Source organism: Rattus rattus, chromosome 8 (assembly GCF_011064425.1).
Source record: "Rattus rattus isolate New Zealand chromosome 8, Rrattus_CSIRO_v1, whole genome shotgun sequence".
NCBI classification, from domain to species: Eukaryota; Metazoa; Chordata; class Mammalia; order Rodentia; family Muridae; genus Rattus; species Rattus rattus.
Genome location: NC_046161.1, coordinates 101,580,184 through 101,650,737, shown reverse-complemented (window position 1 = coordinate 101,650,737; position 70,554 = coordinate 101,580,184). Strand labels below are relative to the sequence as shown.

General features: G+C 48.7%; 3 protein-coding genes across 4 annotated transcripts; 1 reads left to right on the top strand and 2 right to left on the bottom strand.

Annotated features, from left to right (window-relative positions):
* Positions 1 to 15,985: 15,985 nt before the first annotated feature.
* Positions 15,986 to 18,059, top strand: Ccrl2 (C-C motif chemokine receptor like 2). 2 transcript variants are annotated; one of them, XM_032909728.1, is made up of 3 exons: positions 15,987 to 16,052; positions 16,375 to 16,489; positions 16,825 to 18,059. In XM_032909728.1, the coding sequence occupies exon 3, from the start codon at positions 16,836 to 16,838 to the stop codon at positions 17,907 to 17,909; it is 1,074 nt and encodes a 357-aa protein (XP_032765619.1). In that variant the 5' UTR covers positions 15,987 to 16,052; positions 16,375 to 16,489; positions 16,825 to 16,835; the 3' UTR covers positions 17,910 to 18,059. The 2 variants fall into 2 exon arrangements, with proteins under 2 accessions (XP_032765618.1, XP_032765619.1); XM_032909727.1 differs by having other exon boundaries at positions 15,986 to 16,489.
* An 11,244-nt stretch (positions 18,060 to 29,303) lies between these two features.
* On the bottom strand, positions 29,304 to 52,634 carry Ltf (lactotransferrin). The gene is made up of 17 exons (XM_032909961.1): positions 52,560 to 52,634; positions 50,260 to 50,423; positions 48,812 to 48,917; positions 48,380 to 48,562; positions 47,902 to 48,049; positions 47,294 to 47,349; positions 46,195 to 46,373; positions 45,580 to 45,754; positions 44,624 to 44,778; positions 43,409 to 43,499; positions 42,259 to 42,306; positions 41,145 to 41,300; positions 39,961 to 40,102; positions 36,628 to 36,695; positions 33,382 to 33,566; positions 31,410 to 31,599; positions 29,304 to 29,909 (listed from the first exon to the last, which is right to left on the bottom strand). Exons 1-17 carry the CDS (start codon positions 52,600 to 52,602, stop codon positions 29,869 to 29,871), a joined length of 2,130 nt encoding a protein of 709 aa, XP_032765852.1. The 5' UTR covers positions 52,603 to 52,634; the 3' UTR covers positions 29,304 to 29,868.
* A 7,322-nt stretch (positions 52,635 to 59,956) lies between these two features.
* Positions 59,957 to 62,605, bottom strand: LOC116908265 (elongin-B-like). The gene is made up of 2 exons (XM_032911515.1): positions 62,582 to 62,605; positions 59,957 to 60,295 (listed from the first exon to the last, which is right to left on the bottom strand). The coding sequence occupies exons 1-2, from the start codon at positions 62,603 to 62,605 to the stop codon at positions 59,957 to 59,959; spliced, it is 363 nt and encodes a 120-aa protein (XP_032767406.1).
* Between the last annotated feature and the right edge of the window lie 7,949 nt (positions 62,606 to 70,554).

Here is a 70,554-nt window from a genome sequence, read left to right as displayed (position 1 = left end):
TACCAGGAATCAACATTTTAAAATCTTGATTCTTAGACAAGGACAGCAAGGACATTTTTAAAATTTTCTCTTTTTTGAATATTTATTATGTATACATCATACAGCTTTCTGCCTGCATGTATGCCTGCAGGCCAGAAGAGGGCATCGGATCTCACAGAGATGGTTGTGAGCCACCATGTAGTTGCTGGGAATTGAACTCAGGACCTCTGGAACAGCAGTCAGCGAGCGCTCTTAACCGCTGAGCCATCTCTCCAGCCCAGCAAGGACATTTTTTAACATAGCAGGTCCTAGGTGGTTTGCTGGTCACAGTGCTTGCAGTTACCAAATCTAGACACAGAGGCTACTTTTATGTGAGAAAGTTAGCTTTCTGTTTTCCATCTCTTTCACTGCCTGAGCTTGGCTGTCGGGGAACTTGCTCTGTAGAGAGACCTTGATCTCGGAAAGCTGTTTGACTTGGAAACACAAACAATAGGCATATCTGGGCAAGACTCCATTCTGAGATCACCACTCCCACTGTGCCTGGACCTAAACTTGCTCTGTTCCAGGCTGAACATGTGATCAGCTAGTTTCCTGTTTCTGCCACTATGCCAACGAGAGGGCTTTCTCCCTCTGGACATACAAACCGATATGAAGCCTTTCTTACTTAAGTTCCTTCTGGTCATGGCATTTTTTTTTTTTGGTTCTTTTTTTTCGGAGCTGGGGATCGAACCCAGGGCCTTGCGCTTCCTAGGCAAGCGCTCTACCACTGAGCTAAATCCCCAACCCCTGGTCATGGCATTTTATCACAGTGACCAATATGTTTATCTATCTATCTATATCTATCTATCTATCCATCTATCTATCTATCTATCTATCTAACTATATCTATCCATCTATCTATCTATATCTATATCTATATTTCCAAGGATTTGAGGATGACATATTAGGTCTTTTCCATTGATTCTTTGTATTCTTCCTATGAGACATATACTAAGTGATTCTCTTCATTTAATACTTATGTATAGCTTGCCACATAGTCCACATCTTAGGCTATTGGTCTTCTACAACAAAACCCCATAGATTCAGTGGCTTGTGAGAAACAAACTTATCTCTCACAGTCCTGAAGATCAAAGTCCCAGCAGAGTGGCTCTGTGACGAGGGCCTTCTTCTTGGTTCTTAGACAGTTTTTCCTGGCTGTGTCTTCGTATGATGAAAGGCACACAGCCCTTCGGCTTTCATGAGGGTGCTAATACCATTTCTAAGGCATCACAATTGCCCCCACCAAGGCTCCACTTTCTCATACCATCACACTTCAACGTGTGACTTTTTAAAAATTATTTAAAATCTAGTCTTTGTGAGTTTCATAGCTGTTCACAATGCGTTTTGTCATATCCACCTCCAAATTCCCCTGGACCAGTTGGCTGAGGAAGAAAACACTTGAAATGGCTTAACCGATGGGTCTGCTCCATACAGTGGAAGTAACCAGCTATACTACCATAGCCAATTCCACTCAGGGCGACCGTGTGGGACAGCGATGACAGACAGCTCACCCTGGGGCAGAAGTAAGTGAACTTCACTGCAGCTTGGTCTACATCAAAACTTGGCAGGAAACCAAAATCTACAGAGAATCCCGTTTCTGGATGATCAGGGACTCGAGAAGATCCAGCATCAGGATCTGAAAATGGATGACAATCAAGAACGGGGTACGGTTCTGCGTCTTCTGCTTCTTTCCTCTCAGAGTGTCCAGATGTGGCTGCACACCAGGCTGGAAGGATGACGCAGAGTTGAGAACAGGTAGGGGAATCCAGTCCATCTGGGAATGGGGTAGAGGGGGCCACTTCTCCGAGGATCTTAGTGTCACAGCTCTTTTAGGTGAAGCCTTTCTCCGATGATCTTCAATGAAACAGTTCTCCGAGACAACCTTAGCTTGTGTGCACACCTCTATTCAGGGTGAGCCTGTATGCATACACTTTATTCGGGGTCAACCAAGGGTTATGTAGTTTTGGGGAAGGGGGTGAGAATAACCAGGGAGGTCAAAGGTCATTGGCTGTAGGCTTGGGGCACTGAGACGCCTCAATGGCATAGGGGGGCACTCTCCAGGAATCTCAGGCTGAGATGTTCCTCTGGATAGAGAAGAGGAAGCCCCAGTGACAAAGGGAGTTTGCCATTTTGCACTAAGCTCAGGGCTTTCTGGTAATGTCAGACTTCAACCTTAGCAACAGGGTTTCCTGACAGCAGGGAGCTGGATCTCTCAGAACAGAAAGAGAAGGCTATCGTCTCTCCGCGAATGCTCACTTGTGTAGGCATAAGAACACCTCATGCAGAGGGGGGGTCTCAACACTCTGGTGTACAAAATGTCACTCATAGTCAGCAGTCAGCCTCTTTTCCCAGTCACCCACGTCTCCCCGATGGACTTGTGAGCAGAGAGGCCCAGAATGCTTACATTATAGAGGCTGTGTAGACGCTCGCCCACGCAGACTCCCCAAGACCCAGGCAAGAAGTCAGGAGTACCCAGTAACAACTGGGTAATGTGTCAATCCCTCGGAGAACAGTTCTCTGTGGGACCCGTCCGCCACCAGGTGGCAGGTCGATTCCACTGTGTCCCTTCCACCATGAATGTAGATTTGTTTTCTCCACCTCTGCTTTTCCTGTTCCTAGGCTCCTCGGACAACATAACAGCCATGGTGGAACGTCCTCTCCACCACCCGAGTGTGCGTCTGTTGGGCGAGTTTGTTACACAGCAAAGGAAGTGTAGTTGGCAAGAGTCTGAGGGGAATACGGTTTATGTGGCTTATCAGAGTCAGATTTAAGGAGACTGGAACAAAAAAAAAAAAAAGATGGAAATGAAGTGGTAAGGGGACGTGCGTGAAAAAGTTAGTGCAGGGCATGCAGGTGACCAAGCTCAAGAGCTGTTAAGGCGCACACACTCCTGAGGTAATTCATTAGCTCACGAATCCGCTAATAGCAGAATAATTTTTTTTTTTAAAGCTTAGGACAGCCTTGAACTTGCTGTGTAGCCCAGGCTGGTCTCAGACTCATAATTTTTCACCCGCAGACTCCTAAGTGCCAGTGTTAGTTGTGTGCCGCGGTGTCTGGCTTCAGTGAACCCGTTCTTGAGAGTGAAGCCCTAGAGAGCTCTTAAAGGGGCCTCCTCACCCTACCTCTGACTAGCTCATAAGGAACATCACAGTTCAGCAGGAGGCTTGGAGACAACAAATGATAGTCCAACCATAGCGAAGCCCAGATATCAGTTTCCCCGTTGGTGGCACTAAAGGGTCACGATGCCCAGGGGTGTGCTGGATGCCGCACATCAGTTTGAGTGGGGGAGGAAGAATGCCAGCTCGCGGCAGTTGCCAGTCTCTGATGTATCAATACTTCCCCGAGGGCTGATTTCAGGCTACCAAGGAGCTCCCCTGACCCCTGAAGTCAGATAAGATGTCTCTTGTCTGTTTGCAGAAGCTGGTGCATCACCGAGGGCTCCAGAGCCTGTTCCTCATTCTCCAGTCTGGAGGGAAGCGGAGGACTTCCTGTGTTTCTGACAAGTGAGACCCGCTGGCTATGCCGAGCAAACGGAATACCGTGTACAGGAGGGCTAGAGTGCGTCGTGGGAGGGGAAGGAAAATGAACCCTGGGGCTGGAGAGGTGGAGCATTGATTTGGAGCACTTGCGACCCTTCAGAGGATCAGGGTTGGGCTCTGTTCCTAGCATGCACACAGAGGCTCTAAACTCCGTGACTCCACTTCCAGGGGTAAGATGCCCTCTTGTGGCCTCTACGGGTACTGCGTATATTTGGTGCATCTAATTAGAGGCTGGTAAAACATGAAAGTAAGTAAATGTTTTCTTAGAACCAATCAGTTCTATGAGCTCTGGCTCATATCAGATGGATTTCTTTGCTTTCCTCGGCCTCAATCTCCGTGTGTCTTTGAAGAGTATGCCCTCTAGCAGACGTTCTGAAGCACGACCTTGTGAGGTACCCCTCTTCCGGCCACACGATCCTTCATTGGTGTCCCCCTCCTCCGTATATTCAGAAGCTCCCTTTTTTTGAATCACTGTATTTTATTTCTATTTTTGGCTTGGAATAGAAAGCTTGTGACTGCATCGTGGCCTTGCAGGATAGAGCTGGACTCTCACAGCTCTCTCAGAGGTCCTAATGTCATATTTGTCAAACGTGACCACTAGTCATCTGTTTGGGAGCATTGCACGAGGAAAAATGCTGTAGCAATGGCTTAAATAGTCCAGGCAAGGGTGCTGGGGATATTGAATCTTTTTTTTTTTTTTTTCCCGGAGCTGGGGACCGAACCCAGGGCCTTGTGCTTCCTAGGCAAGCGCTCTACCACTGAGCTAAATCCCCAACCCCTTGAATCTTTTTCTTAAACGACGCTTTACAAAAGACATTAAGAACCGGATGCTCTGGGCTAGTTACCCAGTTAAGCTAAATGGACAACAGAATCCAAGTTTGATTCTCACTGTCCACGAGAACAATAAGGCTCTCAGCCCTTAGGCCACAAATTCAGGACATCTGGCCTCGTGACCATTTGATGGCTGAGCTGTGAGACAGCTACAGTCAATGCCACACATGTTCTCTCTGACTCCTTTCTTCTCTCTCTCTCTCTCTCTCTCTCTCTCTCTCTCTGTGTGTGTGTGTGTGTGTGTGTGTGTGTGTGTGTGTGTGTGTGTGTGAGAGAGAGAGAGAGAGAGAGAGAGAGAGAGAGAGAGAGAGAGAGAGAGAGAGAGAGAGAGGATGGCCTTTGTCTTAGATTAGACTCTTAGATTTTGGCTCAGAATTATGGGTTCAAGCCACAGGTTGGGCTCCAGATGTTGCCTGTGCCCTGGGTTGCCTGCTGCCAGACCCTACTTGTCCTTGGGGGTTGGAGATGAGGCGGCATGGAGTCAGTGGCACAGACTCCGGGAGCAGGTGAGGATGCCGCAGCAAGGTCTTCTGAATGCTGCCGCAAGCTTGTTTGATAATCCGCTGTGGGCGTGCCCTTTCTACCCTCCACCCGCATCCCATTGGTCCCAAGTAAGTATCTCTTCCAAGCAGCAGTTCCCAATTGGCCGGCATTGTCTATGTCAGCAGTTCCCAATTGGCCGGCATTGTCTACGTCAGCAGTCTCTAGTCTAGATTTAGCCTTTCTTCTTCCACACAGTATTGTTAGAGATTTGCTTCCATGGTTATCTATTCAGGAAAGACTTATTGAGAAGCTTCTGTGTCTGTGTTTGGCAGTAGCAAGTCACAAGCTCCTGTGTGCGTGTGTCCAAGTGTGCTCAGCATACACAGGGTGCTGATCTGACCAAGTCAGCTTTATTTTATAGCTCGGACTCGCTCTGCCAAAACACAGTGACACGCCAGCCTCCGGGAAACAGATCTGTCTCAGAGAGACCCTGAGCCCAAGAACGTTGCTTCTGAAATCTCATGGTATTATCAACACAAACCAAACTCTGACTCGTAAAACCCTCTCCCGGTTCTTTGCTTCAGAAACAGAGGAACTCCTTTATCCTCACAAGCATGTTCAACTGAACCCACGGTTTCCAACACAGCCATTCTCCACGAGGGGATGATGTTAGCCCAGCAAGACATCTGGTTGTATCTGGTGATATTTTGGTTGTCACAGCTGAGGGGTGGCAACTTTGTAGGTGAAGGCCAGGGGTAGAGTTCAACACGCTGCAGTATACAAGGCAATCTCTGGGACTTCCGGTCACGTTAAGAAAACACCTCAGCAAAACAACTTCAGTTCATGGTTTCAGAAGCCAGGGTGGGGATGTGAATCGGGTGGCTTACACTAGGGCAGCCAGAGAGAAAGCACCCCTGATTTGGTTGGTTTTCTGGTTTTTACCCTTTAATTCTATCAAGGACAGTAGCCAAGGGGATGGTGCTGCCCACAGTGGGGGTGTCGCCCTCTTTGTTAACCCTCTTGAAATGCTCTCCAATGCGTGATTGGCTAATCCACCAGGCACCTCTCTCTCTTAATCTAACCAACAAACTGAAAATTAAGGTTAACTACTACATACTATAATATATATATATATATATAAAATTCAACTCAACCCAGGGTGCCTGTAACCCTGCTATAGTGACTTCAACTCACTATAGTCTCATGAAGGTGAACTGGTTCAGGTTTTTTCAGCTGACTCCAGACTCAAGGGATATTTCAGTTTCTTTGTATGACCCAGGGTACTTGAACTCCCCAAACACTATTTTCTTTTTCTTTCTTTCTTTTTCTTTTTTTAGATTTATTTATTTTATTATGTATACCGTGTTCTGCCTGCATATATGCCTGCATGCCAGAAGAGGGCACCAGATCTCACAGAGATGGTTGTGAGCCACCATGTGGTTGCTGGGAATTGAACTCAGGACTTCTGGAAGAGCAGTCGGTGCTCTTCACCTCTGAGCCCTCTCTCCAGCCCACTATTTTCAACTATGTGTGTCAATCCTACGATATATGTCACTGCCTCCTTCATGCCACCACGAGCCCCACCAGGGGTCAGAATGTCCCTCCCTCAGGCCTCGTCAGTGGCATGAGTGGACCTGAAAGCCAAGCATCCTCTGTCCTCTAAGGGCTGACGTGTCCTTACATCACTGCGGTACTAGTCCATTTCAGATTATTGTCTGAGGTGTGTGGCCTCTCACGCCACAGAAATTACAGAGGATTTCATCGGGAATGGTTCATAGTGTTGATATAAAAAATTCGACTCTCAGCTCAAAGTGGATAAAAGGTAGTTTATTCTAGTGTCGAGTATGCGTGACCGTGGCCTGGGAACACAGGCTCAGGCTCAGGTTTGTAGGGCCAGAAGGTCGTGTGACTGGGAGGAGCCGTCCTGGATCAAGAGTGAGGTTGAGACCCGTCCAAATCCCTAGAACCTCATCCTGACAGGCAGGAGTGGGACTGCGTCCTCCCTGCTCTGGACCTGCATGTCCCAGCATACACATAACCTTATGACTCCCACCTCTGTCCCCCTTGAGGCAGTCAGGTAGCCTGGTGGCCAGGTTACAGGTTAAGCCTCCCCTCTCCTTATAAGGACAAGACCAGCAAGCACCTGGAATTCCTCTTCATGCAAATGAAGCATTCCCCAGCACCAGGGCACCAGCCAATGATATACACTCACCCCGAAAACCCCTACCCCTCCCCCAAGGTTTATAGATCCCTTGTCCCCCCCACCCCCCATCCTCCCACCTCCACCCCCTCCCACCCCCCAATGAAGAGAGCTGTTTCACTGAAAACTCTCTGGAGAAAGCTGTTTCTCCCGTATTCATGAAGACTGAGATCCTGCCTAATCCACCCACACTGGCTAAGCGCTCTTCCCCCAGTCTAGCCTGCTGTGCCATGTGCTTAGCTACCCCGAAGGGAGAAGCAGGCCAGGAGTGGCACAGGTTAGCCCATCTAGTGGTTGGAATAGGAATGTCCCCCATGGGTTCAGGCACTTGAACACTCTGTCCCATTAGAGATGCTGTTCAGGGCAGTTTAGGAGATGCAGCCGTGCTGTGAGAAAGTCGCCGGGAGCTGGCTTTGGGAGAAGACAGCCTTGACTTACTTCCACTTGCTCCTTCTGTTTCGTGTTTGTGGTTGAAGATGGGATCTCAACCTTCCTGCTCCCGATGCCACGCCTGCTACGGCTCCCTGCCAATAACAGACTCATCTGCCTGGAACCATGAGCCAAAATTAACTCTTCCTTCTCGGAGCTGCCATGGACACGGTGTCTTATCATAGCAGCAGAACAGTAACTAATACGTCCCTAATTCCACATTCCACACGGGAGAGCCTCATGAAGGTTTTGGGTTTTGTTGTTGTTGTTGTTTTGGTTCAGTTTTTGGCTTTTTAAAATGTACACTACTATATATTATGTGTGTCATATATGTCTGTGTGGGAGTGTTGGATACTGTGGAACCGGAGTTACAGACAGTTATGAGCTACCATGCAGAAGCTGGGACTTGAACCTGGGTCCTCTGGAAGAGCAGCCAGTGCTCTTAACCACTGAGCCACCTGTCTTAGTTAGGGTTTTACTGCTGTGAACAGACACCAATGCATGACCAAGGCAAGTCTTATAAGGACGACATTTAATTGGGGCTGGCTTACAGTTCAGAGGTTCAGTCCATTATCATCAAGGCAGGAGCATGGCAGCATCCAGGCAGGCAGGGTGCAGGAGGAGCTGAGAGTTAGTTCCACATCTTCATCTGAAGGCTGCTAGTGAAAGACTGACATCCAGACGGCTAGGATGAGGGTCTTAAAGCCCACGCCCACAGTGACACACCCACTCCAACAAGGCCACACCTACTCCAACAGGGCCCCATTCCCTAATAGTGCCACTCCCTGAGCCAAGCATATACAAACCATCCCACCATCTTTCCAGTCCTCATGAAGTTTTTATAGTACCAGAACAAAGAAAATCATAGATCAAGCGCTTTTAGGCATATTGGTGGATCACAGAAAGAGCAACAAAATCTCAGCTGTAGGCCTCAGGCGCTATCTGATGACTCCTAGCCTTTTGGTTGGCGAAAACAGTGGTTTTGTTAATACATTCCAAAGGCTTTTTCCTGTTGCTCACAGAATGTCAGGTTCTACCCTGAGATAGATAAAGAATGTCTATTTAGGGAGTTGGTTAGTCCAAGGTCAATTTCCATCAGGCTCTGGGCCTGCAGCATTCTTAACTCTCCACAATTACTGAAGTTCCAACCAGTTAAATCCATCTTACGGAATGTTTCCTTGAAGGTATAGCCCCTTTCTAGAAACTTCCATCCCCACAGGAAAACAGAGGTGTGTGAAGAAGGCAGCCTTAGGGAATAGTAAGTGACCTCTTTTTGTTTGTTGCCCTTCAAAGTATTGATTTGGGGGGATGGTTGTGCCCTTGCCATGGCACAAGTGTGGAGTCCGAGGACAACTTTCAGGAGTCCGTTCTCTCCTCCCGCCACCTGAGTCCTGGGATCAAACACCTTAATGGCAGACACCTGTACCCACTGGGCCTTGTCACTGGCCCTTAGCAGCCTCTTGAGTGGAAAGAGAGAAGGAAGCTGGGATTGGAGGCTGGGATGCAGAAGAGAGGTGACTTGGAGGACCTAGGGTGGGAAGAGGTCCTAACACCGTTTGGCACTGAATCTGGAGTCTGTGTTGTGACAGGCAGGGTAGAGACGGAGGTCGAGATGGAGGTGTGGGCAGTGCAGCTTCCAGAGCATAGTGGAGGTCTTGAGCCAGGCACCCTGAAGGAGAAGTTAATGGCTCTAAATGTGACGAGGGTGGAGGACGAATAACGATCAGGGCGTGGACTTAAGGAAAGCTGGGAGGCCGAGGCGGGGCTCCCAACCTCATGAAATGAAGAGCACCGATTTTTAAGGTACAGGAAGAGGGCTTCAACTCTCAACACTGACTGAGTTAGGAGTCCTGAGAGACACCCAGGCGATACCAGGGAAACCGGTGCTACAGGCAATTAATTCGACAGAGTAACTGAGTTTCGGTCTACACGTGGTAAGCGGGCACCGTGGCAGTGGAAAAAACGACGCAGACAGAACCTGGAGCCTGTAGGTAGGTAGCAAAAGAACAAGGAAAAAGTATCTGGAGATAGAGCATAGTGGGTAAAGGGCTCGCCTTGCACACAGAAGGACCTGAGTTTGATCCCCAGAACCCAGTCGTGGTTTTGGCAAACACTTATAATCTCGGCCCTGGGAAGGGAGAGATAGGCGATCCCTGGGGCTTACTGGCCGCCAGCCTAGCCCACTTGGCAAGCTCTAGGCCAATGAGAAACGGTGTCTCCAAAAGAAAATGGTGGGGGTTGGGGATTTAGCTCAGTGGTAGAGCGCTTGCCTAGCAAGCACAAGGCCCCTGGGTTCGGTCCCCAGCCCCGAAAAAAAAAAAAAAAAAAAAGAAAGAAAGAAAATGAAAATGATGATAGCTTGCAAAAATTGTCACCCAAGGTTGTCCTCTGGCCTCCATATGAATACTTGACGACAACACGCACGCACACACGCACGCACACATGCACGCGTACTTCCTGGAGGGGAGATTCTAGGAGGAGTCAGAAGCGCCAGCAGCGTCAAGAGCTGCAGAGACGTGAAATAGGAATAAAAGTAGATGAAACAGGATGAAGTCCGAAAGGCTGAGTTCTCGGCCCCTGCCTGGTTTGTCCTTCCTTGATCCTGGTGTGCAGATTTCCCTTCCTCCCCAAAAGCACTCTTTCAGTCCCCAGGTCCAGCGCTCCTTGAAAAGCCCAGGACTAGCCTTGTGGCTTAGAGGTCTTGGCTCACAGGGATGAGAGCTCTTTCCCAGCAGTCTTCCCAGAGGTTGTGTCTGAGTCATTTGAGACAAGATGGAGAACACAGGTTGTAGATTCTGGGCAGATAGGAGCTGGCTCAAATCGAGTCCTTAGAGGTTGTTAGTCCTGGGACAGGAGAGGCAGTAATAGCCTCTGAGGAGCTTCAGGGCCTGACCCTGGAGGAGGCTGAAAAGAGGAAGGCAAGCTCCTTCACAGCGCCCAGCTTGGCTTCACAGTGCCCAGCTTGGCTCACAAGGGCCTGAAAAGGATCCAACACAGCCAATCAGAGGAGCCCTTGTCCCTTGCCTTACATAATTAAATGGGTCACATTTTATTGAAATATCTCTCTCTCTCTCTCTCTCTGTGTGTGTGTGTGTGTGTGTGTGTGTGTGTGTGTGTGTGTGTGTGTGTGTTTTGCTGGGAATAGAATCTATGCATTCTAGACAAGTGCCTTGTCACTAAACTATAATCCCAGCTCCTAAAGAAACCTTTTTGAATACTAAAGCTTTTGTGTGGGCATGTCCCCTGTGGGCAGTTTTTACAGGCAGGTCAGAGGAAGCCAGAGGTCAATCTTGGATGTAGTTCCTCAGGACACTTTCCACTCTACTTTCCCAGACAGGATCCCTCACTGACCTGGAACTTCTGTTTCAGCTGGCTGGACGGTGAGAACCTGGGTTCTATCGGCTTGTGCTACCACCATGCCTGTATCTTTTTCACATGGGATCTGGGAACTGACTAAGCCATTTCCCCGACCCCTATATTGCTTTTGTTAACATCCTATTCATGCCAGATCTGGTTAATATTGGGTCTGGGCCTGGCCCACCCAACCCAACCCTGTGAAAAGCAGAGAGTGACTAACTTCCGAGGGACGAAGAAGGGGAGATGGAGGAGTGGCACTGGGAGGGGCATCTCAGTTTCCCTCTGACCTTTCTCTACACTCGGATGACAGCAGCCAGCCAAATGATCAGGGCCTCACAGGACATGTGACTTCCTCTTTTAATGGGCTCTCGCCCTGGGTTGGGTTCCCTGGACTTACAACACACTGGGTTTGGAAATTTTCCTTTCCATTTCTTGTCACTTTGGGTAAACACAATTTTTAGAAAGTCTAGAGATCCTCAGGGTCACAGAGGATGCTGTGGTGCCTTCCCAGGTGCCCTCTTCAGGACCATTGTGCTTGCTGCCCTTAATCTGTCCTCCAGGCTGATGTCTCCCAGGAGACAATGGAATTTCAGGAACCTGGCCTGGTCACCAAAATCCAGGACAGCTTTCTGGAGCCACCCCAGTCCACACCTCATGTAGGACCAACTGAGGATTCAAGTGTTAGCACGTTGCAGCCACTGCTTCTTCCTGGTGCTGCCTATCCCCTACAGAGAGGTCTGCTGGAAGGCCTTGCGCAACAAGCTTTCTGTGCCTGCTCCTGCCCCTCAAGGCTCAGATCTGATCAGATCAAAGGAATCTGATCCAGAGGCTGACTCTTGATTTCAGTGTTCTTTTTCACGGAAAGTCAGCCCCACGTGGCAATAGACAAGAAAATGCCACAGCCCACCTCAACTTTCAATATTTTTCCTTATCTTGTCCCATCTCCGGGGCACAAAGAAATGACCCTGAAATTACAAATCATGAATATTTACTCTTCCAGTCTCCTGCTCAGTAATGGATAGATAACTAGGGAGATAAGTGATAGTTACATAGATGGGTGATAGATAGATAGATAAATAGATAGATAGATAGATAGATAGATAGATAGATAGATGATAGACAAATATGAGAAAATAGATATTTGAAAGGAGTACATTAAATTATGATATTCTTAAGAAACAAGTACCCATCTCTCATTATCAAGGCAGGTCGCTGCAAACCGACACCTCCAGCACTCCTCTCCCTAGCATCCTCCACCCTGTCTCAAGCTGAATACAATGTGTCAGTCAGAAAGCGCGGCAGCAACTTGAACAAGAGACATTGTATATAAAAGATTACGCTCAGAGAGGTTGGGCTATGGACTAGAGTGAGGAGACCCCTAAAGAGCAGGGGAATGGCAGGTGCAGGAAGCAGCTGTCACCTCCAGGCTGACATGGAACATCCAAAAAGGGGGACTTGGAAGATGTCCAGGGTCCTTCTCTACGGATGGCTGGTGCACTATATCCTTTGCTTTTTAAACCGAGTTAAGCCAGGAATGGTGGCACATGTCTTCAATCCCAGCACTGGCAGAGGCAGGCAGGACTGTGTGAGTTCAGGGCCAGCCTGGTTTATCTAGCAAGCAAGTTCCAGGTCAGACAGGGTTACACAGTGAGAGAACTTTATACATATGTCATATATTATATTAACTATATGAAATTATATATAAAATTAATATAGCATATAATCATGCACATATGAGTAATATATTGTCAATTCTATAAATAATTAATAATGAATCATCAATAAAATAACCAATATTTTATTGATTAAATCAAATAGTTAATTTTTATGGTTAGTTATTAATTATTGATTTATGTAATTAATTACATAGTTAATATTATTAATAACATATAATCAAAGTGTTGATACATAAATCTCATATTGATAAATAATTAATAAAAGAAAAATAATACATTGGTAATAATATAGGTGTATATGAGCATATAAATATATGTGTTATGTATAAATATGTAATGTATGTTATGTATATGAACATATAATACATATTTGAATAGAAAGTGGCCTGTAAGGAGTGTCTCTGCATCTTTGGTGAGAGCACTGCTTCCTCTGAAGTAAGAACATTGTAACAGGAAACATAACACAATGAGTGTTGTTTATGGGTCCCAGTCCCTTACAGCTTCCCTGCCCATCCTCACCCAGGCTGTGTCTCACTGCAAATCTCCTAACACTTCTAGTCTTCCTCTCATTACTTTTCCCTGAAGACCCCCTTGGCTACCAACTTCCAATACAATGGATCTATTTTTGTTTTTATCTGTTGACTAGGAGCTCTCCGAAGATCAGGATTTTTGCCTCCTTTGTTCACTGGTTTTCTGTCCTGCATCTAGAGTGGGGATGAGCACATGCTAGGCACCATAGAAATGTTTGTTGAGTGAATGGGTGATCACATGAGAGTCAGTACATGTGATAGCATCTTAGACCGATGGCAGGGCTGAGTTACGGTGTTTAGGAGGAACTCGGACCTTCACAACAAGGCTTGTGAGCCTCAAACCAGCGAGAGAAGGTGCTTTGCTGTCACAAGGACGAATGCTGTGGTTTCAGAAAAGGCCACCTCAAGCCTCGTGTGCAGAAAAAGTCCTCAGTCTGGGTACTTTGAGAGGTAGTAGGGCCTTTAAAAGGTAGAAGTGGGGTGGCAGAAGGAAATGGGGTGGCTGGGAATTGTGCTTGAAGGAAATATTAGGATCCGAGTCCCTCCTCCCCTCCTTCCAGCTAACATTAGAGGAATAGCTTTCTCAGCCATGAGCTCCCACCACAATGCTCTGCCCTGTCACAGTCCCAGAGGCAAAGGGGTGAGTGACCGTGGACTGAAACTTTTGGAAGTCAAACTAAGCTTGTCCTCCTTTTTAAAGTTTATTGCCTCAAATACTGTGTCACACTGATGGAAAGTTGATAAGAGGACGCCCCTGCTCTGCGTCTTACAGATGACAAAGCTTCCCACAGGCCTTTGGGTCAGAGGTGTACTTTCTTCTTTCCCATAGCCTTAAAGAAAACAACGAACGCCGGTGAGGATGTGAGAAAAGAGGAACCTTATACTCCTAGTGGGAATGTATGCTGTTATAGCCATGACAGAGTCAGTGTGACAATCGGGAGGTCACTCAGGGACAGGTCACTTGACCAGTGTGCATGTGGTTCTAGGCTCAATCCCCAGTAGTGGCAAAAAAGTTAAAATAAAAATGGACACCAGAGTAGAAGTTCCTCAAAAATGGACAAGCAACAACAAAACTAAAAATAGAACTACCATGTAACCCAGCCATATCATTCCTGTGTAGATGATCAAGTGACTCTATGATGTCAGACTTCAGAGGCACTGTCGGCCATAAAGGAAAATTAAAACTATTACATTTGCAGGAAACTGAAACTGAAAATCATGATATAAAGTGAACCAAGCCAAACCCAGAAGGACCCATATTGCATATTTTATATGTGGAATAAATCTAGACCTAAATGTGTACCCATGTGTGTATACATGTCTGTATGCATGTGTGTGCATACACATGTGTGTGTGCCTGTGTATGCACATGTGTATATGTGCGTGTGTGTGCACATGTATGAGCACATATGTATGCATGCATATGTGCGCATGTGTGTATATGTATGTGCATGTGCGTGTCAGAGAAAGAGAGAGAAAGAGACTGAGAGACTGATGAGCTGAGAAAGGAGGCCAAGAGGGGAGGCAGAGATCTTAGGCAAAGAACAAGAGAAAAAAGTTATGATGGAATACGTGGGCCATGAAGGCAGAAGGAGAAAGAGTCTCGGAGTAGAAAGAGGACCGACAGGAAGGGACAGGGAAATAGGCAGAGCAGTGCTATTGGGATGAATAAGAAAAGAATAGTGACACACATGCATGAATATGCCATAAAGAAACACGTTATCTTGTATGCCTATTTGAAAAAAGACATCCTATGGCCTGAATGTGGACAGGCAGAAGGCTGGGAATCAAACCAAAATAGGGCAATACTGCGAGTGAAGGCCACACCGATAGAGAAGCTGGAGTGATCTTGAATTTACACACCAGTCCTTTCCCTGGAGAGATTTTAATTTGCCACCACTGTGTGACACGAAGCATACAGGGCACATAGGCGGCCTACTATCGCCTCCACCCCTTACCATCTAATGAGCTGCGCGAATGCTCGTTGAATCTGCCCCCTGTCTAGGACTGAACTATGAGCTACTTAGCTTACTCATACATAGGCCAGGTGTCATGGTGTGGCTCCGGGATATCTAGCTGCAGAAGGTAGATCTCAGGAAGGCGACGTCTCAGAGGACCCTGGACGATAGCCCTGTCCACAGGTAGACAGAGCATCCGAGGGCCTGGAGGTCCCCACTGACTCACAGATGCTCCCCACCAGGGGAGGAGAGACCTTATTGGGACCCTCCTCCGCTCTGGGCTCTCCCTGCGCCAACGTGCGTTTTCTGTCTTAGCTTCCAGGATGTTTGGGGCTTAATGCTCAGTTGCTCATCTGGGCTCCTTTCTTTCTGTGCTTTCTTACTGGTCTCCTCACTATCCATTTCTGTTTTTATATACCTATAACGCGTGTTGCTGATACTGCAAAAAAATCAGACATCGACTACTCCCCAGATTAGGTCATTCATAGCTACGCAGAGTTGCTGACCTAAGGGCATTTCATACACGCCTTCCCCCCAGTCCTTTGAAGTTCCCTTTCTCCTTGGGATACCCTTCTTTAAACAGCACCCTTCTCCTCCTGACCCCTCCCCACCAACCTTCCACCTGACCTTGTCCCACATATCCTCACTCAGGATTTTCCCCCGGGGCTTCCCCTGAGCGGGGGTCAGATACATCAAGTGTCCCAGCATCAACTGCTTCCTTCCAGCTGCTTGCGACACTCTTTCCTTTCTGATGTAGGGAATGCCCACAGCAGTCTTGATTGTGTTCAGCAACACTCCTTTTTCTGTCCCATTCAGTCCCCAACCTCTATCCCTACATCACTTCCCCGGTCTCTGGTGAGTATGAACACTTTTGTGCTCGGGAAGCTGCTATCTACTCAGGGAACTTATGTCAGAAGCCAGGGGGTGGGGCTGTACGCCTCAGCTTCTGACATCACGCTCGTATTATCACTGGAAGCAGGCGTGAGTTAGTGTCCTTATCCGAGAAAGCCTGGAGGTCAGCCGGCTAAGAGGTACAGAGAAATCAAACATGGGATACCGGGAGAGGGAGAGCCGAAAACAACTTCTCAGTTTCTCTGCAGCTGACAGAGGCTCCTGAGAGAGACTTTCAGAACTTGATTCCAGCTGGCCCTTGAAAGCTGTGCCTGGACGTGGGAGCCTCAGAGGGATAAACAGTGCCTTCTCTGGCTCCTCCGGGTCAAGACCAGGCTGTTCAGAAGGAAGTGGTGTTTTTCTGACCCCAGTGTTCCCACAGCCCCCTGGATGATAGATCATGGGGCTGCACCCTTCCCCACCCTCGGGAACCCAGTCAAATGGTTATCTTTATCTCGCCAGCTTGTCCGAGTGCTTGACCAGTGCAGTTTCACTTTTGCAAACATCTGTTTATATCCCCTGAGAGAAAAATATCGAGCCGCCTGCCTCGACCACGCTGTTTTAGGCAGTGAGCAAGGTAAGGAACAGTTGTTTTTTTTTTTTTTTTAATGCTTGGGAAGTGGGCGGGCACCAACTTCTCTAGATTAAACCAGTGTCTGGTTGTTTTTAACTCTTTGATTTCTCAGATCCTATCTCCCATTTAGCGTTTCATTTCAACCAAAGAACTTAAGTGATTTTAACGTCCCTAACTCCTCCTGTGCCAGGCAGCTTCTGCCACACTAGCAACTCGGTCCCTGGGTGCTCAACTAATAGACTGAGTATAGCCGCCACTCTCAGGGTGTGGGGGCATATTTACTTTCAGTGTTTTGCTGTAGGATGGAGGGGAAACATAACCTCTGGTTTCCCCCACAGGGCAGCCTCCGATGGATAATTACACAGTGGCCCCAGAGGATGAGTATGATGTCCTCATAGAGGATGACCTGGACAACAGTGGGACAGACCAAGTTCCCACCCCCGAGTTCCTCTCCGCCCAGCAGGTGCTGCACTTCTGCTGCACGGTGTTTGCCGTGGGTCTCCTGGACAACGCGTTGGCAGTATTTATCTTGGCGAAATACAGAGGACTCAGGAATCCGGGGAACATCTACTTTCTAAACCTGGCACTTTCAAATTTGTGTTTCCTGCTTCCCCTGCCGTTCTGGGCACATACTGCCGCACATGGGGAAAGCCCGGGCAATGAGACTTGTAAAGTTCTTGTTGGACTCCACTCCACGGGCTTGTACAGCGAGACGCTCTGCAACATCCTCCTCCTCGTACAAGGATACAGGGTGTTTTCCCAAGGGCGACTGTCCTCCATCTTCACGACGGTGTCTGGTGGTATTGTTACGTGTGTCCTGGCATGGGCCGTGGCTGCCGCACTCTCTTTGCCCGAAGCTGTGTTTTATGAGCCTCGGATGGAAAGACAGAAACACAAGTGCGGCTTTGGCAAACCTCACTTCTTGACAATTGAAGCGCCGATCTGGAAGTATGTTCTGACTTCAAAGATGAACATCTTGGTACTTGTTTTTCCTCTGCTGGTTTTTATATTCTGCTGCAGGCAAATGAGGACAGCGCAGAACTTCAGGGAGAGGCACCGCGACCTCCGCAAGGCTGCTCTTGTCATAACGGGTGTGTTCCTTTTGATGTGGGCACCCTACAATGTTGTGCTTTTCCTGTCTGCTCTCCAGGAACACTTGTCCCTGCAGGATGACAAGAGCAGCTACTACCTGGACGCAAGCACCCAGGTCACACAGCTCATTGCGACCACCCACTGCTGTGTCAACCCGCTCCTCTATTTGCTTCTCGACAAGGCCTTCAGGAGTTATCTCTGCAGCCTGTTCCCACGGTGCAATGATCTCCCATTTCAAAGTGGTGGGGACTCTCAGCAAGAGACGCCGAGGGAAGGTCACGGCAGGCCCATTGAACTGTACGGTACTTTGCCTCAAAGGCAGGATATATAAACACGGGTCTCCTCCTCACATCGTTTTATGTAATTTTTATATGTTTGTATAAAAATAGAATATAAGAGGAAAGGGGGCTGGTTAATGAATATTTACTACTCTCTGGCGCAGGGCTGAGCTATTTATAAAGGTGAATTCCACTCTTCCTCTATAGCGCTTGTCCACAGTGTCGTTGTGGGTGGTGTGAGTCCCCTTCTGAAGCTCGGTAATTGTCCAAAGTCACAGAACTATAAAGTGGTAAAACGGATGTGCAAACCCAGAGGTCGCTGGCCCCAGAGGCCCTGAGTGCCAACCTCCCAGTAACGGTGAGCCAGCAGTGATACAAGCCTCTAATCCCAGCACTCCAGAAGGCTGAGGCAGGAGGACTCTCACAAATGCAAGCATAACCTGGGCAACATAGCCAGACCACGTCCGTTTTGTTTTGTTTTGCTTTGTTTTGTTTTGTTTTGTTTTGTTTTGTTTTGTTTCTAGGCAGGGTTTCTTTGCATAGCCCTGGCTGTTCTGGAACTCTCTTTGTAGTCCACGAGGGCCTCGAACTCAGAGATGTGTCTGCCTCTGTCTCCGGAGTGCTGAGGTTAAAGTGTGCTTACTACTTAGCGATGCGCATCTTAATTTCGGCGCAATTCAAGAGGTGGACAAGGAAAGATCAGAACTTCAAGGTCACCCTTGACTACATAGGGAGTTCTAGGCCAGCCTGGATTCATTAGACCCTGTCTCTAAAGAACAAGGGAGTCCCTAAACCCAATTTGACCGCATTCTAAATTAGAAGCACACGTTAGAATGGAAGCAATTTCCCAGGCACATGCTCCTGCAGGTCATGAGAAGAATGGGCTGTCCGGTAGCTGTGCAAACCAAAGGTGAGGTGATTGGTCCTGCAGAACCCGCTCGGCTCTCTCTCTCTCTTTTTTTTTTTTTTTTTGGTTTTTTTTTTCGGAGCTGGGGACCGAACCCAGGGCCTTGCGCTTCCTTGGCAAGCGCCTTACCCCTGAGCTAAATCCCCAACCCCCCCGCTCGGCTCTCTTGACTGCACAACTATACTCAAGCTTTCTGGTTCTCCCAGCCCTCGAGTCCTCCGAGGTTTTAGCGTCTGTACCATGAAGGCTCTGGTGTCTTAGGATATCTAACAAGAGCAGACGGTGAAAGTATGTTTAGAAATGTTGGAGTGAAGGAGCACTGTGACCTTTGAAATGTAACACAGCCCTCAGGCCTCAAGTAAGTGCCTGTGACTACAAATAAGGTCCCACTTCCTTTTGAAGCAGAGGTACACTCGGAGGCTCCCAACCGCCAGTCAGCCGGAGGCCAGCTCTTTGCCCAGGGTTACAGGTCTCAGAATATGGAGATCTATGCGTGTCTCCTCTTTCTGTGTTAGTGTTCAGAGCTGGACTCCACACTCCGTCGGAGCTGAGGGCTTGTGGCCACAGATCTTCTTTTAGAGCTGTAATGGGGCTACAGGCCTCAAAGTGAGTTAGAGGCAAGATGGGCAAGCAAAGAGTATAACTAGGGCATCCTCCCAGGGATCCTTCCCAGGACAAAGGATTCTCCATGGCATAGGTTAATGTCAGTCACCATCATAGCAGAAGGAAAAGAAATAAAGGCCAGGCAGCAAGGTGGCTCAGTGTGTAGAGAGGCCCTTGCTGTGTAAACCTGGTAAGCTCAGCTCAGTCCCTGGAACCCACGTGAAGGTAAGAGGAGAGAACTGACTCTGAAAGTTGTCCTCTGTCTTCCACACATGTGCTTGTGCTTGTGTGCAAACGCACACACACAGGCACACTCACGCACATACATGCACACGCTCATGTACACACACAATCACACACTCATGCACACACACAAGCACACACACACACATAGGCACACATACACAACGAAAGGATGGTGGCATTTTAAATGTCTCCAAGAAACTAAAATTGGAATTCCTGTGCACTGCTGGTGGGAATATAAAAATGACACAACCAGTTTGGAAAGAGATTTATTTTTCTTTGTTTTTCGAGACAGGATTTCTCTGTGTAGCCCTGGCTGTCCTGGAACTCACTCTCTAGATCAGGGAGGCTGGCTTTGAACTCAGAGCTCCGCCTGTCTTTGCCTCCTGAGTGCTGGGATCAAAGGCATGCACAACCATCACCCTGAGATAGAAGTTTCTTAAAAAGCTAAATATATAGTCACCAGTCACTCCCTTATAAATGCTTACCCAAAAACACTGAAATTGGAAACGTGGCTGTATACACTTTCCCACAGACTTTCACATGAGCTGTATCTATACATACAAGCTGTCCTCGATCCCCCGGTCCCTCAACAGATGGACGGAGAAAGAGCTGCAGACTGTGGAATCACACAGCTTCATGCATGAAGTCTTCAAAGGCTGAGCAAAAGATGACTTCTGCTCAGTTATATATTTTAATTCCCAACGTGTTAATTGTTATTTTTATTTGGACAAATTTTTAGAAAGCACGATCTAATCCTTAGTGGCTGAAGCCATGGTTACTAAGGATGCTTAGCTAGGAGGTATGTGGGATTCACTGCAAAAGGCACGAGGGCAATGAGGAGTCTGGTGGATGTGTTCATTATTGGGGCATTATTGTTTTCACTAGCATTGCGTTCTATCCTGCGTCAACTGTACTCCAATGTGGCTGATTTTAAAAGCCTCCGAGGCACTCCGATGTGTTAGTGCAGGCTGTCTCTGGGACAGCCTAGGGTCCTCTGCTGCTCAAGTTTCCATCACATACTCAAATAGAGTTTCCAAGCAGCACAAGGGAGAACCCCCGTGACTAAGGAGGAGAGCGGGGACAGAACTCTACAAGGAGCACAGTTGGAGACAGAGACAGAGACAGAGACAGAGACAGAGAGACAGAGACTCAGGGAGAAAGTATCTTATATATATGCAAGAGGTTTGGGGAGATTAGGAATATAATCTCATCACAGATTAGGAAGTAGTTCTATATCCTCCAATCACTTCTGTTCTATGTCAGACAGAAGCTCAGAGGAAATCACACAATTCTCTCATATTTACTGATGAAGACGAACTCAAAGGAGGGTCTTGTCAAATTTCCGGGATGAAAATTCAGAAAGTGGGAGGATCCAGAAACTCTAATGGGAGCTGTAAGGAAGACGGGTGCTGAGATTCAAGATTGGGTTGGTGTACTCAAAACTCAAGTCTACAAGGCCTTTCTTCTGCGTTGGACCAAGTGGACTGTTCCCCAAAAACACAAACAATACTTGAGGCCCAGTGAGATGGCTCAGATAGTAAAGGTGACAACCACCAAGCTGGTGACCCTCCTTGAGTCCCTAGATCCAGAGTGGAAGGAGAAAGCCGACTCCAAGTTGTCCCCGGACTTCTATATTTGTGCTTCAGTATACACAGTCATAAAAATGTAATAAAATTAAAAATAGCACTAGCTTTCCTATTTCCACAAATGCTATAATAATAAAAAAAAAACAACCCTAACAAACAGAAAATGACTAGTATAGTTAAAAACATAGCGCTTCTCTTTTGCCAGTAGAAGAAACTTCTGGTTGGCTCTGTCTGTGAGGAAGGCTCGTCACTGTAGAATACTGAGGTCGTTAAGGCCGAGGCCTGGGCTAGCTGTCAGCCTTCACTCTTACCGTGACAGCCATAGGAAGACAGATCTTCCCATGTCCATCGTTCCAGCTCTCTAGGAAAGGGTGTGACCATCCCAGCAGGAATGAAGACCTGTGCCTCTATCCCTTTGGCTATCAGACTATTGAAACAATGACAAGAATTGGCATCTCCTCAGGGAGTTCTCGTGATAGAGAACTGGGAGCCGGACGGGCATCTTGTCTTCTGGGAAGAGATTTCACACAGTTCCAAGCACTTGTTAGACCACCTTGCAGGACAGACTGGCCTGGAGACAGCGATCCATGTGGGACCGCACCTTGGCTAGGACCTCTCAGTTAGACAGAGCCCTTGCCCTCTATTTAAACCCGAACCTCATGCCAGGACCCAGTATAGACTCGGGTGGGGGTTGTCACTGTGTTACTCGATTTATGTGGATCAGAGCCTGAGCCCTGACAGACCCCTGACAAACCAGGCTTGATCATCTGTCCTCAATAAGTCAATTAAACAAACAAGTAATGGGGGGGGTGTTTAATGTGACCACATTGGTTGGAAAGAACAAAGAGAACCAATGTCCTTTGTCTTTGTGGGTTCTCATACGAGGATTTGAGTTGAGCATGTTAAGGAGCAATCTGGGTTAGGATGTGGTTCTGCCATCACCATTGTCCTAGCTTGTCTCTACAGCGAGCCTGGATGTGGCTTGCTAGGGGTTGTCAGGACACACATTCTGAAGCTAACAACAGCTCCAGGTAACAAGGACACCTCTAAAGACTGTGTAGCGGCCCCAGAGCCCTCCCACCTCTCTAAAAATGACACTGTGAAACATCTTATGAGTTATTCAGCATAGCGGCACTGTTCCTGCCTCGTGTGGGGTGAAGTAGAGAAGCATAGGGAATGGTTTAGTAACCCAGGACTCCCCCTAGTTTGGGTTTGCCAAATATGCCTACCTTTTAATAACACACATGGCAGCCTTGCTCCTTTGCCTGCACATGCTGTGCACACACGCCTCTCACTGAACAATTCACCCAACAACCTCAGACCTCACCATCATCAGGCCACACCCACACCCCTCTCTGAATAATGGGGTATATTTCTCATCTCTATCAAACTCCGACAGTTTCTGTTCAAAGGTATTCCTCATACATCCTAATGTTGCTTAGAGAGCTCCTGACTACCTGTCCAGGGATGGTATAGTCCACAGTGGGCTGGACCATCCTTTATCAATTAGCAACCAAGAACATGCCCCTCACACCAGTCTGATGGAGACACTTCCCACTGAGCGCACCTCTTTCCAACTAAGTCTTCCTCTGCCCTTGATACTGTATCTAAGTGGGCAAGCACTTGATTAAAATCAGATGCATTTTGGAAAGAGGCATGCACAGTAGAAAAATGATCGTATGACTTAACCTGCCAGTCAAAACAGAGAACCACCCTCAAGATTCCCCTGGTCACCAAAGCCTTCCTTCTTTTAATCCAGTAAAAGGAAGTCCCAACAATAATCGGGGCCCTTGAGCACCTTCACTCGTGAGGCCCGTGGATTCTTGTAGTGTATTCTGGTCTTTTCTATCCTTTTACTTTAAATGACGTTTCCTTGTGACTTTTGTAAATTTGTATCGGTTTTTAATTTCTGTTCTTTGGTTAAGAGGTCGAGAACCTGGAAACATTTTACCCCTACATTTACCATGGGTAACGGGGCATTCATAGGCATGGGGGGGCTTCCTACACAGCCAGCCCTGCCAGCAACGGGTCAGTTGGCTTGAAGTCTCGTTACTGTTAGTAGGCTCTTTCCTTCGAAGGAAGATGGGAAGGGCATGGCTTTCTCTCACAAAGTCTGGTTCACAACAGAGGAGCTGCCTGATGGGCCACTCTTGGCTTTCTTCAGACAGCTCTGTGAACTGGAGGTAGAAGACGGGTGGGTCATGGCAGGCTGAGAAAGGCTGGACTCTGCCTGGGGTCTTCCAGGTTAGTCTATGGAGGACAGTGAATGTGTTTTCACACTGTGGCTCTGGGCTGGGTCTGCCTTGCCTTCCTTTTCCCCCTGCCTCCTGCTCCATAGAGGGTGGATGCTCACTGTATCTGGACAGCCGACTATTTTCCAATGTTGGCGTGCCACCAGGAAACAACGCCCTCGGCCCAACAAAGAGAACATGGAAGCAAAGGGGTTTCTGTTTTAGTCCTTGTTTTATTGTTTTACTGATGTGAAGATAACCTAATTAAGCTCTGAGAAATCCAACGTTTAAGATAAGGGGTGAGAGGTAAAATCGTAGACTGAGAAAACATTGTTTTGTTTAGGGTTTCTGAAGGCAAAGATCTGACATAAATGTCAAGAAGCCATGAAAATGGGGTTGGGGATTTGGCTCAGTGGTAGAGCACTTGCTTAGCAAGCGCAAGGCCCTGGGTTTGGTCCCCAGCTCCGAAAAAAGTAAAGAAAAAAAAAAAAAGAAGCCAGGAAAATGGCTTTCCTCTTCTTTTTTTCCTATCTTCCCCTGACTTAGCAAAGAGTCCCTGCATCCTATAATATTCAAGGATCATTCCTATTTAATTGTCAAGAAATAGACCCGTGGGTGCTCAGGACCTCTCAGGAGGACCATGATGCCCCCTGACTGTCATCCCCACTCCCTTCCAGCTTTCCCCTCAGCTACCTTGCATTTAGGGGTCGCTGTCCTCTTTCCACATACTTTCCCCCCAGGCAGACAACTTTCCTGGATCATTGTTACTAGAGGACAGGAATGCCAACCAAGGGTGGCCATCCTTACATCCTGGATACCACTATTAAGGCTCCATAGCCTGGCTGGCATTATTAAAGGCAGTGGTGACTCCCCCTTTGATCACAGCACTTGGGAGGTAGAGGCAGGCAGATCTGTGATTTTGAGGCCAGTCTGGTCTACAGAGTGAGTTCCAGGACCCTCAGAGCTATACAGAAAAACCCTGTCTTACAGAGGCATATGCCAGCAGCAAACCACTGAATTGAGAATAGGACCCCCGTTGAAGGAATCAGAGAAAGGACTGGAAGAGCTTGAAGGGGCTCGAGACCCCATATGTACAACAATGCCAAGCAACCAGAGCTTCCAGGGACTAAGCCACTACCTAAAGACTATACATGGACTGACCCTGGACTCTGACCTCATAGGTAGCAATGAATATAGTAAGAGCACCAGTGGAAGGAAGCCCTGGGTCCTGCTAAGACTGAACCCCAGTGAACGAGATTGTTGGGGGGAAGGCGGCAATGGGGGGAGGATGGGGAGGGGAACAACCATAAAGAAGGGGAGGGGGGAGGGGGATGTTTGCCCGGAAACCGGGAAAGGGAATAACATTCGAAATGTATATAAGAAATACTCAAGTTAATAATAAAAAAATAAAAAGAAAGAAAAAAAAAGAAAAAACCCTGTCTTGAAAAATCTAAACTAAACCAAATCAAACAAACAAGGAGGAGGAAGAGGAGGGAGAGGAAAAGGAAGAGGAGGGAGAGGAAAAGGAAAAGGAGGAGGAGGAGAAGAGGAGGAAGAAAAGGAGGAAGAAGAGGAGGAGGAAGAGGAAGAAGAAGAAAAGGAGGAGAAGAAAGAAGAAGAGGTAGAGGAGGAGGAGGAGGAGGAGGAGGAGGAGGAGGAGGAAGAGGAGGACTTCATAGCTGTCATGGTCAGAAACGGTCTCCACAGCCATACCTTCCTCGAGACGCTGTGCCCCTGGAGCCCATCTGTCATCTCCAAGCATGTCCCTTGTCCAATTCAACAAGTCTCTCCCATACAGTCATTCACTGAGTCAGCGCTGTTTGGCTCTGAACTCTCAGCCTTACCTTTGTCAAGAAGCATGGTCTCTCAAGATGCTTTCCTAACAGACAGCAGTTCTGACAAACTTCCTGGCTCCGGATCATACAGACATGACTTCTGGTATTTCCACCTACTGCCTCCTCGCCGTTGAAACACTTTTAAGAATCTATTTCGGGGCATGGCACTCGAAGCCAGAAGTACTATCCCTTTCAGTGTAAGGAGCAGGGTGGTGTTCATGCCCATAGCTGACGCCGTCGATTTGCTAATATCCTCTATGCAGGTGACTACTGAGGTCAGGGGTATTGAATCCTCCTGGACCTGGAGTTACATGTGGCTGTGAATTGTCCAACATAGGTACTAAGCCATGATTTCACTGTTACATTTTTAAATATAAATGAGTATATACATATATAAATAAATGTGTATATACACATATATGTATATATGCACATATACATGTATGTATATATGTATATCTATATAACTACCCTATACACATATGTATACACATGCATGCATATGTGTATACATGTAGTTATATAGATATAGATATACATATATGTGTGTATATATATACAAATATACATAAACATATATGGATTGGATTGGAAAGATGGCTTAGTGGTTAAGAGCACTTGAGACTCTTACAAAGGACTCAGGTTCAATTTTCAGAATCCACGTGGTGCTTCATAACCATTCATAACTCCAGTTACACGGGATCTGACACTATCTTCTGGCCTCCAAGGGCATCATGGGTGTGCACGTGGTGTGCAGATGTAAATTCATGAAAAATACTCAGACGCATAACAATTTGTAAATAGTTTAAAATACTTAATTTTTTTCTGTATGTGTCTATTACATGTGTGTGCCTGCCTGTTTGTCTGCCTGTCTGTGGACGTGTGTAGGTGCCTGTGGAACCCAGAGGTGTCAGATCCCCTGGAACTAAAGTTACAGATAGTGGGAGACAAATTTGGACCCTTTGGAAGAGCAGAAGACACTCTTAACAGCTGAGCCATCTCTCCAGCTCCTGAGTTACTTTTCCTGTTGCTATGATCAAATACCTGAGAAAAAGCATCTTGGTGGAAGAAGGGCTTCATGTGGCTTATATTCCAGCCCATCATGGAGAAGTAGAAATGGCGCTGGCTGCTCCATGGTAGCAGCAGTGTGCAGCTAGGTTTCCGCCTCAACTCTTGGTAGACCCGAAACCAGAAAACAGACAGGAAGTGGAGTTGGGCTGTGTGGGACCGGGCTACAAAACCCCAGTGGCCCACTTCCTCCAGCAAGATTCCACTTCCGGAAAACTCTACAACCTTCTAAAAGACTGCCGTGACCGGAACCACTTGTTTAAATACATGAACCTATCGGGGACATTTCTTATTCTAACCACAGCAGCGGCAGATGAGAGCCTTGAAATTCAAGTAACTGAAGGTTCTGCTACTGGTCCGGAAATGAAGGGGAGACAGAGTCCTGCTGCACCGCTTCATTCACACTGTGGCGCGTGGCTTTATTTGGCACTGAAATAATGGGGATGAATAGAAGCTGAGAGCTCTTGTCTGGCACCCCATTTCTCTTCCATTCCCCATGTGCTAAGTCTAGCGTGCCCCAAAGGAGGATTTCCGATTCATACCAGGTTAAGACCAGGGGGACAAATGGCAGAGCCACCACTGACCCCTGGTGGACACAGGCGCAAGAGGAACGAAGCTTTGGTTACTGGGACTTTATGTAGGGATCGTCTGCTCCAGAACAGCTTCTCAGGAGCAGACAACACTCGATTCATTTCCACAAGGAAGAGCAATTTTGCTGCTGGGTCATTTTTCTTCTTGTTATTTAGTTTTGTTGTTTAGTTTAGGTTTCTGGAGGGTTTTTTGGTTTGGTTTGGTTTGGTTTGGTTTTGTTTTGTTTTGTTTTGTTTGAGACGGGTTCTCACTGTGTAGCTCTGGTTGTCCTGAAACTCACTCTGCAGACCAGGCTGGCCTTGAACTCACAGAAATCCTCCTGCCTCTGCCTCCCAAGCGCTGGGGTTAAAGGTGTATGCACCACCACACCCAGCTCGCTGATGGGTCTTCAGTTTCACTTTAGTGCCTGGTTTTTTCAAGAAGGTCTGCGTTGTTGTTTTTGTTACGTTTTACACATGCAAGCATTAAACTCTACCATCCAATGTTTCTCATCAAACAGACTTCTCAAGTTAGTGAGAACATAGCAAATATAAATAAATAAATAAATAAATAAATAAATAAATAAATAAATAAATAAATAAATAGTTTTGGTCCCAAAATTATTAGCCAGAAGATCTGCAGGTGGTCACAGAGCTGTCCATGTTTGTTAACAATGGTGACAATGGGCGAACACAGTGGAGCAGAATTACGTCATTGGAGCAAATGGATTGGGAAAAGAACTCAGTCGGGGAAGCGTCCACCTCTCAAGCATAAGGAACTGAGTTGGATCCCCAGAACTCGCATTTTAAAAGCCAGGTGCAGTGACACACACCTGCAATCCTACTCCTGGGGAGGCAGAAACAGGAGACTTGGGGCACACAGCCTAGCCAGCCTACCTAGCTTATTTGACAAGTCCCAGGCCACTGTAGAGACCCATTTCTTTTGTCAACTTGACACAAGCTAAAGTCACTTAGGAAGAGGGAACCTTAAATGAAAATGCCTCTGTCAGATGACCTGTAGGCTTGTCTGGAGGGCATTTCCTTGATTAATGATTGATGTGTGAGAGGTCCCAGCCCACTGTGGGCAGTGCAGCCTCTGTGCAGGTAGTCCTGGGTACTATAGAAAAACAAGCTAAGTGGCTGGTGGTGACATACGCCGTTAATCCCAGCACTTGGAAAGCAGGAATTTGGGGGCTAGCCTGGTCAACAGGACAGCCAGGGCTACACAGAGAAACCTTCTCTTGAAAAGCCAAGGGGGGTGGGGGGAGAGAGAGAGAGAGAGAGAGAGAGAGAGAGAGAGAGAGAGAGAGAGCGCTGAGCAAGCTATGGGGAGCAAACTAGTTAGTAAGCTGTGCCTCTCCATGATCTCGGATTCCAGGTTTCTGACCTTTGCTTCCTTTAACAATGGACTAGAGTTGTAAGATGTAAATCCTTTCCTCCTCAAGTTGCTTTAGGTCATGGTGTTTATCACACAAGAATAGAAAGCAAACTAGGACACTGTCTTTTTTTTAAAAAAAAAAAAAAAAATGGTGGATATTGGAAGCAGAGGAATGGAGGGACCTGGGTGGCAAAGGGGAGGGGAAGGGAGAAAGGGGAACAGGATCAGGTATGGGGGAGGGAACAGGAGAGAAGTCCAGAGGGCCAGGAGAATTAATGGAAATGTACAGCCTCTGGGGGTGGGAGGTGGGGGACCTGGGAGGTGAGAGACTCTCAGGACTCAATGGGGATGACTTTAGCTAAAATGCCCAACAGTGGGGAGAGGGAACTTGGACTCCGGTAGACAGAGTCCAAGCGGAAGAATGAGGTTACCACCCACAATCGAAATGTCTGATCCAGAATTGTTCCCATGTGAAAGAACTGCAGGGACAAAAATGGAGAAGAGACCGAAGGAAAGGCTGTCCAGTGACAGCCCAACTTGGAATCTGTCTCATGGTGGGGCAGCCAGGCCTGACACTGTTACTGATGCTATGGTGTGCTTACAGACAGGAGCCCAGCATGGCCGGGAGCCCCCGAGAGGCCCTACCAGCAGCTGACTGAGACAGATACAGGTATTTTCAACCAACAAGCAGACTGAAGTCAGGAACCCCTATGGTTGAATTAGGGGAAAGATGGAAAGAACTGAAGGGGAGGGAGACCCCATAGAAAGACCAGCAGTCTTAACTAACCCAGACCCCAGAGAGTTCCCAGAGAACCACCCAGTCAGCATATACTAGCTGGTCCAAACCCTCCCCCGTTCCACACCACCCCCGCACACATATATAGCAGAGGTCAGCCTAGTGCACCTAATCCTCCAGAGACGTGAGGCCCCAAGAAGGGGTTATATGGGGAAGAAGGGGAGTCAAGGGGGAGGGGGAATGGGGTGAGAACTGGGGGGGGGGAGGACCAAGAAGGGGAGCAACGGCTGAAATGTAAATAAGTAAAATTAATTCTTTTTAAAACAAAAAGGTAGATGGTGACATTCCAGATATCCTCTGGCCCTCACACACATGTGCACACACACACAGAGAGAGAGAAGCATTAGTGTGAGGAGTATACACAGTCATATGCAAACATGCTGAGGCATACATGTTCACCCATACACACACATGAGCCAGGACACACATATGCACTGTGATCTCTATGTGAAGAAACCAGATCCCCCAGGGAAAGAAACGTCCCTTGGTTTTCCCCAGATTCCAGGTCACTGGGCATCACGCCTGGAACTTCAGGACAAAGGAAGGGCTGGGCCTAGAAACTCCAGAAGAAAGTCCAAGTGTGCAAGCATGTGGTCAGACACAGGATTTCCGTGTAAACTTCGAGGAGCGATGAGTGACACTTCATACGATGAGTGACACTTCATATGACGTGAAAACCAACATTGCTTCATTTTATTTCTACATAAGTGACGGCAGGGAGTCCTGAGGACGGTCAGAAGGCCCCGGGACCATGGGTCCTGGCTGAGGCTTCCTGCGAAGACTCTGCTATTGCTCAGGAGTTTCGCATGGCAAGAAAATTGTAGGCTTCCTGAGCTGTTGTGAGGCACAGAAAGCAGGTCATTCAGACACAGATTCTGCACCCCCCCCCAAAGGAAAATCTATAAATCAAGGAGGTTTCAGAATCAGTTTCCAATCCCTAGTCCCACTATCCTAAGAGTCAGGGCTTGCCTCATCCACCCACAAGTTTCCTACCGCCTCTTCTAGCAAACCCCTGCTCTGACCCAAGGGGCCCCTTGACTCCACCTTTAAGTGAACCGGTTCACACGCTCAAGTTCACAAGTTGCTAGTCCTCTGGCTCCTGAAACGCCCACGAGGATAGCTAATCTATTTGCTTACCCTTCATCTGCAAATACCGGCTGAGCCCCTGCCTTGTGGGAGCCACTGTACCATGAACTGAGGGAGAGCATGGACAGACAGTTCTGTCCTCAGGCAAGGGCCTCTGTACCAGTGCCGTCTGTTCACAGGTTCATCGATAGCCCTGGGTCACCCAGGGTGGACCACACCAGCAATAGCCTGGGAAGTCGCTCAATACAGATCATGGCTCCTCATGGGTTGATTGGCCCAGGGAACCTGATAATCCTTTTGTGTAGGCTGTGGTATCCTGTAGATTGCTTGCTAACAACTCCAACCTCTATTGGCTGCTACCGGAAGCTTCTACTAAACTGTGGTCTTCAAAGATATTTCTAGGCATGGTCAAATGTCTCCTTTGTGGACAAAATTGTCCTAAGTTGAGAACGACAACGACTGACAAAGAGATTCTGGGCTTGTTCCTCTACCTCTCAGAGTAGGGAATCACCAGATGTAGGGATTCAAGGGGCCACAGTTCATAGGCTATCAGTGCATGGGGAAGCTTGGGGATTACTTTTGAAAGCCTTTCAGGTGTGTGTGTGTGTGTGTGTGTGTGTGTGTGTGTGTGTGTGTGTATGAATAACAGGTACTTAAATAGGGTTTCATGTACCTCAGGGTGGTTTCGATCTCCATATGTAGCCAAGGATGAATTGAGCATCTGATCCTCCTCCTTCTATCCCTCAAGCTCTGGGATTACAGGTGTGCACCACTACACAGAGCTTATGCCATGCTCGAGGCTGAACCCAGGGCTTTGTGCACGTGAGGCAAATAATCCACTAACTGGGAGGCGTCGCCAGCCACTCTTCTGAGCAGTTTTCAAGAATTAAATTATTACCAACTCGCTCTCCAACATTTGGACTTACTGTGTCCTGTGTGTGGACGCTTTGCCTGCATGGATGTCTGAGGACCACATGCCGGCCTGGTGTCTACAGTGGCCAGAAGTGTCAGATCCCTTGGAGCTGGAGTTACAGACAGCTGTGAGCTGTCGGGTGGAAAGGTGCTCGGAACTGAACCAGTATAGACTGGAAGAGCAGTCGGCCTCTTACCCCACCCCCACCCCGTGCCATTTCTCCAGCTCTACAGTTTAAGGTTTTAAGAATTGGCGCTTCTCCATGCATTTTGGCCTCTGACCCCGGACCTTCTCCCATGTTGGGTCCTCAGTAGTTACATCTAGAACCCACTCACTGATATTGGAGCACTGCCTCAGGTGCGCGATCGCTATGACGTACTCCTTGCCTAGATACTCCTCCCATGTGATTTTGCTGGGGAGCTTGGCCAGACACTCAGTGTTGTCGTTGAACAGAAGGTTTTTGGTTTCAGACCTGAACAGGCAAAACTCTTCTGGACACCTGCATCCATTTTTCCCAAACTGAACCTGTGGCAAGAGAGCCGACCGTCTGTGAGTAGTCAGAGAAGAAGGGAGTGTAGGGACGAGAACGGTAAGGGTTTCTCCATTGTGGGTAACCAGCAGAGCTTAAAAAAAAAAAAAAGCAGCAGTGTTCATTTCCCTGTCTGGGATGACTCTTCCCAGCCATGCTCCCAACACCGTGCTCCCAGCACCGTGCTCCCAGCACCGTGCTCCTCCCTGGCAGCCCGCCGACTCCGGCCAGGACCCAAGCCTCACACCACTTCTGACCTTGCCTCCTACGTCTTTCCTCCTACTAAATCTGCTACCACTTCCTGTAGAACTTCTCGCTGGTGATTAGAGGTCAGTTGAGGATTTTTGAGCTCCTACCCTGAAAGTCGATCATCTAGAACATTCTAGCATTCTAGCTGTCCAGAAGGGCGATTTGAAAATTCCCGTGTTTCTATGAACTGGGCCACTGCAGGACATTCAGCCTCTCTCGGCTGCAGTCCCTTCTCCTTACTCAGGGTTGTTGGTCTCAAAAGCACACCCAGAGCGAGCATGCTATGGAAGGAAAATAAAAACCAGAACAGGGAACACTAGCACGTAGTCATCCCTAAGTCCACGGATGTGCGGATCCCTACAAACACTATGACCAGCACAATGTTGATCCACATGAGGCAAGAAGGCAAGAAGGAAGTTTAGTTCAACACAACTCAGTAGCCAGTGTTGGGTCAAGCTTCAAAAACCTGACACTGGGAAGTCTGTTTGAGCACAGTACATTTTTGTGTGTGTGTGTGTGTGTGTGTGTGTGTGTGTGTGTGTGTGGTGGGGGAGGGGGAATGTTTCTTGGTGATAATTCAACACTGTGTATACAACAAAGCTTAAGACATAATTACAAGAAAACTTGTAAAGTACAAGACATCTTCCATAAAGATGGCTCCTATAAATCCAGGGAAACAGTGAGAAGAGTCTCGGGAAGAATAATGTTAGGAACTGGAGAGATGGCTCAGTGGTTAAGAGCACTGACTGCTCTTCCAGAGGTCCTGAGTTCAAATCCCAGCAACCACATGGTGAGTCACAACCATCTGTAATGGGATCCGAGGCCCTCTTCTGCTGTGTCTGAAGACAGCTACAGTGTACTCATATAAATAAAACAAATAAATTTGGGTTGGGGATTTAGCTCAGTGGTAGAGGGCTTGCCTAGCAATCGCAAGGCCCTGGGTTCGGTCCCCAGCTCCGAAAAAAAGAAAAGGAAAAAAAAAAAAGAATGTTATTCTGAGACAGACATATAGGCTGGGAGCCAGAGTGGCCTGGCTATTCAGATAGCACAGAAGTCACCAGGCTGTTAACCACATCAGTTCCCGACCTTCTTGGCAGAAACAGGTCATACATCTCCCCCTTGAAGAGACAGCACTGTGTGTTTAATAGTCCTGCTTCTCCTAGTGTTCGCCTGTGAACACAAGGACCTCGTGTCTCCTACTCATGGAACACCCCCTGGGTTTGCTGCTTCACAGCCTTTGTCCTAGGCATTGTTTCCCCGCACCACTCTCTCTCTCTCTGAATTACGAGAGGGAGGAGAGATCAATCAGAATTGCCTCCGGACCACAACACAAAAGTCTGGGAGCAGAGAATCCAGGCAGAAGTCTAGCTGGTTCCAAGAAAGACTCACAGCACAGAGCAAATGCTATCCCCATCGGTCAAGCAGAAGGGCTAGAGAGAAAAGTTTGAGTGGACGAAGCACCTCCTGCCACAGGAGCCAGTGCAGTGGAGAGCGGGGAAGATCACGCCGGGAGCCCCGGTGGTCCATACCTGTTGGTAAAGCAGCTCTTGCTGAACGAGTCTCGCCTTGTCCTTCCGAGCTACTACAGCATGGTTTGGGGCTACGGCGAGGTGGCAGTTCTTAGCCTCAGTCACAGGCTTCCGGGTGTCATCAAGGCACAACAGCTCGAAGTCGTCCAGCTTCAAGTTCTTAGCCCACTTGTCAGCATTCTTCCCTGGTGAAGGAAAGGTGCCATTAACCATAGCTAATCTGCCAGGTCAAGGTAGGACTGTTTTCAAAAAGCACATATGGGCTAGGATGATATCCAGGAGACAAAATGAAGCTTTATCCTTCACAAGTTATCCAGGCAACGAATATGCTGAGCATAGCCATAAAGGAGATTCTTTTTTTTTTTTTTTGGTTCTTTTTTTCGGAGCTGGGGACCGAACCCGGGGCCTTGCGCTTCCTAGGCAAGCCTCTACCACTGGGCTAAATCCCCAACCCCCAAAAAGGAGATTCTTATTCAATAAGAAGTTCATGCACGTGGTAACATGGCTGACTCTGACAATTATGATGCTACGATAAAGAAGCCAGCTACAAAGGGCCACAGGTGACGGTTTCGTTTGTGAGAACAGACAAAGCCGTGGAGACAGGAAGCACATGTTGAAGGAGTAAAGACAGTGGGCTGCCAGCAGATGTGAGGGCTTCTTTGCGTTATTCAAATGAGTGTTGTGGCGTCGGATTGCATCATTCTCGATGCTAGAACCCACTCAACTGTGCACAGACAATGGGTGGATTCTGAAATAACCAAGTCGTGTCCCAGTCAAGCTGTTAAATGTTCTTTGAAGGGCTAAAGAGATGGCTCAGAGGTTAAGAGCTCTGACTGCTCTTCCAGATGTCCTGAGTTCAATTCCCAGCAACCACATGGTGGCTCACAACCATCCGTAATGAGATTCGGCCTTCTTCTAGTCTATGGGTATACATGTGAGCATACATGCAGGCAGAACACTGCATGCCTACTAAATAAATAAATCTAAAATAAGTTCTTCTAAGTGTGTAGTGTGTGTGCATATGTGTTGGAGTGTGTGTGTGTGTGGTGTATAGTGTGTGTTGTAGTGTGTGTACTGTATAGTGTGTGTGTTGTAATATGTGTGTGTAGCATGTAAGTGTGTGTTGTATGTGTACATGCACGTATGTGCAGGCATGCTTGCCTGTGCAGTTATGTATGGAGGTCAGAGGTTGACACCTGAGTATATTCCCCAGTCACTTCTTTGCTCATGTTTGAGACACAGTCTTCCATGGGTCTCAGAGGCCACTGACTAGAAGGCTCAGGATCCAGCTGTCTCCATTCCTATCCTCCCTGGAGTTGGGGTTACAGGCTCGTGACTCTTCATCTGCCTTCTTAAACGGGTGCTGGGATCCAAGCTCATGTCTCAATGCTTGTATAACACGTCCAACCAACTGACATATCTTCCCACCCCTCCTCTATACAAAACAACTTCATCTATGCAATATATTTTCTAATAGTTTCAAAAAGAAAAAGAAGAAGCACATTGCGTATCCTTTATTCAAAACTTTTGGGACTAGGAATACTTCTGCTCTGGCCGTTGTCCAGATTGTTGAGTGTTTGTATGTGGGGATGGCAATGCAAAAATAAAATATTCCGCTATGTTTCATATGCAAATTACAGCTGTCACCTGAAGGTCATATTGCCTAGTGTTTCCAGAGTGACTGCAGCCTGGCTCTGACTCATCAGGTGAGGTCAAGTGTGCAGGATTTCCTCACGTGTTACAATACTATGTGGTGTTGAAAAACTTTCTAATCCGAGAGCATTTCCAAGCTCGGACTTTCACAATCTTTTCTGTCTCATTTCAGGACAACATGGAAAAAATGGGCAACTCCATGGGCTTATCAATATGTCTAGTTAATTCCAATACATGTAGGTATTAAAGTTAAATTTGACATCAGTCCGACCCCTGAATATCACACAGGCTGCCGTAAGTTCCGAGTGTAAATGGGGCACACCTGAGTGTGCACACGCAAGCTCTTCAGTCAAGCTACTGCTTGACTCTCCTTCCTTGGGAAACACCTCACCACCCTCCTGGGTTTCCTCTACTTAATACTGAGCAGTTTGGCCTCAGAGGTCTCCTAACACACGCATGACCACCGAAGGACAACAGGCAGGCAGAAGGGAAAGGAGGAAGGGGCTGGAATGAAGTTTACTGAACAAAGCAGTAGGTTGCTTTCAGAGGCAGAGGCTTGGAGGCTGAGGAGACCTAATGGAGGAAGAGCAGCTTGAGCAGTAGCAAATGGCTGGGTTGGGCGCCTCATTTGTTTTCCCAATCCAGAGGAGGGAGGTTCTTATTCAAGTGTTGGCTGCCACATCACCTTCATAATCTACATGTTCCTGTGGATTTACTCATTGACTCTCAAGGAGTTTCTGGAGCAAGGCTTTATATGGAGATGAAGAAAGGCCTCCATTTGCATTCTTCCAGAGGGAATCTTATCTGCATGCATTCAGTTATTATTACCGTCTGTTCGCGTTTCATCTGGTACAGACAGACAGTGAATTTCTTCATTCACGCACCTGCTACCAACTACGACGGGTGTGTGTGTGTGTGTGTTGCGTGCCTGTATGAATGTGTGTATGTATATGTGCATGCCTGTGTGAATGCATATGTGTGTGTGTGGATGTATGTATCACATACATACTCATGTATATACTCATGTGCAGCAGCTCAGTGCTTGTGTGTATGTATGTTCATGTATACGTGTATATATGGCTTGTGTGTATATGCATGTGTGTGTTTGTGTGTGTATATATATACATGTAAGTGTGTGTGTGTGAATATGTGTATCTGTATGTGTGTACGTGTGTGTGTGTGTGTGTGTGTGTGTGTGTGTGTGTATGAATTGCTTCAAAACCCTGTGACACTACACATGTCCTTACACTGCCTGCAACAGCAGAGACTTGAGACTTCTCCAGCTGGAGTGGTTCACGCCTATAATTTCCAGAACTCCATTTGCCAAGGCAGGAAGACTTCCATGGGCTCTAGGCCCATGTGAGGTACATAGTGAGTTCAAGTTACAAAATGAGATTCTATCTCGATAGATAGGTAGATAGACCGATGGACAGACAGACAGATGGACAGACAGATAGACCTAAAAGACTTTGGAATTCTTTTAGTCAAAAGTCTGAAATAGTTATACTCTCTCTCCAAATACGAACCCAAAGACGAGGGAACGTTAAGGGTGACAAACCCTGCTCTGAAGGAGGAAGGACTGTGTCCACATACCGTCTGTATTCTGCAAGACCGTGGCGTCCTTCAAAAATGCGACATTTCCTGCCTTCTCGGCCAGACACCTAAAATATTTACCAAAATAAATATGCCACAAGGGGAAAAAACCATTAGACCTCTCATAAATATTTGTGACATGCATTCCAAAAACTAAAACATAAAAGTAAACACACGAAAGTTGAAACCATTTCCAGGGATTTAAGATTTAACACGGCAGACTGCAAGCATCTGGGGTTTCCTCTCTCTCCTTCCAAAACCCCAGTGAGGGGGTTGGGGATTTAGCTCAGTGGTAGAGAGCTTGCCAGCAAGCGCAAGGCCCTGAGTTCGGTCCCCAACTGAAAAAAAAAAAAAAAAAAAAAAAAAAAAAAAGAGAGAGAAAATGTTTAAAACCCCAGTGAGATGACACCATGAGATTTCCCTTGTTTAACCCATAAAGAGAAGATGATAAAGACCCCTCGGAATCCAGGAAGGCAATGACCAAGCAGTAGGGGCCTAACTGAAGGAAGAAAATGTGACTTGAGGCAGGGGTGGGGTGCGGGGCTAGCAGCTCAGACTGGAGTTGATGTGCAACCTCTGGACTTGAGAAAAACTCAGCAACTGGAAATATAAGGCATTTCTGAGAATGGCTGAAAACAGAGCTTACTCGAGTTGCCTCCCATCCCAGGCAGTAGCTCTCTCACCCCAACCATTTGGGAGGTTGAACCCTAACATAGTACAGCATAGGGAAACAAACACAGTGGAAGGAAGAAACACAACCCAGAAAACAGAAGGGGAGCTGGGTACAGCGGCCCATGCCAGTGAACCCAGTACTCTGGAAGCTGAGACAAGAGCATTGCTGTGAGCATGAAGCAAGCCTGGGCTATAGAGTTAGACCTATGGCAACACTCCCTGCCCACCCCACCCCCCATTCACAGATAAGTAAATGGAAGTCTGTGATCTGGAAGATGAAGAAGTCAATCCTTGTGCACCGCCCAGGCTGTGCACCCCCAAGAAGTGGGCAGTGAGACTCTTCATCAAAGAGAATCTGATGACTCCAAGAAAATATCCAAAGACCCCGATGTTAGGTTGCACAGCCCCTAAGCCCTACAGCCCGGCCCAGCCCCTCAGTCTGGAAAACTGATGGAGAACTAAGAATCAGCTGGGGCACCCACCCACCTCACTGTCAAACGGGCAAAGGCCATCGGGTACCGGAAGGGAGAGAACATGAAGTGATACCGAAAGAAATTGTGCTCCCAAGATTCAGAGACAATATAAGGGAGAGGATTTTTTTTTCTTTTACAAGCTACACTTATTATCATTAAAGATATGAAAGAAATGAGAAGCATTCATGAAGCGAGTAAAAGAAGGCCCCCAAAAGGAATAATCATAATACAAAGAAATGTTAGGAAATGTCAAGAGGAAAAAAAAAATAGAGGCTAGAGAGGTGGCTTGATGGTTAGAGCACCGCTGCTCATCCAGAGCAGCCAGGTTCTAGCACTGCCATGGAGGCTCTCACAATCCATCACTCCGGTTCCAGAGGATCTGACTCCCTCTTCTGGGCTCTGAGGGCACCAGGCATGTAGGTGTCATGCAAGCAAAACACATATAAAATAAATTAATACATTTTTTTAAAAAAAGAAAATAAAAATGGTCCTCACCATAAAAATGCTTTAAAAAAACGACACAGGATTAAAAATTGAACCAACTGAACCAAGCAAATGTTGCAGAAACTAGAAGTGAAAATGTGACTAATGGGTTCTAGGAACTCAGATCGTGACCCGCAAGAGTCTGGGGTTTAAAAGACGAGAGCATAGAAAGTGTCAACAAAATAGTATGAGTAGTTTCCTTAATGTGTGCACGCCATATGAATGCCTGGTGCCTGCTGAGGCTAGAAGAATGCTTGTGAGCCTCCATGTGGATGCTGAGAACCAAGCCCGGGTCCTCTGTAAGAGTGGCCAGGGCTCTTCACTGCGGGGCCGTCTCTCCATCCCTGGAAGGGAGAGATCTCAATGAGTCTGGGAACTAAGGAGAGTAGAGGAACGCATGGAATAAGATGAGCTGGGGAGGAAAGAAACAAGTGACAGAGTGCAGGAGAGCATAATGTCACGTGTCCATTTGGAGACACCATGGTGGAAGCCAGCATATCGTATGCAAGCCTGAATAGGTTTTAGATAAAAATGTAAGAGAAAAGCAAGACTCCTGGCTCCAGCTGGCCACCATTTTGTTATATGGCCCCCAGTCTGGATTCTAGATATGACCGAGCAGAAGACAAAACTTTTAGTGACTACGGAAACAAAGTGGCAGATATCTCCAGGGAGAGAATAACGTGCTGCAAGTCTGGGGAAAACAGATCCCAGGATGCCCCTGGGTTCTTATCAAACTTACCTATTTAAAGATTAAATCTTACCCATTAAAGAGTAAAGGTTTTCTATTTGTGAATCCTTAAGGACATGTTTTGTACACTTAAAAAAAAATCAATGTTTACAAACCATTCAGAAATAGAGCAAAAAAAAAAAATTCATTGTTTCACAGGAGCAAAATTACTGAGTTTGTATCTAAAAGTCCAAAGTCCCGTTTGATTATTGTCATCTGAGGATCTGTGGCAACATCTGGTGTTAAAGGAAGAATGGAGGAAGGAGCCTCCGCGTCGGCCTCACACCCTACACAGTGCCAGGAGAAGCGGTACCCAAATGTGAGCTGCACAGCCATCGTGACCCAGGCAGCGCTGAAAAGGGACGGAATCTGAAAGCTAACTTTTTGTTGGTCTTGTTCATGTTACTGTTGGGAAATAACACTGTAATATAGCTTTCTCTTTGTCACTTCTTTTTTTTTTTTAAGACCTATGTGTCTCTGTGTGTGTCTGTGTGTGTCTGTGTGTGTGTGTGTGTACATATGTGCACATGTGGGTACTCTGGATGAAAAAGGAAGACACAGGAGCCCTGGAGCAGGGATCCTGAAAACTGAACTCGTTCTGTATGAAATGGCAAGCACTCCGCTGCTGAACCATCTCTCCAGCCCCTTTAAGACCAAAATCAAGGAGAAAACTAAAAAACGTGAGATATAATGGTGATCTGAGTGAGGAAGAAGGAAGAGTGGTGCTCACTAGAATTCTCTGAAAGTCACTGGAACACTCTCTCTACCTGTTGGCTTTGAGGGTGATAAGTCCCGTGACCCCGCGGCCCTGCCCTCCAACCTCCACTCTCTGGGGTGTTGGGAATACAGGATGCTCTTGTCTCTGCTGTCCCTTTGATTCTTGACTCTTCTATGACACCACCCCACCCCAACCACAGTGCCACTTGTTGAGAATAAGGGCTGAGGCCCTGTGCTGGTGGCACTATGCTCCAGACTCACCTGAAAGCCCCGACGTAGCCTTGGTACCTCTCTTGGCTGTTGGGGTTACACTTATCCTTACCGCTCTCGTCACCAATACACAGGTCACAGAGATTGGAATAGAGGAAAGACCCAGGGGCGCAGCTTTTGTTAAAGAATTCCTCTGGACAGAGGAAGAAGGTAAGTTAGTGCTTAGGAACACAGTCAACACAGTCTTTACCCGGCAGATGGCATAGAATGATGTCAGCTCAGTATGTAGACAACACAGGTAGGACACTTGTCACCCCAGAATGGCATTCCACCACCAACCAAAGACCCACCAGAAATCAGAAAGGCCTTGGACCCTAGGGATGGACAGGATATCTGGCTAGTACCCAGGAGGGCTGCACCTGTGTAGGTGGGCCTCTTGCTCCTCAATCTGACTTCTTTCTATTTTTTTTTTAAATCAGAAATAGAAACCCAGGCTTCCCAATAGGAAGAAGGTGCCTGATGGCTGTTATGCCCCTGTAGCTGGTACATGCATGGTACTAGGTACGTATACTGATAATGTCCAGGAGTGCGGAGTGCCTACTCTCTGGAAACATTCTTAAAGAGGTTTGTTTGTTGTTTTTTTTTTTTAAGATTTATTTCATGTATGTGAGTACACTGTCACTGTCTTCAGACACCCCAGAAGAGGGCATCAGATCCCATTACAGATGGTTGCGAGCCACCATGTGATTGCTGGGAATTGAGCTCAGGACCTCTGGAAGAGCAGTCAGTGCTCTTAACTTCTAAGCCATCTCTCCAGCCCAGGTATCAGTTTTTTATACACATGAAAACATTTGAAAATGCCTGTTTTATTGCACTCTTGCCTGTATTAGAAATCCAAGCTATCTTATCAGATTTACGATTACAAAAAAAAAAATTACATCTGATTGTTAATGATTCCGCTAGCTGCTAGCTCATAAGGTTGAGCGGATGTTTTAATTAAATGATGTTGCGATCTGGGTCTCCATGGGGTAGGGTGAATTGGGGACGTGTAGGAAGTGTTCTGTACGAAACATCCTGTGCATTCATGGCTCCAGAAAGCCTAATTATTCTAAAATAGACCTACAAGCTACAGCCAGTCAGCAAATCTCCTATCCCTCCCTTCCCTAAGGTTCCCAAGCACTCACTCCCAGACCCAGGATGGCCATCCCATGAGACCACCCCATCCATATGCTTACTAAATTGGCAGGAGTTGGTCTGGTTGACAAGCAGGCCCATGGGAATGTTCCAGCCCGCGGTCCTGTCCACAGCGGTGTGGCAGGATTTCTTCCCTCTCACAGTGCTCCAGGTGAAGCCAGTATCTTCTTTTCTGACTGCTGCTACAGCAAGGTACCCTTGTGCAACAGATGACAGAGAGACAACCTTAGCTTCCAGGTGCACATGGATTCTAGTACAATGTCTCCAACCCAGGCCAAAAAGACAACAGGGTTACATTATCGTGGATTATTGTTAGGAAAAAGAAAGAAAGAAGGGAAGCAAGGAAGAAAAGAAGGAAGAAAGGGGGAAAGGGAGGGAGGAAGGAGGGAGGAAAGAAGAGAAACCAACAAGTTGCTCTGTGTCAAGGGAAGAACAATCTGAATTGTTAAGTAAAATAATATGAAAAATTAATCCTCCAAGTGGTTACAGGCCACTGTCCTCACAACCACAGTGATGCTGAGTTGGAAAGCTTTACCCAGGGGCAACAGACCCTGAACAATGAGATCAGCCTCAGCAATGCATAAATCACACACATGGGCAAGCGCTGTGATGGTCCCTGCATAAGCTACACGGATGCTGAGGTCATGCACCCAAGGAGCACCCAGAGCTGGGTGCCACCAGCCCTGCACAGTGCGGGAGTTAACATGGCTGCTGTGCTCTTGAAGTTATCTGGCACTCCAACTAAGGGCAAGTATCAAGGTTTCCAATGCCAGCTCCGACTCCAGAGAGCAGATGAGGCTAGTGCAGAGCCCTGGGCTTGATGAGGCGAGAAGCCCTGGTTCAAAGCCAGGATCTGCACCAGGGTTGTACTAGTACGAGTGAGGTCTGAGGCACTGGGGCACTCTCTGGGCCACTGTTTCCTCGGATGTACAGAATGGGGAAAGCAACGTTTCTCTTTCCACATAGCCCTGCACCAAGAGAGACCGTATGAAAGTCCCCGCCAAGCGTGAGGATCCATTCAAACACTAAATGCAATTATTTCTCCGTCAACCATTTGGATCTGTAACTGACAGTCTCCGGTCTCAACCTCTGTGTGGTTAGTGAGGTTTCTACTGCCTCTTCTTAGGGAGTGACTTATTTTTGCCCCTGACTTACCTTCTGCTGGTCTGTCCACACAATCAGAGCCATTGCTATTGGGGGATTCTGAAGGGATGAAGAGAAGCAAAACATCACAGACAACTTGGATTTCCCGAGAGGCCACAAACTTTCAAACGCCCACGATAAGAGATCAAAGACTTGATCACCTCGGTCTAACAACACTGCAGAATTAAATAGACGTTTTCATGATAGACATGGACATGGATGGCCATAGCGGTGTTAGCCACAGTAACCACCAGGTGGAAATCGCCCAACTGCCCGTCCACGCACGAGGGAGATGGTGAAGAACTGTGGCGGGGGCACACGATAGAATATTATGCAGCCACCAGTCTGGGTAATCAAGAGCCACACATTTGCGTGAGTGACTATCACAAAGAGGATGCTGGGCAAGGCACACGAGACAACAAATGCTCGATTCTTTTTCCATTAGCTTAAAAGAGAGATGAGGAGATCTGTGTCTCTGGAAGCCAGGAGAGTCACTGTCATTTGGGAGTATGGCGACAGCAAGGTACAGGGTGACTTCTGGGTGTCAGCACCTGCATGCTATCAGTGCATTCATGCTAGTGGCATATGCATGCTGTCAGTACATACCTGCTCTCGGCACATACATGCTATCAGTAGACACCTGCTCTCAGCACATACATGTTAGCAGCACATGTGTGCTATTTGTAAAGTGTCACTGAGTTGTTTACTTACATGCTTTTCTGTGTTTTTAATTACATATGCATGTATGTATGTATGTATGTATGTATGTATGTATGTATGTATGTAGGATGTGGTAGGTGTACATAACCTGTGTGTGCATTCAGGGAGGGCCTCGCACAATTTGTGGGAGTTGTTTCTTTCCACCATGTGGGTCCTAGGCACCCGACTTAGGTCATCAGGCTTGGCCGCCGATGTCACCCGTACCAGCTGAGTCATCTCACCATCCCCAAACTGATTTTATTTTTGCTTTAATCAAGAAGTAAACTGCTGTGATTTGTCAATCTGGGGGATGGGATGAAGTGGGTGTCATGGCCCCCTTCATTTGTCCCTTCGTCTGATTCTCTCTCCATCTTCTCCAGGATCTAGTGAGTGGGATGACACCTCCCCACTCCCAAGTGAACCTCGTTTGACATAATCTAGGAAGGACATCAACTCCACTTACTGTGGATCTCTGCCAAAACTGGAACTAAACCACACTTGCCCGCAGAGTAGATATAGCCTCCATCCAAGTTCATGGCATCAGCATCTCCCATCTGCAAAGACAGAGTCAGCGGTTACCCACACCGTAGAAAGCGGCTGTCCTCAGAGCTCTCAGGGATGGCCTCAAGACACATGCCATTTAAACGTGACACCCCCAAGGAAATAAGGTGTGGACTCTCAGTCCTCCACCAGTCTCCTTGTCCTTGTCATCCACACACCTGAGACACTAACTCTGTCTTCAGAAGAGAGCTCTTCCTGTACCAGAGCACTCCTGACGCTCCTTTCTGGACCAGCCTCATCCGTGGAAGACATGGTGGGAAAAACTGCTCTCTGCTTGCTTCTGCTTCTTAGCAGGACACTCAAAGTGGTACCCAGAGGTTGGATGTCAGATTGACCCATGAGAATGAACAAGCCACACCCCAGTACAGAATCATGAATTTATCGGGACCGCGGGCTCTTTTTGCCCAGTCAGCATTGTTTTACAACGGCGTTAAAAATGACTAGAGAGGACTAGAGACTTGGTTCAGCAGCTTCGAGCTCCCAGTGTTCTTCCAGAGGACCTGGGTCTAGTTCTAGCACTAACATGGCAGCCCCAACTGTCTCTAATTCTACTTCCAGGGGAATCCGACATCCTCTTTTGGCACCTACATGCATGTGGCTCCCATACGCACTCAGACAGTCGCACATACACATAAAATAAAATAAGCATTTAAAACTGTTTCCCAAGAGTAAGCAAGCATCGGTGTGGGGAAACAGCCATGATATACTACGATATTTGAACAAGGGATCAAAAAGTATCTAGCCCGCATACAATCCGGAATTGCTCTGGGCTGCACGGACGAGAAACCTGGGATGGGGAATTTCAAAACTCTCATTGTAAATATTTCTATGTGAAGTTTCATGCAGAGGTGGGGGGGGGAGAGACAACTGTTCCATATTTTCCAAATTAACCGAATAACCCTAAATTGTTCTTTTACTGAAAGGGGCAGGATTTCCACAACAGATTGTTTTTCAAACCTAGAAGGCTGCCCCTTCATGCAACACACGTGCATGAGTGGTCCCAAGCCCTTTTGGGTGCTCATTCTTCACAGCGGTCTCTTGGGTGACCAACCCCACTGTAAGCCGATGCCCTCTAAGAAGCCCACTGCCCACGGCCTGTGTGACGCTGGCTCCCTACCGTGATAGAGAAGATGCACTGCTCCGTGGTGGTGCATGAGATGCAGGTAATCTTGCCGACACTCACTCTGCTCCACTGGTCACACTTGCGCTTCTCCTCGCTGCCCACGGCACACCACGTGATCCGGGCCCTTAAGGCCATCACATTCTCCGCGCCTGTGGGGGAGGACAGTGGTGAGGAACACTCAGGCGCTGCCTCATTCCCACCTCTGCCCTCCTTGGGGATCAAGTTCCCGTCCAGATCTTCTGAGACAGAGGAGTCTGTGTGAGACCTTCCTTTCCTCACATCACAGCCTCCAAACCGACGTGGGCTGGAGTGAAGAGGTTTTGTTTCTTCTTCTGTTCTTTCAGAGGGCTTCCCTGGCTTCCAGTCCACCCATCAGTCCTCAGTGTAGCGATGTGCCTAATGTCCTGTCCCTCAGAATAAAAGCTCCACGGTATGGAAACTGGTGGATACCCCAAAGGCTGGCTTGGAGGACCTTAACTCAGCCCTGACCATCCACCCATAAGGCCCACAGTCACCAGCAGGTACCACAGTACAGCCTCCTGGTTCACTCAGACTTCCTCTCTAAGTCCTCACTGGATAAACATAGCCCAGTGTATTCAGTCCATTATAATCTCTCCAGACAAGTTCGAATCCCAGCACAGAAGGGGCGCTTCACCTAGCCTCAGGAGTAATGTCCCCAGAGTCTGCTTTTCTCACTTAATAAGAGGCCTTGGGATCCTGACAGACACAGAGGAATACGGAAGCCTTAATCCAGTATCTGGGACTTTGGGACTTTCCTTTTTTTTTTTTTTTTTTTTGAGACATTTTTCATAAAGGTCCTGACTTGATTGACAGAGACACTTGTATGTGTGTCAGTCCTACTAGTGATGGAGAGGCCATCCCAGACTGGAGCTTACCCACAGTTTACTGCCTGCTCAGTACCCTTAGGCTCCTGCCTGGAGCTCACTTACTTTCCTTCAAGCTCCTCAGGGCCATGATATAACTGAAGGTCAGGTAAAGCCAAACATTCACTGCAAAGGGAACCCTCACAAAGCCAATGGCAGAGTTCTTGAACAGCAGGTCCTTCTTTCCCAGATAGGAGCCAAAGAGCTCGAATTTTGATGTTTTGTTTTTTCCAAACATTTCCTGTTTGAGGAAAAAAAATAGAATTATGGTCACCAGCAGTAGGCAGAAAGGAACCGAAACCCAGTGTAGGAGCTGGGTACTTGGGATGTGGGGATAATTCAAATTAACAGTAGCCTCTGGTGATATCCAAGCTCCCAGGGATTCTGCTCATTTCAGAGACACAAGATCAACTATAACTTACTCATCAGAACTGTTTTGTCCCAAGGTCTTTGGGGAACCGAAGAATAACATCTTGTACCCCACATCTGCTTCTGCTGGAGCCCTGGAGAGCCTGCTAAGGGCTGACACTGAAGGTGGTTCCTATGTCTCTGCTATCCCAGGGAGAGTCAGGGCCCACAGTCCTTAAACTGTCAAACTCTCTCTACTGCTGAAGTTTGGGAAAGAGAGGCCCTGCCCACCCCTAAACCTAAGAAGGTGAGGGGGACTGTATGTGGGTATACCTGTGACAGGTCGAGAAGCTCCCAGATGATACTGTCTTTTTCACTTCTGACGTGGGCTACGACAGCACGTGAAGGGATTTGAGCCAGGTGGCACTCCTTGTACTCTGTCACCGGCTTCCAGGTGTTATCTGGGCAAAGCAGCTTGTACTGGTCCCATTCAGCTTCATTGGGTAACTCCTCTGGGAGGAAGGGGACCGTGTAAAGGTGAGCTGACAAGATGAGCTGACCCTTGGTCCCAACTTTGAGCTGTGGCTCCCCTTCTCCCCAAGGGAATTCTGATCACAGAACTGTTAAACTAAATCAAAAAGACTGAGTCGTTCCTAAGCACTCAGAAGAGTAAACACATGTATGTAGCAGAAAGGAGGGCAGCCATTCCTGGGTGTCCGTCATCAGACTGACAGGGAAGTTAAGTGTGGTAGACCTATTTCACAGACCATTCTGCTGTCAGAACCACAGAGTTGTGTATTAAAACCACGGATCAATCTCAGACCCTCAACGCTGAGTGAAAAACCTTGAGCTAGCACCTGCTTCTAGTGCTTAGTAAAAACCTGTGTGAACGTAGAATCCAGAGACACAAGCCGGCAAAGTCTATGTTTCGAAGGCGTGTACACCTTGGCGAGCACAGGACAAGCTCCTGGGCGAGAGTGTCTACAAGGGGGAAGAGAAGGGATTGGGAGTGGGAGATTTCAGAGTGTGAGGTAGGGGGACGGAGAAGTTGCTCAGTGGTTAGGAGCACTGGATTCTCTCCCAGATAAACCTGGGTTCAATTCCCAGTGCCCACGTAGCAGCTCACAACCATCTGTCACTCCAGTCCTAAGGGATCTTGCCTCCTTGGGTACCAGGCAGGCATGTGGTTCGAAGACATACAAAACACCCATGCACATAAAATCAAAATTAATCTTAGAGCAGTTTTGGCGGGTTTTTTGTTTATTTGTTTGTTTTGTTTTGTTTTTAAGAAAAACCTAAGAGAAGAGTTAGACCAAGTAGGCAACTTGATCAGGATGTAGCTGAAAACTGAGGAACCTGATGACCTGCACATCACAATCAGGGTGACAGCCAATACAGACTGCCGTGACCATAGCTTCTCCCTTGCCCTTACCAAATATCGTGCTTTCTCTGATAAAAGCCACATCTCCAGCGTCGTCTCTCAGACACCTGCGAAACGAGAGGAACGCCGTTAAAGGTGAGGCGTCCCCGGCCGCGTGGCTCTTTCTCTCCAGACGGAGTGTGCAAATGTTCCAGGGCCAGCGAAGAGGTAAGGGAAGTCACTCCACAGACGTGCCTGAGCTCCAGGAAAGGACTGGAGAGGAGGTGCTGAGCCTGGAGGAGGAAATCACCCCCTCCTACTCTAGAGAGGCCTGAGTTGGACTAAATATCAAGGCCACAATGGCTGCCCCACCCAGATGGGATGGAGACAGGGAGGAAGTTATCTGGATAACCCAAGAGACTAGGACAGCAAGGTCAGGTGTGAGGTGATCTGAAGGGGCTATCACCAGGTTAGCGTCCATCCAAGGCCTATAGCGTTTGGGGCCTTGCTGGGCCTCTAGGGGCTGGAGAGGAGTATGCAGTAGAGAGGCCAACCACTTCTTAGGACTTGGGTTCTCCATCTGCGCATCAGTAGAACCAAATCTCCATCCCACGCCCTGGCCTGAGGCTGGGCGACCTGCAACCATGGGCCACTGTGGCGAAGAGAATGATATCACTCACCTGAAGGCACCTGCGTAGCCAGCGTATGGTTCCTGGGGGGAAAAGTCACATATGTGTTCTCCTTTCCCTGTACACAAGCTACACAACCTGGGAAATCTAGACTTGCTGATACCAGGAACACAGCTCTGTGAGAAGAACTTGGATACCGCTGTCAAACACAGAGAAGTAGGCCACAGAGTATGAGGCAAACCCAGCCACTGAAGCCCTGTCTCCCAGCAGCAGCCCCTCCTACCCCCCCCCAGACCGAGAGCCCATTCCTCCACCAGACAGAGATGAGTGGGCTTTGGAACTCAGATGTGCATCTTTGTCCAGAGAAGGACTACTGGCGTCTCCCAGAGCTGTGGGTGTGATTTGATTAGCCTCCCTCTGCTCAACTTGGAATCCCATCCCAGAGTGGCTCGTGTCTACAGCAAGACTAGAAACTCCCCACTGAGACCACTCAGGATACCCACCCCCCTGCACCCCAAGCCATTTTTACCTTCCTCAAGGGATATAGATTTCTCATCCCAATTCAGGTATGGACGAAGTGCCCCTAAAGGGGCTATCCACCCTGCACTAGTGTCAAAGCCTGCGTGGCAGGACTTCAAGCCTTGGAGTTGGTTCAGATGAATGTCACTGCTGTTCTTCACGACGGCCACCGCATAATAGTGAATCCGGGGCTCTGCGAAGGAACAGAGGGACTAGACAGGGCTTAACCAGGAGGAGAGGCAGAGGAAGAATCCGCTCTACCCAAACTGCTGTAGGCGGATCTGTCTTCTTCCAGAGTCCAGAGACTCCCGTTCCCCAGCGTGTGACCCTGACAAAGATCTCCCTTTTTTTGTTGTTGTTGTTCATCTACTCCCACTTCACAGAACTCGCTCCACAGCCACAACACAGTCTTGAGGTTTCAGAGTCCCCAGGGAGAACTCACTCTCTTTGGTTCCATAGACTTCGGCAGCTATCGGCTGCAGTTTGTAGGGAAAATAGAAATTGAGTATGGCGCTGCCAGAAAGAGTCATGGCGTCGGCTCTCCTCATCTGAAAGAAAATGGGTCGGGCAGGGTTCAGGAGAAGAGATTTTGGGGCTTCAGGCTGAGCTAGCCCTTCCTATGTCCGTATATCCTACCTAGAAGATGACGGGCACAGGGTTAGGGGTCATTTGCTGTAAGCAGTAAACGCCCCACTCCCACCCCGCCAGGGCTTTAACTCCTGAAGTTGTGTGTAGCCCCTTCACATGCCTGTCCACTTCAGTGGCCTTTGGTCACACTGTCACCATCTTCTGTATTTAAAGCTGTTTGTCCCACATTCATTAGCCCCCACCTTGCCTCCACATATATTTTTAGTCCCAGAGATGTATGCGGTGTGTGTGCTCACACCCTGGGGGAGATGGATGTGTAGAAGCCTAGCGTCTTTTTTTTTTAAATATTTATTTATTATGTATATGAGTACACTGTAGCTGTCTTCAGACACACCAGAAGAGGGCATCAGAATTCATTACAGATGGTTGTGAGCCACCATGTGGTTGCTGGGAATTGAACTCAGGACCTCTCGAAAAGCAGTCGGGTGCTCTTAACCCCTGAGCCATCTCTCCGGCCCCAGCCTAGCGTCCTCTTCCATCTCTCTTTAGCTTACATTTTGAGACAAAATTTTTTGCCAAACCTGGAGCTTGTCCGTTTGTGTAGACCTCCAGTCTCTGCTTCCTAGACCCGAGGACACGTGGGAAAACCACTGTCTCTAGCTTTTACATGGCTGCTGGAGGGCAAATAAGTGTCCCTTTAACGTCTCGAGTCCTGTCCATCCCTATCAACAGTTGGGATACAGCATCCCTAGCTGTGCCAGGCTCACCCCCAGCTGTGCCAGGCTCATCCCCAGCTGTGCCAGGCTCACCCCCAGCTGTGCCAGGCTCACCCCCAGCTGTGCCAGGCTCACCCCCAGCTGTGCCAGGCTCACCCCCAGCTGTGCCAGGCTCATCCCCAGCTGTGCCAGGCTCATTTCTCAAGGGTCTAGAGACATTACACGTTCATCAAATATGGCTGCGTAGGCTTTTAAAAAAAAATAGTTCCGGGCTGGAGAGATGGCTCAGCGGTTAAGACCACCCGACTGCTCTTCCAGAGGTCATGAGTTCAATTCCCAGCAACCACATGGTGGCTCACAACCATCTGTAAAGAGATCCGATGCCCTCTTCTGGTGTGTCTGAAGACAGCTACAGTGTACTTATATATAATAAATGAATAAATCTTTTAAAAAAAAAAGTTCCTATGAACAATTTGAAATAAGACCCCAGTTACCCACTAAGAGACCTCTCATTCATCTTTCTTTCGATATCAAGAAACACCAGTTCCTGTGAGCTTTCCTTCCTTCAGGTTGGAGCACAGCTTACCATAATCTCCTGGATACAGTGAGGCGTGAAGTACTTCCTGGCACATCTAAGCTGCGGGACACCCATTTTGTTCAGCATCTCTTGCCACATGAAACATTTTTGTGCCTCATTTCTTGATGTGGTGCACCATCGAACAACTGTATCTATCCTAGCTAGAAAGGGTCCTGGGAGAAAGAGAGAGCAGAGTCCAGCAGTGTCCGTGGGAAAGACCTCCTTGATGTCTGATAGCATTCTGTAAACTGCCCACAGTCACTGCCTTCCATCCCTCCATGTTACATGGTCGTGTTCAGTCGCTGTGCTCTAGTTAGGCTAAGCTGCTGGACCACAGGGAACTCTCCTGGCCAAAGGGATGAGATTCAGACAAGTTAGAGGTGAAGGAACCTCTAGGTTATTTTCCTTCTTATGACTAACAAGTTCCCTACCCACTCCACCCCTCAAAGACAATCCACTCCAAAGAGCATTTGTTGACCTCCATCAGCCTTGCCCTAGATGAACCTGGCAGGGAAGGAGGAAAGGGGCAAGTGGCTTGTGTTTTATTTATGTGCACGCCGGACCTCACTGCTGCAAACATGGAAAACTTCCTACATCGCTGAGACTGTAAAACGGTGTAGCCGCTGTGGGAAACAGGTTGGCAATTGCACATAGAAATAAAAGCATAGATCTACATAAAGATTTACTGCTAATATTCAGACTAGCATTGTTTAGATAGGAAAAAACTCAAAATGACAACAGCAACAAACCCAAGAAACCATTTAAACCGTGAATAGGAAAGACTGAACAAAGTACAGTACATCCACACCATAGAATATTCTTCAACTATAAGATGTATCACGCATACACGTAACATAATTAGGCAAGGAAAGCCAAGTCCAAGACAAAATAACTCCACTTTTTTTTTTTTTGTCTCTATTTAGCCTTGGCTGTCCTGGAACTCACTATATAGACCAGGCTGACCTTGAACTCACAGAGATCTGCCTGCCTCCTCTGCCTCTGCCTCTGCCTCTGCCTCTGCCTCTGCCTCTGCCTCTGCCTCTGCCTCTGCCTCTGCCTCTGCCTCTGCCTCTGCCTCTGCCTCAGTGCTGGAATCAAAGTGTGAACTACAACACTTGACCAGAAAAGATAAATGTACAGATAGAAAGTCGGTGGTTCCATTGTGTGAGTTCTGGGACTAGACCTGGGGTCTTCAGTCTTGGTGGCAAGCACCTTTACTCACTGGGTTACCTCATCTGCCCTTCGGTGTGATTTTTGTCAACACCTCCCCAACCCCCACCCCCACACCACCCCACCCCACCCCCTGGCCATACACTCCAGGTGCCCCTGTAGCTTTATCAAGTCAGGTGACTTTCCAGCTGAGTAGTGTTGACTTTAGAATTTGAACCTAGGCAGTTGGGCACCAGCACCACTGACCACTGAGCTAGCCTGCCTGTATAAGATGCCCGGGTTAGATGTGGGGTGCAGCAGCAGCAGGACTAAGAGAGGGGGTAGAGTCAGACTATGGAGGGTCCCCAGCTCTGATACAAAGAAGCCTTCTTTGGAGGCTGTGAGGCTGGGACTCACGGGAGAATGGTGGCGATGGCAGCACTGCCTAAAGAAGGAGCAGAATGGACTGACAGCTGGTGACTAAGCAAAGGGGATGTGGCCGGAGACAACATGAAGGAAAGGACGGTCTGTATGCAAGAGGGGATATGTGCTGGGAATGGGGAGGGGCAGAAAAAGAGTAAGCGCTGGAGGTGAAAGGAGCCCACAAAGAGGGGGCCCACATCTCAAGGCAAGGAATACCCAAGCAAGGCAAGAAGCCAAGCTGGAAGGCTCCTTCCTACTCCTGGGTGGTGTGTAACCAGGGTGACCAAAAGACCAAGTGCTACGCCAAGATCTTCAATTCCCACCCTGCAAAAGGCATGGTGAGTACAGAATGCACTCCCTCCTCAGTCCCTGTAGCACCGCCCTCCCTTCTCCGGTGCTAAGGTGCTAAAGCCCTCAGCAGCCAGCAGTCCCTAAAGGGGGCAGGCATTCCCTCAGTCGCCTGGTGTTTCCCTGCGACTGGGACTGGGTACCACTGCAGCAGACAAGTACTCCCTGAAGCAGGTCTGTGTCTGCCATTTTTAAAACAAGGAAATCAAGGGTCAGAAGGGTAATGCAGTCACACAGCCCTGGCAAAAGCTCTCGTCTAAACTCAGGTACACTGTGTGTCTTAAACAAACATCTCACCCTCTCTGGGCCCAAATCTTCCCTAAATAACAGAAGAACACATTTAGTGCCCAACTTCCCAGCAGGTGACATCCCCAGGCACTTGCACTCACCAAGGACCCCAAGAAACATCAAGACATTGATGAACTGCCTCATGTCTGTGGTTGGTCTTCGGAGACCTAGGAGGCAAACCTGGCTTCTGCACCCTCCCTGGGGCCCTTTATGTGTGCTGGATGACCTCACGCGTCTGGCCCCGCCCTGTTGCCCAATAGGCCTGCCTTTCAACCCCATGGAGTCAGGTGTGCTAGTTCTTAGAGGCCAGGCTCCAGAAGCCAGGAAGGAAGAGACAGGGACTCCAGTACCTCCCACCCAGGCCCTAGTGCTGTAGGAGACCTAGTGATTTCCTTACTCTCCACCCAGCTTCTGCAGGATTGTTGACACAGTCCCCAGGTCTTGTCCTTTCTCTGTTTCCACTGCCTTCTAGAGGTGGGACATGGGGTAGGAGTCTTAATGTGTGGATTACCTTGACCCGTGACACTTAAGCCATACGCAGCCGGCAAACCCCCTTCCTCCTTGGCTAGACAGACTGGTAGATTCAAGGGAAGAGGCAGCCGCTCTGTCCTGGCCACAGAGGAGACAGCTGCAGGGAGGGCAGAGTCAGTCCAGACTTGCACACAGGATTCCTGTGGGGTCCACGCTCCCTTGGGATCCACAATACATACAGTCCCTGAAAATAATCTAGGGCTTCAGAAAGGAATGCCACACCGTGTTGGCCTGTGTCCCCTCACTTGCTAATGAGGAAAAGGCCCTGACATTTGGTTTCTTTTCTTTCTTTTCTTCATTCCCTCCTCCATCCTTTTCTCCCTCTGTGTGTCTATCTGTCTGTGTCTGTCTCTGACTGTGTCTGTATTTGTGTCTGTGTGTGTGAGAGAGAGATAGACAGACAGAAAGATTTGCGTATGTCTGCCTGTTTGTGTCTGTGTTTGTATCTGTGTGTGTGTGTGTGTGTGTGAGAGAGAGAGAGAGAGAGAGAAAGAGAGAGAGAGAGAGAGAGAGAGAGAGAGAGAGACTGTTCATGTGTGGTATAGAGAGGAGAAGTTTTTTAATGTGTGCCTTAAATGTCATATTATGCAGAAGCCATCTTTAATGATATATTTGTTTAAAATTATTTATATGTGTATGTTGAGGGGTGATGTCGGGGTATGTGCACATGAATGCAGGAACCCATGGAGGCCAGAGGTCCCCGTCACTGGAGCTGGAGTTGCAGGCAGTTATGAGCTTTGCAACACAGTGCAGGGAACTGAACTCTAGTCCTCCGCAGGAGCCGTGTGCACCCTTAACCACTGAGCCACCTCTCCAGCTCCCACAATGATGCCATTCTTTTTTATTCAAAAGCTAGACTACCGCTTCTGAGAACATAGCTCATAAATGTGTTCCCATGATGTGCAAGGGCTCAGAATCAAGGCACTTCAGGCACAGCAGCATGTCGTACACCCACAAAAGCTATAAATGTGCCATTTGGGGTTTATGACCTCAAGTGTGTTGCCCATACATACAGTGGGGCAGTTTGGGCCTTCAGAGAGAATATGGTAACCCTATCGGCACAGACGTGAACTTAGCTCAAGAGGTCACACATGAAGCAGTGAGGTATTAGCCTGAAGGAACCCATAGCCGCTGGAACCTTCTCTTGTGATTGCAGGCATGAATAATGCTTAAATCACTGGCAGTAAGGAATATTTTTCTGGACCAGAAGGTACCCTAATAAGTCAGCACTGCCAAAGGACACTCAGCCCTAAGGAGCAGGCCCAGCCTGAGCCTGAGGGCTTTCATGCCTGGGGCTGAGTCTTAATGAGATCCAATCATGAGGTCAAATCAGGTTTCCTGCTTGCCTGCACAAAAGTGGTTTTGGTGACCAATCCGGGGTCTCTCATTTGGAAACAATGTATCACAACATCAAAAGCCGCTTTCATCCATAATGACAGGGAGCCATTTCAAAAGATTGTGAAGAGGTGTCTTTGTATCTGAACTGGCCTTGCCCTATTGTGATTATAAAAGAATTGAGAAGTATCACAGCCCACATCTCCAAGAGCCAATTAGAGAAGGGGCGGCTTTAGAGGTGCACTGGTTGGTTTGTCGATCTGACACAAACCTAGACATCTCTGGGTAGAGAGAATATTAACTGAGAAAAACCTGCAGGCAAGTCTATGGGGGCATTTCGTTGGTTAATGATTAATGTGGATGGGTTTGTATTTAACACAACGCTTCTCAGGAGACAGTACTCGGTTAACATAAAAATGTCTCCTTTAACATTAGATCTCTTCTCTAGTTCACATATTAGGTACATTGAGTACATTTTTATTAAACTTCTGCTCCTCAGACACAAAAGTTTCAGTCTGGGGCTATTTAATGTGTAACTGCAATATTAACTTGGAAGATAAGACAGAAACCCAAGAAAAATATTGGGAGGTGCGTGCCCTCCCGGATTCCCTCGGTATGGCCGATAATCTGATGGTATTTCTGGGTTTGAGTACTTCTTCCTTCCTGTTGGAATTCTAATGGTGTGAAAGGTTACTTAGGCAAATTCAAGCCATCTTAATAACTCTTCTTCCTAAGCAGCAGATACAAATTATAAACTGCACTTTTCGATGCTCTATTTGTGGTAAGGGAAACATTTGTTCTCTCATTTAATAATGATCTCTTCCCGCTGTATGGGAGATAACTGGGGATGTAAATCCACTGTTGTACCTTTTTGCTGGCATGGGAGAGCCCAGGCCACCCTTTAGCCTCAATAGGACAGTGGTAGTCAGGGTGTCTGGGTAAGGTCCGATCCAGACGGGACCTTCAAAGTTGATTTTATGCACACACCCCCAAGCAAGTTCAAATGCCTGTGTTGCCCAGAGACAGACATGAACAGTCGCGTCTCCAGTTTCTACTGATTCAAAAGGCACCACAAATACATTGAAGTCAGAACTAAGGCTGGGTTGAAACTGAAGACACGCTGTCACCTTTTTTTAAGATTCCTTTATTTTTACTTTATGCATCTGGATGTTCACGCAGTTCACATGGAGGCCAGAGAGGGCGTCAGGTCCCTTGGACCTGGAGTTACAGTTGGTTGTGAGCCACTGTGTGGGTACTGGGAATCGAATTTAGGTCCTCTGGAAAAGCAGCCAGTTCTCTTAGCCAGTGAGCCATCACTTCGGTCCCTAATGCTGGGGTCTTGAGGCTGAGCTTTCTGAAGCAAAAGGTCTATGTTGAAGTCTACCTGATTCCCAGTCTTCCTTTCTGAGCTCCAGGTGCTGTCAGGCAAAGAGATCGTGATGTGCCTCCTCCTCCCTCTATCCCTGTCAGCCTGCTGTCAGTGCCCCTCCTCCCCTGCATCCCTGCAGCGTCTGCAGGAAGTGTGATGTCCAGTGCCTCCCTTCCCCTCATCCCCCTCTCCCTGCAGCCTCCCCTTTCCCCCCCCGTCACAGTGCCTCCCATCCCCCTCTATCCCCTGTCTGTGCCTCCCTCCTCCCTGTCCCTGTCTGTGCCCCTCCTCCCCTGCATCCCCTGTCAGTGCCCCTCATCCCCTGTCCTCCCTCTCCCCCATCCCCCTGTCAGTGCCTCCCTCCTCCCCCCATCCCCTGTCAGTGCCTCCCTCCTCCCCTGCATCCCCTGTCAGTGCCTCCCTCCTCCCCTGCATCCCCTGTCAGTGCCTCCCTCCTCCCCTCATCCCCTGTCAGTGCCTCCCTCCTCCCCTCTATCCCCTGTCTGTGCCTCCCTCCTCCCCTGCCTATCCCCTGTCAGTGCCTCCCTCCTCCCCTGCATCCCCTGTCAGTGCCTCCCTCCTCCCCTGCATCCCCTGTCTGTGCCTCCCTCCTCCCCTCCATCCCCTGTCAGTGCCTCCCTCCTCCCCTGCATCCCCTGTCTGTGCCTCCCTCCTCCCCTGCATCAGCTCTCCCTCCTCCCCTGCATCCCCATCCCCTGTCAGTACCTCCCTCCTCCCCTGCATCCCCCTGTCTGTCCCTCCCCTCCCTCCCCTCATCCCCTGTCAGTGCCTTCCCTCCTCCCCTGCATCCCCTGTCAGTGCCTCCCTCCTCCCCTCTATCCCCTGTCAGTGCCTCCCTCCTCCCCTCTATCCCCTGTCAGTGCCTCCCTCCTGCCCCAGCCTCCTCCTCCCCTCCCTGTCATCCCCTGTCAGTCAGTGCCTCCCTCCTCCCCCCTGCATCCCTGCATCCCCTCCTCCCCCATCCCCTGTCAGTGCCTCCCTCCTCCCCTCCCTCCTCCCCCTGCATCCCCCTGGGTCAGTGCCTCCTCCTCCCCTGCATCCCCTGTCAGTACCTCCCTCCTCCCCTGCATCCCCTGTCTGTGCCTTCCTCCTCCCCCTGCATCCCCCTGTCAGTGCCTCCCCTCCTCCCCATCCCCTGTCAGTGCCTCCCCTCCTCCTGCATCCCCTGTCAGTGCCCCTCCTCCCCATCCCCTGTGCATCCCCTGTCAGTGCCTCCCTCCTCCCCTCTATCCCCTGTCAGTGCCTCCCTCCTCCCCTCTATCCCCTGTCTGTGCCTCCCTCCTCCCCTCTATCCCCCTGCCTCCTCCTCCCTGCATCTGTCCCTCCTCTATCCCCTGTCCTGCCTCCCTCCTCCCCCCCTGTCAGTGCCTCCTCCTCCCCCTGCATCCCCCCAGTGCCTCCCCTCCTCCCCTGCATCCCCTGTCAGTGCCTTCCCTCCTCCCCTGCCTCCCCCCGTGCCTCCCTCCTCCCCTGCATCCCCTGTCAGTGCCTCCCTCCTCCCCTGCATCCCCTGTCAGTGCCTCCCTCCTGCATCCCCCTGCATCCCCTGTCTGTGCCTCCCCCCTCCTCCCCTGCATCCCCTGTCAGTGCCTCCCCTCCTCCCCTGCATCCCCCCTGTCAGTGCCTCCCTCCTCCCCCTGCATCCCCTGTCTGTGCATCCCCTCCCTCCTCCCCTGCATCCCCTGTCAGTGCCTCCCTCCTCCCCCTCTATCCCCCTGTCAGTGCCTCCCCTCCTCCCCCCTGCATCCCCCTCCCCCCCTGTCAGTGCCTCCCTCCTCCCCTGCATCCCCTGTCAGTGCCTCCTCCTCCCCTGCATCCCCCTGTCAGTGCCTCCCTCCTCCCCTCATCCCCCTGTCTGTGCCTCTATCCCCTCCTCCCTCCCTGCATCCCCTGTCTGTGCCTCCCCTCCTCCCCCTGCATCCCCTGTCAGTGCCTTCCCCCTCCTCCCCTGCATGCATCCCCCCTGTCTGTGCCTCCTCCTCCCCTGCATCCCCTGTCTGTGCCTCCCTCCTCCCCTCTATCCCCTGTCAGTGCCTCCCTCCTCCCCTGCATCCCCTGTCAGTGCCTCCCTCCTCCCCTCTATCCCCTGTCAGTGCCTCCCTCCTCCCCTCTATCCCCTGTCAGTGCCTCCCTCCTCCCCTGCATCCCCTGTCAGTGCCTCCCTCCTCCCCTCTATCCCCTGTCAGTGCCTCCCTCCTCCCCTGCATCCCCTGTCAGTGCCTCCCTCCTCCCCCTCCCCTCCCTCCTCCCCTCTATCCCCTGTCAGTGCCTCCCTCCTCCCCCTCGACCCCAGTCAGTGCCTCCCTCCCCCCCTGCATCCCCTGTCATCCTCCCCCTATCCCCCTGTCAGTGTCTCCCTCCCCCTCCCCTGCATCCCCTGTCAGTGCCTCCCTCCCCCCATCCCCTGTCTGTGCCTCCCTCCTCCCCTGCTTCCCCTGTCAGTGCCCCCCTCCTCCCCTTCATCCCCTGTCAGGGCCTCCCTCCTCCCCTGCCTCCCCTGTCTGTCAGTGCCTCCCTCCTCCCCTGCATCCCCTGTCTGTGCCTCCCTCCTCCCCTGCATCCCCTGTCAGTGCCTCCCTCCTCCCCTGCATCCCCTGTCAGTGCCTCCCTCCTCCCCTGCATCCCCTGTCCTCTCCTCCCCTGCATCTGTCAGTGCCTCCCTCCTCCCCATCCCCTGTCAGTGCCTCCCCTCCCCCCCCCTGTCATCCCCTGTCAGTGCCTCCCTCCTCCCCTCATCCCCTGTCTGTGCCTCCCCCTCCCCTCTGCATCCCCCTGTCTCCTCCCCCTATCCCCCTCCCCCTGCATCCCCTGTCAGTGCCTCCTCCTCCCCTGCATCCCCTGTCAGTGCCTCCCTCCTCCCCTGCATCCCCTGTCTGTGTCTCCCTCCTCCCCTCTCCTCCTGTCAGTCCCTTCCTCCTCCCCCTCCCCCCTCCCCTCATCCCCTGTCAGTGCCTCCTCCTCCCCCATCCCCCTGTCAGTGCCTCCCCTCCCTCCCCTCTATCCCCTGTCAGTGCCTCCCTCCTCCCCCCATCCCCCTGTCAGTGCCCCTCCTCCCCCTCCCCCCCTCATCTCCCCTGTCAGTGCCTCCCCCCTCCCCTTTCTCCCCTGTCCGTGCCTCCCTCCTCCCCTGCATCCCCTGTCTGTGCCTCCCTCCTCCCCCTTCCCCCCTCCCTCCCCCTGCATCCCCTGTCAGTGCCTCCCTCCTGCATCCCCCAGTGCCTCCCCTCCTCCCTCCCCCTGTCAGTGCCTCCTCCTCCCCCCCCTATCCCTGTCAGTGCCTCCCTCCCCCTCCTCCCCCCTATCCCTGTCAGTGCCTCCCCTCCCCCATCCCCCTCCCTCCTCCCCCTCCCTATCCCCTGTCAGTGCCTCCCCTCCTTCACACAGCTCATCTCCCTGCTTTCATGTCATGTGTTTTTCTCTCTTTTGCTCTCCCTTAGGAGTTTTTCTTCCCTCGCACAGCTCCCTCTCTAGTTTCATCTCTCTCCCTCCCTTCCCCCCCACGTTTGCACATGTGCATATACCACATACATACATGTATACACACACATACCACACACACATACCATACATACACATATCACACATATACTCACATGTACATGCACATACCATGCATACATACACACAGACAAACCAGACACACATAGAGAGACACACACGCACACCCAATGTACATATACCCCCACATGTATATACATGCATCACACACACACACCAAACACACATTACACATGTATACATGCATGCACAGAGAGGCACACACACCACACACACACATACACATACACACAGAGACGCTGTTGTAAAAATATAAAAAATAAAAAATGCTCTCTTTTATCCCACTAGGTCCGGCACCGCAGTGCCCCAAGATATCTGCTGGATATCTTAATTCTCAGTCAGCAAGGCCTCTCACCCGCTCTGCTCCATCCCATATCACACTGCTGAAGACCTCTCTCTGAGCCGTCAGCAATCTCTCTACCTATCTAGTTCCCATGGCAGGTTTCTATGCCAGAAACACACATCCCAACTCTGTGGTGGCCCAGACCAGCCGCCCCACACTCTCTTACACTTAAATCTGCACAAGAAAGAACACACAACACAATAACCTCTGATCCAATTGATAAGATATAATTGCCCACCTAGACATACAGAGCCCTGTACACATCCATCCCTTAAAAACATTTGTTTTTTTTTAGACAGCCAAATCTTTTTTTATTGGGGGAATGGGTTTCTAGGGGGCCCTCACTGCACGGCTTGTTCATTGGCACTGCCTCCAGAATCCTGTGGCTTCCTCACATCTGGAAGCTCCGGAGGGCTGGAGAAGGGTTCCATACGCAGCGCTTCAAAGGTGTCATCTACTCCAAAGGCCAGGCCCACTGTGGCTGGGGCCTGTGGCCTTGCTGTCTGACTGGTGAAGCCACATTCGCCCAGAGTTTTTCCATCATCGAGGAGCTGGTCGTCCTTGTACAGCGGCCGCTTGAGGATGCCCTCGACGATGCGCTTCAGTACGAACACGGTGCTCAACTCCTTGGCGTCCATAAAGATGGTGGTCTTGTGGCGCCGGATCATGAGAAACGCGTCCTAAGGACAGCATCCCGTGTCAGCGTTAGCCCGAGGCCCCCGGCGTGGCCCCGGAGCCCCCCGTCGCCCCCAGCCTCCCCTTAAAAACATTTGTAACAACCTGTAAAATGCACAGAGCGAATCTTTTTTTTTTTTTTTTTTTTTTTTGGTTCTTTTTTTCGGAGCTGGGGGCAGAACCCAGGGCCTTGCACTTCCTAGGTAAGCGCTCTACCACTGAGCTAAATCCCCAGCCCCATAGAGCAGAATCTTAACATCAACTTCCATGGGGCACTGAGGTGCCAGACCTAGTGGGGGATAAAAGACAGCTTTTTTATTTTTTATATTTTTACAACTCAGAGAGACATACACACATATACACAGACACCACACACTACACATGCAAACACACCTACACCACATACACTTACATACAAACCTAAACACACACACACACACACACACACACACACACACACACACACACACACACAGCATATACACAGCCATACAAACATCTACATACACCACACACACAGAGAGACAGGCAGATACACACTGACACACACAGAGGGACAGACATAAACACCACAAATACAGACATATATACACAGAGAGACACATCCACACCACACACATGCACATACACACACATACAAGTGTATAAATTTAAACTTAGATATAGCACTAGAGAGGCTGATTCGTTTTGCTTAGCATAATGATTCCCGGTTCCATCCAGTTTCCTGCAAATGCTGTGGTCTCATTTTCCTTACAGCTGAGTAAAATCCCCGTGTGTGCACTGCATTTTCCTTTCTCTATTCACTTGTTGATGGAATCCCGGCTAATTTCATTTCCTGGTTATTATGAATGGTGCTGACAATTTTTAATTTTTTCTCAGGCAGAAGATATACTAGTAGAAGCTAAATGTGGGGAGGGGTTAGGTAAGCACAAAAGAATGGGCCTGGCTCGACGACCAGGATATTGGCTGGGTACAGGGTGGGTTGCTTAGTGACCCGACCACCAGTGCCTGACCACCGGCACTCAGTGATCTGACTAGATTTATGCTGTCTACTGAATTCAAGCAGAGCTGTAGGTACAGGCTACTTTGAACTAACCTAGGGCTGTCACTTTTGTCCTAACATAAGGCTAGAATACAATTACTTTTTAGCCTGAAGGCTGCTTCCACCATCTCGAGGATGCTCCCGACACCATGTGAGCACCTTTGTCATGTCTATTTAAATGATGGATGGGCAGTAGACTAGGCCCAAGGGAGAGCCTTTTGGGAAGGAAGGCGTCAGCTAGGTAGAGCTTGGAGGGTGGCCACAGCTGGCCCAGGGAAATGAGCCTGGAGCAGGGAAAATCCCAAAGCAGGAAACACCAGAGTCCAAGACTCCTGCTTCTGCCGACCCCTAGGCACTGTCTGTGGCCAGGAGTGGAGTGGAAACGTTATGTTTAGAGACTGGGGGACTCTGGACCTCTTTCTGGACTCTACCAGGACAAGGTTAGGTAACTGAGGAACCCAGAGTGGGCCAAGAAAAGCAAAGGGGCAAGGATTTCTTCCATGTGAAGACAAGGCTTCCCCAGTTCCTGACCTCTAGGCTGAGGATGGCTGGCTGTCGCTCTCACTAGTCTTCAGGCTGCTGCTCCCTCAAAGTTCCTAATCCCCTTCTACTTCTGCACCGAAGAGTCAGGAAGCCCTAGGGAAAAAATAACTAGAAAACCAGGGGTGAGGCTCAACGGCTGGATCTGAACCAAATGCACCCTTATCAACACCCTAGACCTGAGCCAGTCCCACTACTTGTCTAATCCTCAGGCACCCTATCATCGTGAGCTTTAATTGTCAGCTTGAGAAAAGAAGACATCTCAGTGAGGATTTACTTAGTGGGTTGGCCTGTGGCCAGGCAGGCCTGTGATACTTTTTACTTGACATGGGAAAGCCCCAGCTCACCATGGGTGGCACCATGCACTAAGCAGAAACCCTGGATGTGTACGAAGTAAACAAGCAAGGCTTCCTGACTTGCACCAAGGGGTGAGGGCATTCTTCAGCTAAGGACACCTTAGTCTGATAAGATGGCCAAGTCAGTAAAGTGCTTGCCTCGGAAGGGTGGAGACCTGAGTACAACCTCCAACTTCATGTGGAAAGAAGAAATAAATCTGGGCGTGGTGGCATGTTTATAGTCACAGCACTGGGGAGATGGGACAGGAAGGCTCACTGGCTGGCCAGCCTAGCCTACTTGGCAAGCTCCAGGCCAGTGAAAGATAAAGACTGCTATCTCCAGAAATAAAGTGGAAGTGCCTGAGAAGCCGCACCTGAGGCCGAGCTCTACCGTCCATGAGCACGTCTACATACATGTACCTGCACACACATGAACACACACTTGCATTAGATGTGAGGAAGTCAGGTCTCCGACAGGTATTGGAATCACTACCATGAGTCAGACCCTGTACCTGCCTTCAAGGGCAGCAGACAAGAAAGCATAAACTTTCTACCATAGGGTAGCAAGGTTATACTCTCACCACAGCCACAAAAGAGCCATGAGAGATGACATCTCTAAGAAGTAGAATGAGGGAGTGTCTGCCTCCTACCCTCAGCTCTGACACCAGGGAGGAAACCTCCTATATTGTCCCACCAGGCATCTTCCAGCAACTTCACATTGGAACCAAGGGACTGAAAGGAAGATTATAGGTTCCAGGACACACGAGACCTTGTATGTAGATGGAATAACTTCTGTTTTTACTCTGAGAAACATGAGGACTGTTACAGGACTGAAGAATGGACAGGGGTGGGGTGGGGGTAGGGAATCCAAAGACAAAGGGAAACAGAGAGACAACTGTGGAAACGTAGGTGACATTACAGGGGGAAAAAATGAAGCATCTTAAACTAGGACATGTCAGTGGAAAGCTGGAGAGACAAGCTGTACGCTAGACAGGTGTCTAATGCTGGACATTAGAAGGGAATGTGGGGCACAAAGGAGTCAAGGATGACACCCAGGGTTTGGTTTGAGAAACGGAAAGGATGGAGTTGCACCAACTTAGATGAAGACAACTAGATTCCATAAGGCAGATTGAAGAAGAGGTCTACCAGAAGTCCCATTCCAGACACAGGCCCATAGACCTTGACACTTTGGAAGCCAATGAGAAAAGGGGCTGGAGAGAAAACTCGGGCAATACAATGCTTCCCATGTGAACACAGGCTAGATCCCCAGCACCAAGCATGCTGTAATCCCAGCTCTGGGGAGAAAGAGACAAAAGGATCCTCAAGGCTTAATGGAGGACAGAGCTAACCTTAGGTTCCATTGAGAGACTCTGCCTCAAAGAACAAGGTGGACAGCACCTGAGGAGTGACATTTGAGGTAGACTTTTGACCTCTATGTGTACACCACACACACACACACACACACACACACACACACACACACACACACAAATGTGTGTGTATAGGATGGATGGTCACAGACAGTCTGCATCATGTCCGTGGATTGTTCTCACATCAATTCTGACCTTTCTGACAACATCTACCATGCCTGTGGGAATAGCATGTGTGGCTGACTTCCCAATTAAGCCTTAAGCCCCACCTACTATAGCTCACCCCCTTCTTCTGTGCATGGCCTCTTCCTTGCGTGTGGACTCAGAGCTGGGCTGGGGCTCTTCTCTCCGTAGGCCACATCTGGTGAAGAGCTTGCCTCTGGGGATTTCACAACCCAAGCTTGCAAGTGATTGTTTACATGAGAGGACATGGGGGAAACAGGACAATGGACACATTTATAAACATTAAAAGGATTTGTGCACCGGCTTTCTGTCACTGCTCTGCGGGCCACTCTGCACCACCTATGGTGTCTACAGTGAACAAGGGACTAGGTGTGAAGAACAAAGCCTGAAGCTGAGTTTTGATTGCCACTCTACCAAAAGTCCAGAGGCAGACATGGGTGAGGAAATTGATTTGTGCATGGCAAGAAATGAGAAGAGAGAGAAAGAGAGGCTTCAAGTCTATCCCTGCCTTGCCTAGGGCAGTGTTATAATTTATAGAAGAGAACATTGAAACAGAAGCCAGAATGTTAGCATCCTGGTAAAAATAAAGTATATCTAAAGGAGGCTTGTACTTCTTCCTTTGGCTGTCAGAGCACTGGAGAAACGAACCCCCAGAGTATAGAATGGCCCCAAGGATCCCATACTGGTAGAAGTTAGGCTGAAACCTGGTACCATCCAGAGAGAGACTTGCCTCTCAGCAGGAGGTTTTATGTAGTTCTGACAGCCTTTCAGACCGTCTTGTGTGAGAGGTCGGAACTGAGACAATGTTGGTGGGCAAGACCACACCTCAGCCAGGACGGCTTAGCAATGCATGCCTCTTGCCTTCTAACTGAATGGAATCAGGACTCTGAAGATGGATTTGAGAAGTGCAGTTCTCAACCTGACATAACCTAGAATCACCTGGGAAGAGTCTGGATGAGGGACTGTCCTCAGTCCCTACATTGGATTGGCTGTGGGCATGTCTCTGGATGGTCCTTGTCTCAATTAAGATAACTCATATGAGAATCCCCAGCCCACTATGGGGACGTCATTCCCTAGGTAGGGAGTTCCAAACAGTAGAAGAGTACATTCATTGATCTGGGATAAGCAAGCAAAAGAACTTGCGTGTTTCTGTTTCTTTCTACTTTTGACTATGAATTCTATCAATTTCCTCCACAACATTGGACGATGACCTGGAATTGTAAACCAAAGCAAACCCTTAAACTGCCTTTCACTGGAGTATTTTATCACAAGAACAAAACTGAAACTGCCACAGGGAGTCCCTGGATGTCTCTGCTCCTCGTTCTGATGCGGCCACATTAAATAAATCTCCATTTCCTGCTTTTCACCATTACAGTCTCGTTGGCCCATTGAGGAAGAGTGATTCAGACTTACTTCTCAGGGCTTCTCTGGTGGCCCCGGTTACAACTCTAGTAAAAAGGATGTGCATGTGTGTATATGATCTGTGAGCCCACATTATCAGGACTGGGAAATAAGTCATCGGGCACACGGCCCAGGGGTTTCCTAGTTTCACCAGGTTTGCTGATTCTTAGGATCTAAATACAGGCTGGGGTGGCTGATGGTCTGAGCAATGGGACTCATTTGCCAATGGCAGTGCCCATCTGTTGTTGGCTGGCTTCACCGTGCAGTCGAACGTACCCTGACAATACTACAGCTGTCCCTACCTCAGTATCTGATGCTCCTTTTCCCCGACACTGACCTTCAGGGTCATCTTAGTTCAGCACCATCCTGGAGATGGATAAAGGGTTCTCTATGACCTCTGTCTTCCTGCGACCTGCTAACGCGCTAGGGTTACATTGTAGCTCTGCAAGGATCGTGCTTATAGAATGTTTCGCTGATAACTGCCACCCTGTTGCCCAACTGCTGATGGTGAGATGGGATACAAAGTACAACTGAAGTGTTTTAAAATGTCACCTACGGCACACTGCGTTGATAACTCCTCAGTTGGCCCTATAAAAAGCTGAGCATGTGGAACACGTTTGTACTCTCAGCTCTGAGGAGACAAGGACAGACAGATCCCTAGGTCTTGTTCGCCTAACCAAGTAAGCCACAGATCCTAGTGAGAAAAACAAGGTAGACACTCCTGAGGGACCACATCGAAGGTTGACTTCTGGCCTTCACACTTCACTGGTGCAGATATACACACATGAGCACGCATCAGAAATAAGATAAAACTTACCACTTGGGCTACAGATGTGGCCTCGTTGGTACAGTGCTTGCCTACCATGTACAAAGCCCTGGGTTTGATCCCCAGTGCTACACAAACTGGGTGTGTGCACGTGCCTGGAATCTCAGTACTCAAGAGGTAGAGGCAGGGGGATCATAAGTTCAAGGTTATCCTTAGTTATACAGTGAGTTTGAGACCTTTCAAGCTATATGAAACCTATCTCAGGGCTGGAGAGGTGGCTCCACGGTTAAGAGCACTGACTGCTCTCCCAGAGGTCCTGAGTTCAGTTCCCAGCAACCACATGGTGGCTCACAACCATCTGTAATGGGATCTGGTGCCCTCTTCCGGTGTGTCTGAAGACAACGACAGTGTACTCCTATAAATTAAATAAATAAATCTTAAGAAAGAAAGAAAGGAAGGAAGAAAGAAAGAAACTTATCTAAAAAAAAACCAAAAAAACAAAAACAAAAACAAAAAACAATAATGAAGCAGACAGCCCTGTGTCATCAGTGAATTAGTAGGTTATCTGACCAGTGCTGGATCTTGAGGTGCTGACAGAGCTGTGGCTCCAACTCCCAAAGTCTGAGGTGTTGTGATCCACTATTCCAGCCAGGGTTCCTTTGGAAATATGTGTCTGAGTGGCTGTATGTTTTCACTAAGAAAAACCTGCAGATCTTGACAGCGGGGAGTGATCGTAAACCTGAAGTGGCTTGCCTTGGGCCCTGCTGTGGCTGTCTCTGCCTCTCTCATCAGCTCTGCTCACGTCTAAAGGTCATCGTACTGAGGAACTTTCCGAACTGCCTTTGGTGGTTGAAGACGGAGGTCACAGAAGGGGTTGTGCTGCTGCTTAAGGCTCTGCCTCTCGTTGAATGAGATCTGGCAAGGACAGAATGCGAATCTGCCATCCCGTCCGGGCCCTGCACCGTGTGTAACAGACAGTGCTATCGCCGATGGGCTCCCTGGTAATTCTCTGCTTTATGTAAGCAGACGGAGCATTTGAAACTCGTTCCTGGGGTATACGGCCCAAGGCTGCTTCCCTCAAGGGTAGCTCTAGTCCTCCCACAGACACGATGATGAATGAGGCCTTAGCAGAACCATGAAAATCCCAGAGCCGCAAAGAGGCCTCTGAGCACCTGCTGAGAATAAGAACCCGCTGAGCTGCCTGGGAAATCTGTTGAAGCTCAGTGCACAGGCGAAGACTGGTCAAGGGACGCCTCGCTACACCAAGCGGGGAGCCACAAACCGTGGGTGGAGAACTTGAAGGCGCCCGACCAATCAGATGAGGGTGCTGCACACAAGGGAGCTACAAGCAAGAAGCCGACTGAGAATGAGAGATGTCAAGAAAAGAGCTGCAGATACCAAGAAACCTGAAACAATAAGGGAATTTATGGCAGCAGACGAGCCCCCTGCTGCCTGGACTATTGAAGTCTCTTCCATCCCATTGATAAACTAGGGACAGCCTGTTTGCATGAAAACCTCCAAAAAACACGGGGGGGTGGGGTGGGGGATAGGTACGATGTGATCAGTGGTAGGATCTTAATAAGACACTCATAATTTGATTTGATGTGACAGTTTCACTAGGATTGTTTTAGCTGACTGTGGTGGTATTTGCTTATAATGCAGCCGAGGCTGGGGCGGGTTCTAGGCTAGCCTGGGCTACATAGTGAGATCCTGTCTCAAAAATCAACAGCTGGGCATTTTGGCTGGGCAGTTTTAATCCCAGCACTTGGGAGGCAGATGCAGGCAGAGACATGTGAGTTCCAAACCAGCTTGGTCTTCAGAAGGAGTTCCAGGACAGCCAGAGCTGAAAAATCCTGTCTCTACAAACAAACAAACAAACAAAAAATAAAACAAACAAACAAACAAACAAAAAAACCCACCAAACCAACCAACCAAGCAAACAAACGAACTAATGAATGAAATAAAATAAAAATACAACAAAAGTATTGATTAAAATGTATTTTAAAATTCTTTTTGCTTTGTTTTGTTCTTTTTTTAGAGACAGGGTTTCTCAAACTCAGAGATCCTCCTGCCTCTGGCTCTGGAGTGCTGGGATTAAAAGCGTGCGCCACAACTACCTAAGCTAGAAAAAAGTCGTATTTATGTTAGAGTAAGAGAAGAGAAATGAGGCCAGGGACAAACATCAGAGCACTCATCAGACACGTGAGATTTCCTGAGCGCCTTTTCTTCATTTCAGAATGTTACAGCTAAAGAAAAAACACACTTATAAAGCTAATCTCCGTTAATAATTCTAATCTCTGTTGTGGGTATTTGCTCCGTTGCTTTCTGAAATCTCACACTAGACAGTCAATGAAAAAAATTAAACCCACTCAACTTGTAGCACTTGCCGATTCCTGTGATGTGAAAATTGCTAACCACCGACACAGGTGGCCACCGACCTGGAAACAGATAAACAACCGACCGCTGCCATTTTCCTACCCCACAGATACAATAGACTCAGGCAGCCTCAAGAGCCACAGGAACGCAAGCACAGGAAGGTCAAACGGGCCACAGGGCCTTTATCACCACCTCCCTGGGAAGGAGGAGCAGGAAAATGATTGACGGAGGTGGGCGGGATCAAGTGGGTGGGTAATGACGTTTTGTTTTGTTTAGGTCTGTGTTTCTTGACTTGGGGTATTATTACACGGCTATTGATCATTTTGTGGGAATTCATCTATCTGTAGGCATTTTAACTGTGTTGGTTTCAGGTATGTATTACATGTGGATATAAAACTCTGCTTGTAAAAGCCGGCAGAGGGAAGACTTAAGCGTTACGAACTGGCCTCCCCTTGTCCTCTGTAACCCATAAGGCTTTCGCTGTAGTGGGAACCAACTTCAATGCCAACCTTGCCAGTGGCTAAAGCGGGAAGGAATTCCAAGTGAAGGAATGGCGGGAGGGACCCAAGGGGTTGGTATTCAATGTCTGCGGCCCATCCATTGACCACAGGATAGGAATCCGAGCTGGAGCTGAAAAGAGAGGAGGAAGCAAAGAAGGAAGTAGGATGTTTGTGGGAAGCACCCTCTGTGCCTTGCCTATGAAGAACGCTGTTCTGAATACTCACTGGGCTAGACCCATTCTCTCTCAGCCTCTCCAGGAAGTCCTGTGACTATCCTCCAAATCTCACAGCTCATGAGGACAAGCCTGGAAACAAAGTAAAAAACCACCACCCCAACCTCTCCTCTCTCCACACCCCACCCTGAAGACCTGTATGTCTCTGCCATGTAGGCAGTGCCAGGAAGAGCCCAGAATGTTCCACCACCCTCCCACCCTAGAACTCAGCCTTAGGATCTGGGGCCCCGAAATATTATCAGTGCAGTCAGTGGTCAAAATTAGCTGTGCTTGAAGAAACAAGAACATTGAAGTTCCCCAGCAGAGGGACACAGAAATGAAGAGAGCCAATCAAACACTCCTGGTGCCTGCTGACGCCACCCACTCAGACCTCACAGACTGCCTTCTCCACCACTGCCCTGGGCCTTTCCCTCAGGGGCTGACAACGGGTCACAGGATTCAGAAGCCCGGCCCCTGAGCGATGCCCTCTGCTTAGCGATCTCTTCTCTTGGGTCTCTGGAGCCAGCAGCTCAGTGGCAAAGCCAGTCCCTCCGTGTTGACAGGGTCTTCCTCCTTCCCAGAAGGAAGATTGATTGAGGTCTGGAACAGTCCAGAGTCCAAGCTGGAGTTCTGAGAATCAGGAAAGTTAGTAGTCAGAGCTCAGGGGACAGCCTGGCTACAAGGCTCTGAGGCATGTAGTTAGAATCAGGTCTCCTGGGGTTGGGGATTTAGCTCAGTGGTAGAGCGCTTGCCTAGGAAGCACAAGGCCCTGGGTTCAGTCCCCAGCTCCGGAAAAAAAAGAACCAAAAAAAAAAAAAAAAAAAATCAGGTCTCCTTGTTGGGGGCTGCTGAGATGTCTCCGTAAACGCGCATGCCGTGGAAGCACAAGAACCAGTGGAATCCCCTAGAACCCACTTTAAAAGCCAGATATGTAGCAAACAAAAACCAAAGTGTCTGGCTCCTGAGAAATGACCCTCAGGATAGACTTCTAACTACCCTCAAGTACCCACACTTGTATGCACACACACTCGCACATATGTGTGTGTGTGTGAGCACACACAAACCCCAGACACATACACTCTTTTACACACACACACACACACACACAACACACACACACACCCACACAGTACACACATACACACCAAACACACCACACACACACACACACCAAAACACACACATACACACACACACACACACACACACACAACACCACACACACACACACACACACCACACACACACACACACACACACCACACACACACACACCACACACACACACACACACACACACACACACACACACACACACACACACACACACACACACACACACACACCAGACACACACACACACACACACACACACACACACACACACCACACACACACACACACACACACACACACACACACACACACAGCACACACACACACCACACACACACAGCACACACCCACCACACATACACACCACACACACACCAGACACCACACACACACAACCTGTTGACTGGACTCCAAGCCTTGTCC

What these genes read in the sequence shown, in the direction of transcription:
- Ccrl2 (XM_032909727.1), top strand. Translation starts at nt 16,303, where the DNA reads ATGATAGATCATGGGGCTGCACCCTTCCCCACCCTCGGGAACCCAGTC. An exon ending in TGTTTTAGGCAGTGAGCAAG is followed by an intron (nt 16,490 to 16,824) that starts GTAAGGAACAGT and finishes TTTCCCCCACAG; the next exon opens with GGCAGCCTCCGATGGATAAT.
- Ltf (XM_032909961.1), bottom strand. Translation starts at nt 52,602, where the DNA reads ATGAGGCAGTTCATCAATGTCTTGATGTTTCTTGGGGTCCTTG. An exon ending in ACTGTATCCAGGAGATTATG is followed by an intron (nt 48,918 to 50,259) that starts GTAAGCTGTGCT and finishes ATTTTCTTTCAG; the next exon opens with ATGAGGAGAGCCGACGCCAT. An exon ending in CAGAGAAAGCACGATATTTG is followed by an intron (nt 46,374 to 47,293) that starts GTAAGGGCAAGG and finishes CCTTCCTCCCAG; the next exon opens with AGGAGTTACCCAATGAAGCT.
- LOC116908265 (XM_032911515.1), bottom strand. Translation starts at nt 62,605, where the DNA reads ATGGACGGTAGAGCTCGGCCTCAG. An exon ending in ACGGTAGAGCTCGGCCTCAG is followed by an intron (nt 60,296 to 62,581) that starts GTGCGGCTTCTC and finishes TGCTGTCCTTAG; the next exon opens with GACGCGTTTCTCATGATCCG.